The 72089-nt window shown below is 46.7% G+C and overlaps 1 protein-coding gene across 3 annotated transcripts; it reads right to left on the reverse strand.

Moving 5' to 3' along the window:
* Positions 1–9688: 9688 nt before the first annotated feature.
* LOC119971746 (dual specificity protein phosphatase 7) lies at positions 9689–37525 on the reverse strand. Of its 3 annotated transcripts, none has more exons than XM_038807781.1 (4): positions 37334–37525; positions 25746–25891; positions 13174–13358; positions 9689–10687 (listed from the first exon to the last, which is right to left on the reverse strand). In XM_038807781.1, exons 3-4 carry the CDS (start codon positions 13297–13299, stop codon positions 9833–9835), a joined length of 981 nt encoding a protein of 326 aa, XP_038663709.1. In that variant the 5' UTR covers positions 13300–13358; positions 25746–25891; positions 37334–37525; the 3' UTR covers positions 9689–9832. The 3 variants fall into 3 exon arrangements, with proteins under 3 accessions (XP_038663709.1, XP_038663706.1, XP_038663707.1); XM_038807778.1 differs by having other exon boundaries at positions 25792–25891; positions 37334–37524; XM_038807779.1 differs by lacking the exon at positions 37334–37525 and adding an exon at positions 36381–36875 and having other exon boundaries at positions 25792–25891.
* Positions 37526–72089: the final 34564 nt, after the last annotated feature.

Here is a 72089-nt window from a genome sequence, read left to right on the forward strand (position 1 = left end):
TAAATTCTTACTAATATAAATCCCACCACAAGAGAGAGCTCTAACCAATCACTAATATTTACATTTTATTAACTTGTATTTTATGGTGGAGCCCATGCCGATGTATATTAAAAGATCCCTCAAAGGACAGATCGCTGCAGAATATTTACATCCCGGAGTAATTAGAAGGCAACATGGATTTTTCCTCCTCTAAATCTAGCGGCAAACTCCCAGCCAATTGCCAAGACTAATGTCAACCACGTAATATATCATGAAGCCTTTGAGATAGAACAAGTGTGCAGCTTAATTTAAGCTGGAGAAAAAAGTAGCAAAACAGGCAAACAAGCATCAGCAAAATGGTCTTATTATCACCCATGGAGCCATTGGATTCTACACCCTCAAGGCAGCTGTAACATCTCAGGCAAGCGACCACTAGGAAGTGACGACTGTAGAAAAACTTTGATTTATTTCACTTAGATATTTTCACCTCCTCCTCCCCGAAGAGTCCCACACATGGCCCAGACTTGTGCCGGGGTATTTATGTCCCAGAGGCCCCTGGTTGAAAGGGGTGGCTCAGCCCCCCTCATCTAGAAAATCATTATCAAGTGAGGCCATAAGGACTCTGAGGATCCCTCGGCCTTATGTCGGGTTATAACATAAGCAAAGAAAGATGGCATTCTAGAATTCAAGGCCAGTGCTGGTGGTGCACGAGGTTCATGAACAAGCACTATTTAGTACTCCCTCAGGAACCAAATAATTCACAGCGTTTGACGCTCAAACTTAATGATAAATTGACCAAATGCCACTGATTTGTCACCTGACATGAAAATGAAAAAATGAAAATCGCTTATTGTCACGAGTAGGCTTCAATGAAGTTACTGTGAAAAGCCCCTAGTCGCCACATTCCGGCACCTGTCCGAGGAGGCTGATACGGGAATCGAACCGTGCTGCTGGCCTGCTTGGTCTGCTTTAAAAGCCAGCGATTTAGCTGAGTGAGCTAAACCAGCCCCATTGGAATAAGAATGAGGATCAATTGACCTTCATTGGAAATATGGATGAAACATTGGTGAACTATGGCATGTCAATAAACAAGACCATTACCTAGATTGGTGAAAATGCCATCCTTGTAAAGATGGCCATTAAAATAGTTCACAGCTACTCCATTTTGTATGGTGAATGGCAGAAAACTAAAGCGTATGTGATCTTCAAATGAGAAACTCTCCCCAAAGGGAAATTTCTTAAAGGCATTGTTGTTTATGTTCATGAGGAAGGATGAGTAAATACGGTTGCAAGAAATGGATCAAAGCAGCATGGAACTTGAGACCAGGCTGACTATGCAAAGTCATCTGGGACGTGTTCAAATCCCAATTCGTGGTCGATGTAACCAATGATGTGAGTTCCACCAACATCGAAATGACAGTTATTCCTGGCGGTCTTACGAGTGTTGTTCAGACTTTGGATGTGTGAATAAATAAATCTCTCAAAGACAATCAAAAAGATGTAGAATAATTGAATATTGGGAAGCAAGAAAACATTTACTAGGTTTGGAAATATACATGCACCCTCACTGGCAACATGTGTCAATGAGTCATAGGTGGAATGAACTTGGTCCCAATATTATCCAAAACTAACTCCCCAGAGAGCAATGAAGGTAGGGTCATTGCATATTTTTAAGGCTGAGTGAGATAGAACCTTGATTGACAAGGGAATCAAAAGGTGTAAAGAGAAGTAGCGATGAGGCCACAATCAGATCAGCCGTGCCACTGCTCCAAGATTCATATGTTTGTATGTTTGTTGTCAAAATATCATTTGTAAAATGGGAATACTAAATGTGCTTGATGGTACCGAGGCCGATTGCTTGTGGAATGACATTGCTGAAGAAACAGCTGATGTTGATTATGATAATGCTGATGATGAAGATAAAGAAGATCCATAAGATGATGTTATATAACTCGGCCATTGGGATCCAATGATCCAAATGGTGATCAGGGTGACTGTGAAGGATTTCAGTGTAAAATGTTATGGTTAATTCAGTCTATATTTATATTTATATTGCTCTGGATGAAATGAATATAGTTTGAAATGTTATAAAATGAATAAATGGCAGATATTTACTGTGGATGAAATACAGACAGCCCTCGGACTTACAACACAATTGGTTCCTGAAAATCGCATTGTGGGTCGAAACGTTATAAGTCAGAACGGATTTTCCCATAGGAACAACGGTATAAATGCAGGGCTGGTTCCTGAACCAAAGCCGGAAATTACTCAACGAGCATTCGGCTGTGTTAGGTGCTCTCTACTGTTACCCTGACTGTTGATGCCTGCATGCTAAAGCACAAGTTCCTTGGTTAGTGTGGGGGATATAATGAAGGCATTGATCACCGTCAGTCGTCTGTTAAATCTTGATCTTCTTTTATAATAATCTTTATTAGTGTCACAAGTAGGCTTATATTAACACTGCAATGAAGTTCCTGTGAAAATCCCCTAGTCGCCACACTCCAGCGCCTGTTCGGGTACACTGAGGGAGAATTCAGAATGTCCAATTCACCCAACAAGCACATCTTTTGGGACTTGTGGGAGGAAACCGGAGCACCTGAAGGAAACCCACACAGACACGGGGAGATTGTGCAGACTCCACACAGACAGTGATCCGAGCCGGGAATCGAACCTGGGTCCCTGGCGCTGTGAAACAATAGTGCTAACCACTGTGCTACCATGCCACCCATAATGTGAGCCTGAGTCCATTTTTTAAAAACAATATAATTGTATAAATACATTAAAATCATGACAGTTCTTCCAAGAAAATGTAATAAAAATATAAGACACTTCCTTCCAAACTAATAAAAGACGTTTTGACCTGTGTGGCACAAAATGTCGATATGCATGTACGAACATGCTGGTGTGGCATCATAAAGTTACAAAATGTTGTAATGTTGAAACGGGAGTGTTAATTTATAAACGTGCATCGTAACTCCAATGTCGTAAAGTTGCGGACTGACTGTACATATATTTGTAATATTATAAAATAAATAAAGGGGCTACTTAGCGTGTGGATCTGATCAGTGCCAACAGAGTGGGATTCAATCCTGGTAGGTTTGGGGTCTGTACTGTACTAGGTACATTACAGGGATGCTCAGGCTGCATGAATGTACTGTATCTGTGATACCACATAGGTAGCTCACTGCATGGATATACTATTCTGAGTACACTACAAGGAGGGTTCACACTGCATTAATGTACAGGGACTGTGTGACTACATGAGCAGCTTATACAGCAGCAGTGCAGGGTACACTTCAGGTGAGGCTCATGCTATGTCAACAATACTGGGTGTTTTATAATGAATTTTGCAGGGTTGTGCAAATCAAATAATCTGACAAACTGATATTTTATATTTATAATTAAGTTCTGAATCTGCCCAATTAAGCAGTATCTATTCTGCTTAACAAGTTAACTTTGTTGAAATTTTGTGTTTCACTGATAATTCTTTGTACGTTTTGGAATCCTTTATCTCTCCAGGCATGTACCTGGTTGCCACATGAACTCACCGATACTGCCTGCAACTCTCCCTGGTACACCTATTCCATGTGTCTCCTATCCTTTCTGCTTTAATTTTGATTGAATCTACTGTTTCATCCTAATTCTGTACGTTCTCCCTGTGTCTGCGTGGGTTTCCTCCTCTGGTTTCCTCCCACAAGTCCCAAAAGACGTGCTGTTAAGTAATTTGGATATTCTGAATTCTCCCTCCGTGTACCCGAACAGGCGCCGGAATGTGGCGACTAGGGGCTTTTCACAGTAACTTCATTGTAATGTTAAATGTAAGCCTACTTGTGACAATAAAAATTATCAAAAATTAAAATTAGATCACTTGTAAAAAGCTTTCTGCAAGTTCACGCACAAATTCCTTTTAAAAATCATGAACTCCAATGTAGTAACCTGCTCTGGTGCTACCTAGAATGTATGCTGGGATAGAGTATAGAACATAGAACATTACAGCGCAGTACAGGCCCTTCGGTCCTCAATGTTGTGCCGACCTGTGAAACCCCTCTAAAGCCCATCTACCCTATTCCCTTATTGTCCATATGTCTATCTAATGACCATTTGAATGCCCTTAGATAGAATAGAAAAATAGAATAGAATAGAATGGATAGGATGGAAAAACTGTTTGGGATTTTGTGGCGATAACTACTCTGGTCAATTAATTTTACAAGATATAGTTAAATATAAAAAGTGAATAATTTTGCACTAATTATGACACTTTTCCAATAACATAGTGGACAAGAAAATAAAATCCCCATTGCTTTTAAAATGGTAGTTTTAGTGATATGTGTACCTTGACCAAATGCATAACTAAGTGTTAGGAATATTGTATAGCTTTGCCTTTAATTTATATTTTGTTTGTGTGTTAAGAATGATGAAACCCGGGTCTGGTTTCATGAAGAATTTTCTTGCAGTTGGCAGCAAGTTTGTAACCTACATTTTTGATGAGCTTTTACAACTCTCAAAGTGAAGAGATGGGTTACTAAGGGGTTAATGGTTTAATGAAGTTTTAAAAAAGCAGAAAGTAGATAAATCTGTACTGTTGCTGAGCATCAAGGGTCCAGGAACACGTGGACACAAGAAAAGGCAGAAGAGCAGACAGTCAGTTGGTATGTGGATACCAGCGAGTGCAGGCAGAAAGTCAAAAACTATCGTGGAAAAAATTCTGCAGACTGCTGGGGACCTGAGTTTAGGGAACTCACCTGTTAACTTTCTAGTTCATGTAACAGTGAGCCTAGATTGATGTTTACATATACTAATTGAGGAAGAGCATCATGTTAATGTTCAGAGGTCTGCCAGAAGATAACTATTTGAAACTAGGTCAGTCCAAGCCTTGGTGTTGAGATAGTGGTAAATCTTCACTGGGGTTTTTGTGCCTGTAAGGATATTGCTGGGATAAAAGGAACAGTGAGATTTTGAATAATTTGATGATAGATGTATTGAAATCTGTTCAACCTTTTGCCCAGCATAATATAGTTAATTTTTCTTGATTAATAAACATTTTATTATTTGTGTTAAAAGTACACTGGCAGATTTTGTGTGATTATGTTCAGTAACTTATCTCCATGGTTTTCTTAAATAAAAAACAAAGTTAAGATCTATAAAACCAGGTTTCATTCTTCAATCTGACTTGTCCAATATTAACATCAGCTGGGATCATAACACAAGCATACAAATCTCCAAACCAAGCTACAGAGAAATTCACATGAGTGGTACTTCTATTTATCTGATATAGAGTCCAAAATCTCATCCTGCAGAGAAACACTTACTTCAGTTCTGAGGATGGAGTTTGACAATTGACAAGGTTAAGGGATTTTTCATGTTGAACTGACTAAACCATAATGTACAAATGAGAAAGGCTGTAATCAGGGCAGTAAAATTGGTTTACTCGTGGGGTGTACCTGAACATAAAGTGCATGTAGTTCAGTCATATTATGAATCATGATGTAAATTTTATTGTGCAGAATCCACTTTGAAACAACGATTGATTTGCTTTTTGAGTTATTCCATTTCTGAATGCTTGCAGTAATGCTGCTAAAGAGTTAGGGAGCTGTGGTTGCTATAGTACTGTTGTATTCAGAGTTCAAGTACTCAGTACATTGCTTGTTGTCTACTTACCCATCTGCAATCCTGCTAGTGTAAGGGAAATGGATAATGTGCCAGGTCAGTCTCATACAGATCTAGTTCCTTCAGGTCAAAAGGGACTGTGCAGAACCAGTCTTCCATTCACAATTTAGCAGTCATTTTTATTTTTACATAATTAACAGTTTCCAACAATTATTTATAAATTATGAATTTTGTGCTCTACCAGGCGAGGGATGTTAATCCGAGGAGTGTTTCAGTGGCGAGCAAAGCTTCCTCTCCTCTGCTCAGTTCCTCAGAACACTAAATAGCGTGACATTTGTTTCCATTTCCTACAGCAGCTATCTCTGACAGAGGTCTTTACATTGTTTTTTGAACTTAGGTTCACTGCCTTCTTGAACACAATAAATGAGAATGCGCCACATTAAAGAATACATAATCTGGGGCAGCACGATGGCGCAGTTGTTAGCACTGCTGTTTCACGGCGCCGATGTCCCAGGTTCGATCCCGGCTCTGGGTCACTGTCTGTGTGGAGTTTGCATATTCTCCCCGTAGGTTTCGCCCCCACAACCCAAAAGACGTGTAGGTTAGGTGGATTGGTCATGCTAAATTGCCCTTTAATTATAAAAAATGAATTGGGCACTCTAAATTTATATTTTTTTAAAAATACATAGTCTTCTTCTTTAGGATTATGGAAATGCAGCACACTAAGAGTAAAACCCATCAGTGCCATGTGAGTAATGTGAGTCATTCCTTTTTGTGCAGTGCTAACGTTGAGCTATCCTGTCTCACAACTAAAAACACATCACCCTTTCCTAACAGACATATTTTAAAGTGCTACAAAGTACAATCACTTAGTCCCTCCCCCCTTCTCTACAACTAAATGACACCATGCAATGTCTCCATGGAACCAGGACATGTGCTATTGATAATTAAGAATGGAGTTGATAAGAATGCAGGATCTCATCAATGATAGCAAAGTAGTTGGGAACATTTACTGTTAGCAGTTTCTTTTCCTTTCTTATATTGATATTCTCCAAAACGTCTGCGTTTTTTCATGAAATGTGGACATCGCTGGCTAGCCCAGCATTTATTGCTCATCCCTGATAACCTTTGAGAGAGGTGGCCAGCTGCCTTCTTGAATATCTGCAGTCCACATGTTGTTAGAACACCTACCATGCTGTAAGGGAGGGAGTTCCAGGTTTTTAACCCAGCTGTAGTGAAGGAAGGGTGATATATTTCCAAGTCAGGATGCTGTGTGACTTGGAGGGGAACTTGCAGTTTGTGGTGTTCCCATGCATCTGCTGCCCTCATCCTTCCAGGTGGTAGAGACGGTTTATATTTATTAAAGTTGAATTTTTTGAATTGATTTAAAATAAGCAAACAAAATAAATCCCACCCAGTCATTCTATTTTTAGCCACAGGCAGCTGGATTTCCCTGACAGGAAGAAATTCCGCAACTTTAAGGAGGTGTGAATCTCCCTCTTGGGCAGCAAGGTAGCATAGTGGTTACCACAGTTGCTGCACAGCTCCAGGGTCCCAGGGTCGATTCCCGGCTGGCTCACTGTCTGTGTGGAGTCTGCACGTTTTCCCCGTGTCTGCATGGGTTTCCTCCGGGTGCTCCGGTTTTCCCCCACAGTCCAAAGATGTGTGGGTTAGGTGGATTGGCCATGCTAAATTACCCTTAGTGTCCAAAAAATGTTAAATGGGGGTTACAGGGATAGAGTAGATACGTTGGCTTCAGTAGGGTGCTCTTTGTAAGGGCTGGTGCAGACTCGATGTGGGCCGAATGGCCTCCTTCTGCACTGTAAATTCAATGATTCTATTCTCTGATTCCATGAGAAAGGGTACTGAGGGATAGGATTTCTGAGCATCTGGAAAGACACTGCTTGATTAGGGATAGTCAGCACGGTTTTGTGAGGGGTAGGTCTTGCCGTACAAGTCTTATTGACTTCTTTGAGGAGGTGACCAAGCATGTGGATTAAGGTAAAACAGTGGATGTAGTGTACATGGATTTTAGTAAGGCATTTGATAAGGCTCCCCATGGCTCCCCATGGTAGGCTTATGCAGAAAGTAAGGAGGCATGGGATAGTGGGAAGTTCGGCACAACATCGTGGGCCGAAGGGCCTGTTCTGTGCTGTATTTCTCTATCTATCTATCTAAAGTGCCTTCCCATGGCTCCTTACACTGCCAGGAGGAGCAGGGAAGTTTCCTTCAGGCCCAACAAGCTACACTACAATAAAATATTAATATTATTATATATCTTCCAATTAGGCACAATACAAACTTCCGGACTTCACATTACAGACCCCCCCCCCCCCCCCCCCCCACTCCCCACGACAGTATAAATCTGACCCCATTTCCAGTTCTCTCTACCTTTGACAAAGAGTCATCCAGCCTCAAAACGTTAGCTCCGTTCTCTCTCCACAGATGCTGTCAGACCTGCTGAGATTGTCCAGTATTTTCTGTTTTTGTTTAAGCTACACTGCAAAACCACTCCCAACAATCTGTCTGCACCCCGACATGGACTAAAACTTGCAACTTAATTTGTGGAGATATAATATCACTCTTTTGGACTCCTGCTCATATCATTTAGATCACTCTGAAGGCTACCAGGAGAAGTCTCTCACAGCCTGCCAAGACATAAGGGACAAAAGGTGGGGCGGTCAAAGTAAGGGGCAATCCCTCAAAATATAGGATAGTTGGCCATGCTGAATGGAGCTTACTTCTAGTTCCACAAAAGTACATTTGCAGTTCTCTTTGCAGCAAGGCGGAGTAAGAGTGCTCTCCCTAAACCCTGCAAAGAAGCTGACAGCCTCCCTGCTTCTGGGTCAGGAGCAAAGTAGTGTTGCAGTAAATGGCAGCAACTACTAGAGGCCACCTCTTCACCCATTCACAAGGTGAACTGGAAGACAATGCAATTGTGAGTGGATTTTCCTGGCTGGTTACTCTTCAGTCATGGAGATGTTGCTTAAAAGATTTACCTTGCATTATTCAGTTTCATTGTGATACTATTCACTTTTGTACTGAAGTCTTCCGATGCACAGTAATAATACAAATACTATAACTGGATTAGGGCAAATGGTTAAATTCAAGTAACACTCAGGTTGTGACCAACACCTAGGGCAGGATTTCTGGCCCCTCCCGCCTGCCAGAGCTTGCGGTTCTGACAAAGGCCCCCCCCCCCCCCCTCCCCTCAATGGCAGGTCCCTCAGCGGCAGGACAAGTGTGACACGCAAAATGCCGCAGACATCAGCTGGACCGGGGGATCCTGCCATTAGCCAATGGTGAGACGCCTTTGCTGCCGGAAAACATGCCACATGGGGGTGGGGCAGGAAATCCCACCCCTTAGCTTGCATTGTTGGACCTTTCTTATAGCTGCACCACAATTAGAGTGCAATGGAAAATTTAGAAATATTGCAACCTTGCATAATCCAAGACCTGTATTCCAGCCTATGATTTGTGTATATTAGGATCAGTTCTACTTTTCTGTAAATGAGTGCTTGAGCTCATTCAGAACGCTTATATTCCTGACCAGAATATGATGCATAGCTTGTAATTTTGGCCTTGTGAACTATGCATCACATTCCACAAGTATCAGCCTGCAACCAGAATCTGTATTTTAATAGAACGTCAATCAGTTGAGACCAGGAATAGCGCAGGGAGCTGCTAATAAAGCCAGTTATTTGTTATATAGGGTTGGATTCTCTGCTTCAGCAGCCCCATGTTTCTCAGTGCCGCGCTGTTCACTGGCAGCAGGATTTTCTACTCCCTCCGCTTGTCAATGGGATTCCCATTGAAGTCACCCCACGTTGCCAGGAAACCCATGGGCAGGGGTACACTGCTGGATGGAACAGAGAATGCCAACGGTTGGAGAATTCCAGCCATAGTGTTGTATTACAATGCTGCAGCTACTTCATTTTACCTCAAGCTTTAATGTTGCCTTATATTTAATACAAAGAAACCTCTTACTTATTTATATAGTTTTCCATTTGGAAAACCAGCAAAGCATTAATAAAATAATTTAATACAGAAAGCAAAATGGTAGACTGTTTGAAGAGGTATAAAAATGCACATAAATGGTTCAGGAAGAAAATGGTTTGTCCTGGTTTTATATCTCAAACAACATATTCAAGCCAAGCAAACTTTCTGGCCATTTCTATTTTAACTGGTGGAAATGGTGAGGGAAATCTTAAGGCATTTATTTGGATCGGATGCGAAAGCATTTCAGCTAAGTCCAAGCCATCTTTCGGGACAGTGCCTGTTTGAAACACTCAGGGTTTGTGTTCCCAGGCCTTAATGACTTCTCAAGCGTTACTAAGAGATTCTGGTGGCATTCCTTGATATTGAGTGGGTACTTGGCTTTCACAAATTCGTACGCAGTCATGAGCTGCATGTTCTGCTTCTGCATGAGGTACTGTATGATGCAGGTCGGTGCCAGGGAATATCCATCCCGGCAGTGAATCAGGACACGTTTCTGTTTCTCAGTTGATGCGTTAATGCACTCATTAATGTCTTCAAAGCATCGATGTTTCAAAGGGAAAACGTCATCATTTGAAAAGTCATTGATGTCGACCTTGAGACGAGACCAGCTGTGCTTGACATTCCTGGAGCAAGTACATGGAATTAGACACATGTTGAACTCTCCAGGGAGGTTGCTCATATCGATAATGCTGTCTATATTGTTCTTGCACAGGATGCGTCCACTGTAGGCAGCATTGAGATTCCCCACATAAATGTGGTCGGTTACCTTGGCGATGACTGGTTCAGAGTACTGCAGTTGCTCAGGGATGCTCCGCTTGCAGTCCTTTGGACTGTCTATTTTGTTTAAGGACTTGCGGTGGTGGTTCTTGAGTTTTTTGGACCCAGACCTTGAAGGAGGGTTAGAATCAGATTCTGAGCTGCTGTTCCAAGGGGGTGAAAATAAGGAGAACCTGTTGGATGATTTAGCTTTAGCTAATGTTTCATTGGAACTCGACAGATTTGATGTAGACGTGCTTGATGTAGATGTAGAAGCACAAAAGAGGGAGGCTCTCTCCAGAGAACCAGTGCTGCTAGAAGCTCTAGTGTTGTCAGCCTTGACCATCTGAAAGAGTTATGATAATATTATTAGTAAAAAGATCAATTAAAAAATTCCTTGAAATTAACAGGAACATCACTTTGTTCTAAAATGATGCATTGAAAGAATTTTAATTTTGTTTGATATTATGCTTCTCAGTGATTTGATTTCTGAGTCACATTTCTCATTTGGAACTTTGATCGTTCATGCTTTTTGGTGCAAAACGAGTCCCCAGATAGTTAGATTTCAACAAGATAGACCTAAAGCCATGGTGATTATAAGCATGTGGACACCACTTAATGTATGGATTCAGCATCCAACTAAAAATAAAGCTGTCTACAAATGTTTAGTTTGTTTATTTGGGATGAAGAGCAATGTGCTATCTTGTTTCAGTGACACCAAACATGTTGCACAATGCAATGTCGTTGCAAAGACAGAGGAGGATTACCAAATGTGCTTTTATGAAGGTAAAACTCTTGGGAACATAACTGGTTTATGTGACACTTGCTATAAAAATGACTAGGGGACCCAAAGAACAAAGAAAATTACAGCACAGGAACAGGCCATTCGGCCCTCCAAGCCTGCACTGACCACCCTACCCTTCTGGGGACCATATCCCTCTATTCCCATCCTATTCATGTATTTGTCGAGACGCTCCTTAAAAATCATTATCGTATCTGCTTCCACTACCTCTCCCGGCAGCGGGTTCCAGGTGCCCATCACCCTCTTTATAAAAAACTTGCCTTGTACATCCCCTTTGAACCTTGGCCCTCGTACCTCAAATCTATGTACCCTGGTAATTGACTCTTCCACCTTGGGAAAACGCTTCTGACTATCCACTCTGTCCATGCCCTACATAATCCTGTAGACATCTATCAGGTGGCCCCTCAACCCTGTTGTTTCAGTGAATACAAACCAGGTTTCGCCAACCTCTTCTCATGGCTAATGTTCTCCATACCAGGCAACATCCTGGTAAATCTTTTCTGTACCCTCTCCAAAACCCCCCCATCCTTCTGATACTCTGGCGACCAGAATTGAACACGATACTCCAAGTGCTGCATAACTAAATCTGCAACATGACTTGCTAATTTTTAAATTCAATGCCCCAGCCAATGAAGGCAAGCATGCCCTATGTCTTCTTGACTACCTTTTCCACCTGCATTGCTACTTTCAGTGACCTGTGTAACTGTTCACCCAGATCCCTCTGCCTATCAATACTCTCAGGGTTCTGCCATTTACTGTATATTTTCCATCTGTATTCGACCTTCCAAGATGCATTACCTCACATTTGTCCAGATTAAACTCCATCTACCATCTCTCTGCCCAAGTCTCCAACCAATCTACATCCTGCCATATCCTCTGATGGTCCTCATCACAATCCGCAACTCCATCAACTTTTGTGTCTTCCGCAAACTTACTAATCAAACCAGTTACATTTTCCTCCAAATCATTTATATATATTATAAACAGCAACGGTCCAAACACTGATCCCTGAGGAATGCTACTAGTCACAGCCCTCCATTCAGAAATGCGCCCTTCCACTGCTACCCTCTGTCTCTATAACCGAGTAGTTCTGTATCCATCTTGGCAGCTGACCTCTGATCCCATGCGACTTCACCTTCTGAACCAGTCTGCCATGAGGTACCGTGTCAAATGCTTTACTGAAGTCCATATATACAACATCTACTGCCTTTCCCTCATCTATCATCTTTATCACTTCCTCGAAAAAAACTCGATCAAATTAGTGAGGCACGACCTCCCCTTCACAAAACCATGCTGACCATCACTAATAAGTCCATTTGTTTCCAAATGTGAGTCAATCCTATCTCTAAGAATCCTCTCCAATTATTTCCCTACCACTGACGTAAGGCTCACCAGCCTGTAATTTCGTGAGGTATCCTTCCTCCCCTTCTTAAACAAAGGAACAACATTGGCTATTCTCCAATCCTCTGGGACCTTCCCTGTAGCCAGTGAGGATACAAAGAGTTCTCTCAAGGCCCCAGCAATTTCCTTCCTTGCCTCTCTCAGTATTCTGGGGTATATCCCATCAGGCCCTGGGGACTTGTCTACTTTAATGTTTTTCAAGACCCCCCAGTATCTCCCCCTTTTTGAACTCAAATGAAAAGTTCAAATGACAGGATCAGTGAAGCTCAATGATCGATTGTTCGTATAATACCCTCTTTCTGTTAGGCAAAGGAATGTCTCAATTTCATCAAATTGATTCCGACAACATTAAACCATTAAAAAATAATTAAGGTAAAAAAAATTATAATCCCTATTTTTCAATTTCTTTGCCTGTTCTCCTCCTCCCCTCCATGGCACTGATTTCTGGTGAGTTTCAATTGCAAAGATCACCTCAATGCACCTCCACCCCACCAAGTACCTCGTTACAATGACCAACTTCTCAAGAATCTGGACTCCATTATGCACCCTGCCTGATATTTCTTTCCAATGATTCCCATTTTCACCAATTGTAAAATATACCCCCTTCTAGATTTTATTATTGCTCATACCTGAGATTTCATGCTGCTTTTAAAATCCTGGGTTTCCAAAGCGGCATATCTGCCATTGCCATCAGATGAAACGGACAAACAGAGTGGCCTGTGTGTTCGAACAGGAAGCTTTGGGGTAGATGTCATGGTTATGTGCTTGTAGTCTGGCCGATCACTTTTACTCAAAACCAAGTTTGGGCAAGACCCTATGAAATAGAAGAGAAGATGAATAGGTTTATATTCAAGGCAAGTATTTTTGACAAGAATCCTACTCACCACTTCAGAAGTTGAGAAGTTTCTTCTAAATTTCCTATTTGATTTCTTGGTGTCTATTTTATATTTATGGCCGCTTGCCTTACTTTTCTCACAATGTGAAACATTCTCCCTTCGTTTAGCAAACATTACAAAATTTACAAGCCTCCATTATGTCACACATTATGCAGATCCAACGGGTTCATCTTTTCCTGATGGATATAACCTTATAGTATCAGCAGGTCACTATTTATGGAGGGACCATCAGAGTCAGTATTGGAAGCATTGTGTTCTGTGAGGAAAGTAGTGATAGACTTCAAGAGGACATTGACAGTCTAGTGGAATGGGCGAACATGTGGCAGATTAAATATAATTCAGGGAGGTGTGAAGTGATGAAATCGCTAATCGAGTCTTTTCATTTTTCCATATGCCAACGCCCCCCCCCCACTGCCCCCCCAACCCCCACCCCCACCCCACCATTAACGTAGGAGCCTAAACCTGGAGTCTAAAAGTCTGAAGATGCTCAGAAATCAGAATAAAAAGCCGGCTCTCGGCCAACAGATTTTTTTGGGATCCTACTCGGGAATGAGAGAAGTGTTCGGAGAGCCATCCTGTTATAAACGTAAATATTGTGATGTACACCTCCTGGAGCACACCAATTTTTGCAACTTGTGACAGCTGGGCAAAGTTTTGGAAATCAATTTCATTTTCTTTTCCCCCCGTGACAATGGGTGGGATTTTCTGGTGGCAGAGGTGGTTTTCAGTCCCGCCGAAGTCTACGCTGTTTTGTGTGGCTCACCTGTCCCGCCACGAGGTCGTCACCCTCTGTGGGACCAGCAGGAAGGCCTGGAAAATCCCACCCATAATAGGGAGCTTAAACTCTCTGCCATGAGCTCTACAGTACTCATGCTACAGAGGCTCTCCTTTCACTTTAAGCACCATGCAATGCATGTTTAATAGTATAACAAAGTTCCTGGCTAAACATTAACACAAAGACTACTGTCTGTCTCAGAGAAAAAGAGCAAAATAGTCAGGATCAAATGTGGCCCTTTATTTTCAAATACTTCTCTGTGTCTCTGTCAGCAAGATAGAGTTCCTGATTTGCAACCTGGAACTAGACTGGCTGCACCTCAGAACCCATGTAATAAATCATACAACTTTTTGCTTGCATAGATAAAAGATGTGTTGTTGCTATCTAGGAATTCAGACAGAGGAAGAGATGTGCACAACGAGGAAGAGGAAAAGAGGGGCGGGATTCTCCGCAGACCGTCGTAACGCCGATTTCCGGCGAGAAAAATCGGTGTACATGACTCCGGCGTGGGGGCCTTCTTTTAGGCCGCTATTCTCCGTTCCCGGAGGGGCCAGCAGCTGACTGACGCGATACGCGTCAGTTTCACAAGCTGCGGAAGTGGTGAGACCCGGCGTTTTTTGGAGGAGGAGGAGAAAGACAGACCCGGCATTTGGGGGGGGGGGGGGGGGGGGGTTCCGGCATTTGGGGGGGGTTCCGGCATTTGGGGGGGGGGTTCCGGCATTTGGGGGGGGGATCCGGCATTTTGGGGGGGGGTTCCGGCATTTGGGGGGGGGGTTCCGGCATTTGGGGGGGGGGTTCCGGCATTGGGGGGGGGGGGGTTCCGGCATTTGGGGGGGGGGGGGTGTTCCGGCATTTGGGGGGGGGGGGGCGTTCCGGCGTTTGGGGGGGGGCGTTCCGGCATTTGGGGGGGGGGTTCCGGCATTTGGGGGGGGGTTGCGGCATCGGGGGGGGGGGGGGTTGCGGCATCGGGGGGGGTTGCGGCATCGGGGGGGGGTTCCGGCATGGGGGGGGTTGCGTCATGGGGGGGGGGGGTTGCGTCATGGGGGGGGGGGGTTGCGGCATCGGGGGGGGTTGCGGCATGGGGGGGGGTTGCGGCATCGGGGGGGGGTTGCGGCATCGGGGGGGGGTTGCGGGCAGCGGCGTGCAGAGAGGGGGGGGCGACGGATGCCCGGGGCCAACGCACCGTCGCCCCCCCCCCTCTGTACGCCGCTGCCCCCACCCCAACCCCCCCCTCACCACCACTACCTCCCTCCCCACCCCTACCTCCCTCCCCACCACTCCTACCCCCCTCCCCACCACTCCTACCCCCCCTCCCCACCACCCCTACCTCCCTCCCCCCTTCCTTCCTCCCCCCCTTCCTTCCTCCCCCCCTTCCTTCCTCCCCCCCCTTCCTTCCTCCCCCCCCTTCCTTCCTCCCCCCCCTTCCTTCCTCCGTTAGTGGGGGGGGGGGTGCGGCGTTAGTGGGGGGTGGGGGGTGGGGGGGTGCGGCGTTGGAGGGGGGTAGGGGTGGTGAAGGGGGTAGGGGTGGTGAGGGGAGGGGGTTGGGGCAGGTGCAGCTGCGTGCAGAGGAGGGGGGCGACTGATGCCCGGGGCCAACGCACCGTCGCCCCCCCTCTCTGCACGCCGCTGCCCCCAAACCCTGGGGGGGGGGTGTGTGGGTACCGGCGTTGAGGGGGGGGACCCGGCGTTGAGAGGGGGGGTTGCGGCGATGAGGGGGGGTTGCGGCGTTGAGGGTGGGGGGTTGCGGCGTTGCAAGAGATGGGGGGCGGCGTTGGAGGGGGGTAAGGGTGGTGGGGAGGGGGGTTGGGGTGGTGGGGAGGGGGGGTAGGGGCGTTGGAGGGAGGTAGGGGTGGTGAGGGGGGTGGTTGGGGTAGGGGGCAGCGGCGTACAGAGGGGGGGGCGACGGTGCGTTGGCCCAGGGCATCCGTAGCCCCCCCTCTCTGCACGCCGCTGCCCCCAAACCCCCCCCCCCCGATGCCGCAACCCCCCCCGATGCCGCAACCCCCCCCCCCCCATGCCCCCCCCCCGATGCCGCAACCCCCCCCGGATGCCGCAACCCCCCCCGGATGCCGCAACCCCCCGGATGCCGCAACCCACCCCCCGATGGCGCAACCCATCCCCCGATGCCGCAACCCACCCCCCCATGCCGCAAACCCACTCCCCCGATGCCGCAACCCACCCCCCCGATGCCGCAACCCACCCCCCCGATGCCGCAACCAACCCCCCCCCGATGCCGCAAACAACCCCCCCCGATGCCGCAACCCCCCCCGATGCCGCAACCCCCCCCCGATGCCGCAACCCCCCCCCCCCCGATGCCGCAACCCACCCCCCGACACTGAACGGCGTCAACCATCATCAATGGTTGACGCCGTTTTAAAGCAACTGTGATTTTCGCCGACGTGACCCCTGGCCACGTCGGCGGGACTTCGGCCCATCCGGGCCGGAGATTTGTGGAAACTAAAAATATAATGACATCCCGCCGGCGCCAGCTGTTTTCAGAGGCTGCCGGCGGGATTTGCACAGCGCCGGTTTTTGGCCGGTCAGAGATTTAAAAACCCTGCGGGAGCGGGAATAACGCCGCTGCCGGCTGATTCTCCGACCCTGCGTGGGGTCGGAGAATCCCGCCCGAGGACAGAAAGAGGAGGGAGACATGCGCACTAATGGGAGAGGGAAGGAGAGACAGGTTAAGTCAGATATGGAAAAAAGCACACTGAGATGAAGAAGACGGTGAGCACGAGATGTGCAGGAATGAAGGAAGAAGGGAAAAAGATAGGATGATGGACCATCACCACCTCTTCCGAACAACAACAGCCAGGCAATGAAATGTCAACCTCCATCACCGCCTAAGAAGAAATAAAACAAAAATTATGACTTGCAAGTAGAGATTGCACAGACCCAAATAGATCACCAAGAAGAAAGAAAAATGAATGGTATAAAGTCTACAAGGAGGAAAGCGAGAACAACATTAGGCAGAATGCAGAGGCCTTCAGAAATATGGTCAGAGGGCCAAAGAGTAATCTAGAAATTAGCAGAGTTGCAGACTCTAACAGAGCAGCAAAAACATTATTGAGAACATAATCAAAAAATATTTACTTTGCCATTCAGAAAACAATTGGGTCTACACTTGCAATGCATGGGGGTGAAAAATGACCATGAACATTTCTGCAACCACTTTACAATCTGACAGAACCTCCTTTCTATTGGATTTTGGGAGAAGCAAATATTTGAGGAAGAATTTTAACTACCGGGCAGGAAGCCGGGGGGATATGCGGGTCGATCTCTTGGGAGTTCCCATGGGCCTGCTGGCCCCAAATCACAGCCATGGGAAGAGGGTGAGGTGTTGAAAGTTAAATTTAAACAAAAGGAGAGGATTTGTAGTCTTAATCAGCCCCATCTTTCTGTTTGCTGCTATCTTTTGCTCTCCTTTTGCTATCTATGGCCCCGATTTTGTGGTAGTATTGACACTGAAACTGTGAACATTTGCATCATTGCTCCTCTGAAACTGACAGCGACTGCAGGCGGCTACACATGCAATGATGAAATACTGAAACCCAGGGGTTACTGATTTCCTCCATAGTGTGCACTGTAGGAGAACTCCAGAATGCAATCAATTAGAAATCACTGAACTGGTGATAAATTGCCCTTTAATGCTGTTCGTCTCACTGTAAAAATCCTTAAAATATTGCCCTTTATTAAATGAGGTGTAAGTGCGTTTCTAAGCATCTACTTAGTTCATAATTAATATCAACTGCTTTACTGTCATTGGAAAATTATTCTATATTTGTGGAATATCAATTCTTTCCATTATGATTTTAAAAATCCATACGCCAATCAGTTATTTTGAAATCTGGAAAATTTAAAATTAAGGATAATGTGTAGTTTTATTTTCTCGTTTGCTGTCTTTAAAATATTTTAACGTGATTGACTGCTTAACTGCTTGGTGACATCATTGTCGTTGGATTCTTGGAGATCCCTTGACTTGGTGCCAGATTTAACTGATGCCAAGAGAAGGAAATCCAGGCCTCAGAGTCTGCTAGATCTTTGTGGACAATTTTCTTCCGTGTCAACTGCAAGCATTGTTGCTTCCACATTGACCACAAAATCATGACGTATGAGTTTATAATAGACTCTCGGGTTCCTTTTTAACGTTGGTTTTATTATATTCTCTTACTCACTCTTCGCCCCTCTTATTCCCTGTTTTAGATTGCCTCTGAACTTTCTGTATTCAGTTTGGTTGGTTGCTGTATTTCAAAGCTTACATATGTCACAAGTGGATGTGGAGAGGATGTTTCCACTTGTTGGAAAAACTAGAAGCAGAGGCCACAATCTCACACTAAAAGGACAATCCTTTAAAACAGAGATGAGGAGGAATTTCTACAGCCAGAGGGTGGTGAATCTGTGGAACTTTTTGCCACAGAAGGCTGTGGAGGCCAAATCACAGAGTCTTTCAGACAGAGATAGATGGGTTCTTGATTAATAAGAGGATCAGGGATTATGGGGACAAGGCAGGAGAATGGGGATGAGAAAAATATCAGCCATGATTGGATGGCGGAGCAGACTCGATGGGCCGAGTGGCCTAATTTTGCTGATGGTCTTATGGTCTAAGCCTCCTTTTTCTGTTTCTGTTAAACCTAACTTCTAGTCAGCCAGGATGCACTAGCTTTGGATGACTTTCCATTCATCCTGGTGGGAATGTGTCTACTCCGGACCTAAACAACCTTCTCTTTAAAAGTCTCATTTGTTCAATTTCTATGTTGCCTATCTCATTTTGATACCAATACACCTGGGACAAATCTTTATTTTAAATCACAGAAACTAACTTGCCGCCAGTATTTTTACATTTGCTTTTAAATGTTGCACGGTGCTGTGTTGAAACTAGTTGCAGTGCTTTAAATGTGGCCTAACCATCATAGTGCTTTTGTTATCAAGATACAACGGAATGTTTCAGAGACAGTGTCGAAAAGAACCACAAAGTTATTTTTCAGGTTCAAATCACAGAATTTACAGTACAAAAGGAGGCCATTCGGCCCATCAGGTCTGCCCTTGGAAATCATTGACTTAGAAGAAGAAAATTGGGGAAACCTTGTGAAACCTTGACAACATCAAAGAAAGTGAATAGAAAAGACAGTTTAAAAGTCAAACCTTGTTAAGATACAAGGGGCAAAAGTTAAAGCTGGTGAAGGCAACTGCAGGATATTTTTCATATAAAGACCGATCGACTCCTCGAGTGGACTTTGCAGTTGGAGATTGAGGGAATTGTTTGGGAAACCACTAAAAAGGCAATTAATTCAGTGGTGATTGTAGAGATGGTCTACATTCCAAATGAACCAAAATGCTTTCTATGTCCATATTTGTCTTGTCAGCCTATAGTTTCATAAGTGATATAGATGCAAAAAAAAGCATTTTAAATTGCATCTATTGCAAAAGTAATGTTGTGTGGGGTTAAAGATAAACCTGTGTCACATTTCAAGTGGGTGATGGAGGATTGCAAACAAGTGTGGATCTTCAATGTTTGTTGGAGATGCTTAGCTATCATCTCAGAAAGGAAAGATGTGTTAAAGTAAATTGTGGAGATTGTGGTCATCATTTATATTTCTTCATTTAAATCCAGTTATATTTAGTTAACAACTGAATGAACCCAAAATTTAAGCAAGGAGGCACCATGAGGAGACAACAGTCTGTCCTGGGGTCAAAGGACAGTGATTGAACAAAAGTGTTAACCACTCATATCTCCTGATGACCGTCAACAAGAGCACTGATGGAAGGCTTGGGCTAGGCAAAGTGCCTGCTCATACAGATCAGGTAGGCAAATGGAATAACATTTTTGGGAAGAAAATGAAAACTTGCCCAACCAAAGCAAGCCTTGAGGATTCTGTTCTGCTGAATTGTGCTTATTTGAAGCATAGCAGTACATGGGTAGATAGCTGAAAAATTTTAAACTGTAGATATTTCCCATTTTTATACTGTAAGTTTTTAAATGGATTTTACTACACTGAAAACAATAATATATCGTGAAGATATCTTGGCAATATAATAATAATCTTTATTGTCACAAGTAGGCATACATTAACACAGCAATGAAGTTACTGTGAAAAGCCCCTCGTCGCCACACTCCGGCACCTGTTCGGGTACACAGAGGGAGAATTCAGAATATCCAATTCATCTAACAGCATGTCTTTCAGGACTTGTGGGAGGAAACCGGAGCACCCAGAGGAAACCCACACAGACACAGGGAGAACGTGCAGGTTCCACACAGACAGTGACCCAAGCCGGGAATCGAACCTGGGACCCTGGCACTGTGACGCAACAGTGCTAACCACTGTGCTATCGTGCTGCCTACAACTGATTGCAGAGAAATAATTCAGCATATTATCTACTCCAGAAATACTATATAGTCTGTTAAAACTTGGTTATTATAGACACAAAAAATTAATCAAATGCCGTTAATCATTCTTCTGTGAGGAGCAATTATCATGAGACTGTCACCAACCGTTCAGCGGTAAATGAATTCTTAGCATTGAATATTACAATTATTTACTGGCCCAGGATTTGCTGCAGTATTAACAGTGAGGCTATCATTGCTCAGTTATTACTGTTATTCACTTGGCAGTACAGAACTTGAGTACTGCTGAAAAGAGAGACATGCTGTTGAAACTTTCCACCCTGAACACACAGCGTGGCCACTGAAAGCCAGGAGACCCCACTCCCAGGATCCACCCGGTTCACCACGCCACATGAGGTTCAACACAATCTCGTGAGACATTATGATGTGAATCCCACCCACGTTTTGGCATATTCCCGAGGTACCTCAGGCTTGAAGATTCAGCCCCTTCGGGGACCAGATGGAACGGTACTTATGGGGGTCTCCCAGGGGATTAGGTCCCCCAGCTGCATGCCCTCTGGGCAGGGTGGTGCCCTGGCACTGCTGGTGTCACCTGGATTCCCTGACAGTGCCACCTGGGTGTCAGCCTGGCACTGCCAAGATGCCCATGTTGCACTGCTAGCTGGCATGGACAGTGCCAAGCTGGCATTTATTATTTATTTTGTGCGTGCAATCAGGAGAGAGTTCCCGGTTTGGGTGGGGGGGGGGGGGGGGGGGGGGGGGGGGGGTGGAATGCAGGGGAGACTTCCCATAGTGTATTCGGGCTGGGGGGAAAGTTGGGGATTGTTTCGGGGGCCTTGGAGATTAGGACACCATTTAGAAATTGAATCCTGATCTCTCACTACAACTTGGAGTTCCGGCGAGCGGAGCTCCCCACTGTACTAAGAGGTTGTGTGCGGCCTTGGTAATGCAATCCCAGTTCAGGCCCCTCACGTTGAATAGCCATGTGCTTGCCGGCGCTGCATGTGCGGGGAAGCAAACGGCAAAACACGCTTGCTGGGGGACTTTGTTCTCTTTTGGGAGAACAGTGCACAAGAATACCAAATTTCAAAGGGAGCAGCAATGCAGTAAAAATTGTTGTTCCCTTTGAAAGTTGGCAATCTTCTGGCTGGACAATAAGCTTCAACAAAATGTATTTTTTTTCAGCAATTCTCAAAGTCATTACTCTGTGAAACTGACAGAAATCTGTAGCATCCATGTATGTGCAGTTAAACATACTAAGATGTCTTACAACACCAGGTTAAAGTCCAACATGTTTGTTTCAAACACTAGCTTTCGGAGCACTGCTCCTTCCTCAGGTGAATGAAGAGGTGTGTTCCAGAAACATATATATAGACAAATTCAAAGATGCCAGACAATGCTTAGAATGCGAACATTTGCAGGTAATTGAGTCTTTACAGATCCAGAGATAGGGGTAACCCCAGGTTAAAGAGGTGTGAATTGTCTCAGGCCAGGACTGTTGGTAGGATTTCACAAGCCCAGGCCAGATGGTGGGGGATGAACGTAATGCAACATGAATCCCAGGTCCCGGTTGAGGCCGTACTCATGTGTGCGGAACTTGGCTGTAAGTTTCTGCTCGGCGATTCTGCGTTGTCGCGCGTCCTGAAGGCCGCCTTGGAGAACGCTTACCCGGGTATCAGAGGCTGAATTCCCTTGACTGCTGAAGTGTTCCCCGACTGGAAGGGAACATTCCTGCCTGGTGATTCTCACGTAGGAACACCACTCACCAGGTACGCGGTACATACTCGTGCAACTCGGCCAACGTTGTCTACCTCATACACTGCAGGAAAGGATGTCCCGAAGCATGGTACATTAGCGAGACTATGCAGACGCTGCAACAAAGAATGAACGGGCATCGCGCTACAATCACCAGGCAGGAATGTTCCCTTCCAGTCGGGGAACACTTCAGCAGTCAAGGGCATTCAGCCTCTGATCTCTGGGTAAGCGTTCTCCAAGGCGGCCTTCAGGACGCACGCTAATGCAGAATCGCCGAGCAGAAACTTATAGCCAAGCTCCGCACACATGAGTACGGCCTCAACTGGGACCTGGGATTCATGTCGCATTACATTTATTCCCCATCACCTGGCCTGAGCTTGCAAAATCCTACCAACTGTCCTGGCTTGAGATAATTCACACCTCTTTAACCTGGGGTTACCCCTATTCTGGATCTGTAAAGACTCAATTACCTGCAAATGCTCACATACTAAGCAATGTCTGGCATCTTTGAATTTGTCTATATATGTTTCTGGAACACACCTCTTCATTCACCTGAGGAAGGAGCTGCGCTCCGACAGCTAGTGTTTGAAACAAACCTGTTGGGCTTTAACCTGGTGTTGTAAGACTTCTTACTGTGCTCACCCTAGTCCAATGCCGGCATCTCCACATCACAGTTAAACATAGAAATAGAGAAGTTGCTGTCAGTGATAATCCCCTGCTCTGCCATAGGTGCACTGTCGCAGACTTTACAGATGGGTTCACAAAATGCAAAGAACAATTACAATGTTAAGCCTTGCTCAATTAGGAGTAACTGAGTTTTTAAACAGTGGGCAAAGTCACAATTACTTATGAACAACTTTGCTGATCTTAAAAAGTGAATTTAATAACAATGAAATGTGTGGATCTCTTTCAGAACACTAAAAAATGTAGATCTTTTAAAATTAAAGTCTGTGTTTGGATATTTATCTTTCCCACATAAAAATCATTTCATTTTCTGCCCAGTGATTTAAATGTGATTCATATTCCCTGATTTGAACTTCCGGCTTTGCAATCTGTGTGGATTTGTCAATCTTATTCGTTGATGAGACAAACTTTTGCTGGACACCACATATCCCCTGTAGAGAGTAACAAATTCAAAGTGTCATTGGAATGGAGGATGTATGTGCTCCAGAGCCCACTAAAATATTGTGGGCTGCTGTTTGAGGTCAGAAGGAAGTGCTATTCATTTACTGCTGACCACAATATGCAGGCCATTATATTTTTCAACTGTAAAGAATCTTGCCATGTGAAGAATTACAGATAACAATCAGATCCCAACTTTGTGAGAAACATTTGATTTGTACTGCTTGTCAAAGTATTACTGCACTAAATATCACATAAAGCCTGTTCTTTAAAATTATATATTTCAACACAGCGCCTCCTCACAACTTTGATTATTATTGCTCTTCTGCCAACACTAGAGGGTGCTCCAACAGTGATCTTTTAATAAGGTGTCTGACCATCTTCATCAATCAAGTGCACCTCTTAGTGAGTATTTGGAGCTGCCCGTGTCATTAACTTTTCCGTAGATCTCTAATTGAATCTAGCCTTGTGAGGATTGCTGTTCAAAATCAAAGCACAACCTCAAGGGTCATATTGTATTCGAGTTCTTATCCTTTCTCTCTTTGAATAGCCTGGCTCATGCTCAGATGCAGCAGCCCAATAGGCAGCAGCAATTTGATCATGATACGTGTCTTCACCCATAACTTCCAGCAATGGCCAGGAGCAGAAACTCTGGGAATCATGGTGCGATTCTCCGGAAAGGTTTCTAAGTGTGGTAGCGAGCGGGAACTGCCGCGAGCTTCCCAGCGCTTGGCCGGCAATGCGAGGCTGGCAATGCTATTCACCATTAATTGGGCTACTTAACGAGGCCCCACGGGTATTGTCTGTGACAGGGATGAGACTATAAATGACAACTAAACTGCAAAGACGTTGGGCGGGATTCTCTAGTGGCTGACGCCAAATTTGGGATTTGCGTTCTGGCGGACAATAGCTCCCAATGCCAAAATGAAAATGAAATGAAAATCGCTTATTGTCACGAGTAGGCTTCAATGAAGTTACTGTGAAAAGCCCCTAGTCGCCACATTCCAGCGCCTGTCCGGGGAGGCTGGTACGGGAATCGAACTGTGCTACTGGCCTGCTTGGTCTGCTTTAAAAGCCAGCGATTTAGCCAAGTGAGCTAAACCAGCCCCTGGCGCTGGTTTGAAGCCAAATCAAGATGCTCTGCCCCCTTGAAAACGGCGTCATTGCGATGCACACTGCACATAATTGCAACCACGTTCGTATCTCATTAGCAGGCCCACCCGCGATGCTCTGTCTCCGATGAGCCGAGTTCCCGACGGCGCGGTCCACGTGTGTTCCTAACAGTCATGAACCTGGCATGCTGGCTGCGGAGAGAGAGAGAGAGAGAGGGCATACGGACAGTGTCCAGCACCGCCATACTTCGCCAACAGTCGAGCCGCTGGCCGGAGAGTTTCTGTCAGAGCTGGAGGAGTAGTGGAGGGTGGCCAGGAGGTGTGCTGTGCGGTCGGGGTGGATGGGGATGTGGTCCTGCATAACCATAGCCATCTTTTCAGCCACGATCGGTGTGTGCCTGGGGGGGGGGGGGGTGTATAGTGTACGCGCGTCTGCAGCTTGTCACCCCTGCGTGTGTTCATCATGGACCCGTGATTCCCGCACCGTTTTTCTTGTGTTCTGCAGGTGTTCCACGCGGCGCTGGTGCTAGCCCCTCACCGGTTGTAGAATTGGTGCGGATGTGGAACTCCACAGGTCCTCCGTTGGTGTCAGCGGTTAGACTCAGGAATGGAGAATCCAGCCCGTTGTTTTTAATTTGAGGATGTCATTAAAAGTCACGAATTGGATTATTCATCCTGTACCTCATACATATTCACTCTGGTTCAATGCTATGACCTGTAACAGTGCTGTCTTGACAGGATTTTGTAACCACTTCACTGCTAACGTTACCACTTGTAACAACACAGCAAGCTCTGAAGCAGTCATCTATTTATACCGCCAGTATTTAGTCAAATTGAATTCCCCCCTTCCCTTGGCTACCATCATACTCTGTGGGTAAACGGTGTGTTACTTAACCATTCCCACCAAGAGGTTTTCCCATTTATTCCTTCCTCTACTTATTTTATCTGGATGTAAGGGCATTGCAATTTATCTTGTTTCTTCCAAGCTAAGGCAAAATCTTTGGGCACCCTCTTTTTACTTATCCTTCCATCAAAGGAACAGCTAGAACCTTTATGAAAAAAGGTAGACATCTGGAGGAGTGAAAAATAATTAAAATTTTTAATTCAAACACTTTATATTGAGTAGATTATTTATATGTATAGAATTGTTATATATTTAAATATTTTAAATTATTTTTTTCTGACAAATGTTATTCACCATTTCAAGTCTGCGTTAGTTGCAGGACCGAGTCCATCATCCCTACCTGTAGTCCCATTTTCCTTTGAGTTCAACGTTTTGTCCAGAAGCTTGAGAATGAGCAAGTCTTTGTGCCATTTCTCCACTGGTTCCATTTTTTAGACCTCCTGAAATTTCACAAGGAGAATAAATGTCAGGGATTGATGGGATACTCACAAGGACATGTCGGATGAGGCAGAGGTGTGGCACAGGTACACCCCAAATACATTCCTTCTCGAATACATAAGCTGAACAGATTTGGAGAAACTTAAAGCTTTTTCTGTGTACTAGATACCTGACTGGCCAAACAAAAAGGCAGATAAGAATTTCTTTAAAGTGCCATACACCTTCTATTTGATGGTTGTTAGGGCATAAAGCAGTGGACATTTTCATTGGCTGGACATTTGCAGGATGTGGCATAGTATTACAAAATAAGTGATCACTGTTAAAAAAAAATCGTAGATTGGGCAATTGCTCATTGTTAGTCAGCCTGATGGGTAGGCCAAAGCCTGTCAAGTGGAATCAAGAAATGGCACAAGTCGACAGTGGTATCGTACTCTTCCAGATATCAGTCTGCCTTAGCTATCACATCAACAAAATCAGATGGATGCGTTAAACTCTTTTAATTTCTGGGAAACTATTGCACAGGCCCACAGGGACACCGCATGGGACACCTCCTCTCTCCTGTAACCTCAGGGGACTCCAGCCAGTGCCCTCCTCCTCCACGGGGTACTTCCATCCCATTGACCACCCCGAGGAGTCTGCCACCCAAGGGATTCCTCCACCAACCCAAAACGCCAGGGTCTCCCTCCAGCCCGCCGCAGCTACACCCAATGGAACTCCACATGGCACCAAATGACTACCCACCACAACAGGAACTACCCGACACATTGGATTCCCCCCACCCCCAGAACGATTCTGCCCCACACCCTGTCACCAGCCCTGACACTGAAACCCCTCCTCCAAGCCAAATTCCCATCTCAACCCCCTACCCCACCAGGCACATTCTCATCACCTCCCCCACCACCCTCTGACCTGGCATGACCAGCCACCCCCCGCCCCCCCCCCCCCCCAACCTCCCACCATGAGGTACATCCTGGCTCTCCCAAGGCGCAAGCCCCTCGCTGAGGTTCAACCCTGACTCCCAAGTGTCCAACCTAACCCGAGGTCAGATGTCTCTCCCCATCTCCCTGATGCCTGAACAGCATCTCCAAGGCTTGAAACTATACGCCTGAGGCCGCTACTCTCCCTGAAACTTGATCCCTTCCTCCCCCCCCCACCCCCTTCAGGGTTCAATCGCCCCGAGAAGTGAGTCCCCCCTTATGAGAACCGAGCACCCCCTGAGGCCCCACCCAACCGATCCCCTCCAAACCCTACCCACTTACCTGAAACACATACGTTTCCATGACCTGTCAAGGAACTTTAAACTTTGTTGAACTTTTAACTTTCCTGCTTTATTCCAGTCAGTGTCATAAAAAGAGTGTGGCTTCCTTCGACTTGGCTGCCCTTTGACACTAGGCCCCAAGTTTGATCTGTACAACTCCAACCTTGCCTGGCCTGAGTCGGACGTTCCGCAAGACAGGATTTTTGGCAAGAAACTAGGAGCAGAGTGGCAATCCAATGATGAATGCCACTCAGGGAAAGTTCAGGCCCATAGTACAATAAACAAAAACGAACGGTAATGTATATAATATTGAAAATACCAATAAAAAGATTTTTTTTAAACTTTCAGGCCCATTGAATCATCTCCAGCATTATCAGTTGTTACCATTCAGATGCTCTCTCAACATCCTTCACTTAAGTTCACAGAGAGTAGCTTCCAAGGCCAGGCAGAAAGCTCGCAAGGACTAATTGTTAATTTTTATTTACTTTAAAATCTTTCCAACTAAGGGGAAATTTAGTGCGGCCAATCCTACCCAGCACTTCCTTGAGTTGTGGGGGTGACACCCACGCAGACACGGGAGAATGTGCAAACTGCATTATAAGTTCATTTTAGTATGGAGTGGAGTGGAGTGCACAGTAATTTACCAATACTATACCCCTTTAAAGGTTTATAAGAGATCGGATGTATAATCATCTGGAAAGGAATAATTTGATCAGAGATAGTCAACATGATTTTGTGAAGGGTAGGTCGTGCCTCACAAATCTTATTGAGTTCTTTGAGAAGGTGTCCAAACAGGTGGATGAGGGTAAAGTAGTTGATGTGGTGTATATGGATTTCAGTAAAGCGTTTGATAAGGTTCCCCACGGTAGGCTATTGCAGAAAATACGGAGGCATGGGATTCAGGGTGATTTAGCAGTTTGGATCAGAAATTGGCTAGCTGGAAGAAGACAAAGGGTGGTGGTTGATGGGAAATGTTCAGACTGGAGTCCAATTACTCGTGGTGTACCACAAGGATCTGTTTTGGGGCCGTTGCTGTTTGTCATTTTTATAAATGACCTGGAGGAGGGAGTAGAAGGATGGGTGAGTAAATTTGCAGATGACACTAAAGTCGGTGGAGTTGTGGACAGTGCAGAAGGATGTTACAAATTACAGAGGGACGTAGATAAGCTGCAGAGCTGGGCTGACAGGTGGCAAATGGAGTTTAATGCAGAAAAGTGTGAGGTGATTCATTTTGGAAGGAATAACAGGAAGACAGAGTACTGGGCTAATGGTAAGATTCTTGGTAGTGTGGATGAGCAGAGAGATCTTGGTGTCCATGTACATAGATCCCTGAAAGTTGCCACCCAGGTTGAGAGGGTTGTTCAGAAGGCGTACGGTGTGTTAGCTTTTATTGGTAGAGGAATTGAGTTTCGGAGCCATGAGGTCATGTTGCAGTTGTACAAAACTCTGGTGCGGCTGCATTTGGAGTATTGCGTGCAGTTCTGGTCGCCGCATTATAGGGAGGATGTGGAAGCATTGGAAAGGGTGCAGAGGAGATTTACCAGGATGGTGCCTGGTATGGAGGGAAGATCTTATGAGGAAAGGCTGTTTTCGTTAGAGAGAAGAAGGTTAAGAGGTGACTTAATTGAGGCATACAAGATGATCAGAGGATTAGATAGGGTGCACAGTGAGAGCCTTTTTCCTCGGATGGTGATGTCTAGCACGAGGGGACATAGCTTTAAAATGAGGGGAGATAGATATAGGACAGAAGTCAGAGGTAGGTTCTTTACTCAGAGAGTAGTAATGGCGTGGAATGCCCTGCCTGCAACAGTAGTGGACTCGCCAACACTAAACGCATTCAAATGGTCATTTATGGACGATAAGGGAATAGTGTAGATGGGCTTTAGAGGGGTTTCACGGTCGGCGCAACATCGAGGGCCGAAGGGCCTGTACTGCGCTGTAATGTTCTAGGTTAACAGTTTAGTTATAGCAAATATTGAGCTTCAAATGCAACTTTGGCCAGAGAATAAAGTGGGCAACAAATTGATACTGTTATACACAGTGGCCCATTTTCCTATCAATTGAAGTCAATGGAAAGGAAGATTGAGTTGGGGGTATAAAAGCTGGCTGATTCATTGCGGCTGAAGTTGAATTTCACCTTCTTAATACAGTCTGCCTACTCTATAGAGGGAAAACACACTAACAAATGTCTATTTTAATCTAATCACTAATTGTGCGTATTATGTGCTGCAAAATCATTCAGAATGTCTCACAAACACATAAAGCTGTTTTATGAGTCAAACCTATTGTGCTTCAGGATTGTTGGAGTTGTCTTATATTGGATGAAGTGAAGCACGGGTGAGATTTCCAATTGTCCATGTGGGAAGAAAGGGGAGCAGGCACCGTTTAAAAGGAGTACTTCTATGTGGCCTGCCAGTATCCCATTGCCCTCAGGATGTGCTGGAATTTATAAAGAAACGAGGTAGGCATCAGGGACCCATTTTCTTCCAATTAGGGGCTAATGGCGATTTTCAAATCGTTGAACCCAATCAGTCTGCTGAACATTGATGCAGAGCTGTCGGGTTCAATTCAGGGAGCATGTAACTATTTTATTGATTATAACAAATGTTAATGATTAGGGCTTTTTGTCTGTGATCATGTACCCTTCAGTTGGCTGTTTGTCCACTTCTCTGTGCTTTGAGGATGCTGGCTCTCGGATATTCTGCCTATTCTCCAGCAGTAGGCCTCAGTGTGGCTGGTATCTGCCTTTGTTGCTCATTGTCTACAGGTAGCTCTGCTAAGCATTGGGAAAAATTATGATTCAAAAATGAAATTGGGATAAAATAAAATGGGAAATTGATAAGGGCAGCTGTCTGAAGGGGTATATTGATATTCGAATTAGCATACCAGTGAGAAAAGCAAGTGTTTACCTATGTGAGTTACTGAGAACCATAGGATGTAGGAGAGGTAACTTCAAAGTGGAGAGATAAGGGAATTGGCACCCATATGCTAAAGGCCATCTCTGAGTTCAGGAAATGTAGGTAGTTGGGAACAAAGAGGCAACTTCATGGAATACCATGGGCGGGATTCTACATTTCTGAAATTAAGTGTTCATGCTGAGACAGAATCAGTGGATTTCCATGATAACTAAATTGGTGCTGGTCCCAGAGCAATTCATTAATGGGGTATCATCGGCACCATGAGGAACTCGATCGATTCGCCCAGATTGCCACTCGAGAGGCTAACAAGCTGCAGCGGCATATTAGCACTCCACTCCCCACACACACTCATCCCAGCCAACACATTGGCAGCACAGAGAATGGCACGTCGGTTTACGGACACAGAGCTGGAGAGCCTGCTGGATGCCGTGGAGGAGAGGTGGGCCACCCTGTTCCTCCGAGTGGGAAGGAGGCTGTCACCCACTGCCGTACACCGGGCCTGGACGCAGATGGCAGAGGCCGTGAGCACCATGGGTCCCACACTAGGACTGGACAACTGTGCCAGAATAAGCTGAGCAACCTCCTCAGGACGGCCAGGGTGAGTAGACAACACTGCGTTCCTGACACCAAAGCCCGCCCCAAACATCCACATCACCCCCCCATCACCCAGAGGGTGACCAAACATCACCCATCGGCAGTGTGCACGCTCCCCACCCTGCACTACATGCAAGCACCATACCGGCTGCCATGGATGGGTGCCCAGGCCTCAAATCAAGCTACCTACCCAGTATTCGGCCCGCGTCCGACAGTCTAACTCTGTGTGCTTTATGTCTCCCCCCAACCCCTAGGAGAAGGCGGCACACAACCAGAGAGAGAGAAGATCGGAGGGGGACTGCCAGGCTAGCGGCCCCCCAACCACCACTGAGCGGCGGGCACTGGACCTGGTTGGTGGGCCAGGAGTGTTGGCAGTTGCAAAGGTGGAAGTCGGCATCAGGCAACCAAGTGAGACCCCCACTGCATTGCAGTTTCCCATGGCGTGTGTGTGGCATGACTCCCACCCCATCCCCCACAACACCACCCTCTCACCAGCCCTTTACCACTTCCTCACCACCCACTCACCACCCCTTTACCACTTCCTCACCACCCGCACACCACCTCCTCACCACCCGTTTATCACCCCAACCCATGATCCAATCATGGGCCTTGTGTTGTGTGTTGCAGGATCACCTGGCGACGAGGCGGGCCCTTCTGATGTCCCCCGCACCCGACCCCAAGCAGATTCCAACAATGAGCAGGCAATGGACAGCAACACAGGGTGGGATTCTCCGTTGCTCGATGATGTGGGGTCGGGGTGGGCGGGTACAGGGTCCAGCATAACCGGCGCCATCCTTTCGGGTGCGATCAGTGTGTGCATGGGGGAGTGTAGGTATACGTGTGGCTGCAGACTGTCAGCTCTGCGCATGTCCAGCACAGACTCGGCGATTCTCCCACCATTTCTCGCGCATTCCGCGGGTATTTCACGTGGCGCCGGTGCTCGCTCCTCACCGGTAACGGAATCGGTGCGGATGTGGCACCTATTTTTCCGTCGTGGAACATCACGGATCCCTCATTGGTGTCAGCACTTAGACGCAGGAATGGAGAATCCAGCCAAAGGGCCCCCAAATGCTAGCCGGAGACACCCTGGAGCACCAGTCCGGGGACGACACTGATTTCCCATCACAGCTGTCTCCAACACCCTTCACCATCCCAGAGAAACTCCATTCGGCTGGGCATGTTAGTGAAGAGGCTCCTGGGGCACTGTCTGGTACGTACCACACATGTGATGTGGTACATCAGGTGGAGGGAGGCAGGAGCCTCTGATGGAGCAGACGGTCGGAGGGCAGCTCAGCCCCAGGGACCAGCTTCAGTCCAGACCGGTCTCGGGCTCCTAGAAAGGGAGTTTGCATTGACAATGGAGATGCAGACCCTAAGCAGGATGAAGGCCACCGTTCCTGGTTGGATTCTGATGTCCATTGTCTCCAGGGAGTAAAAGGCAGGCATGTTAGCATGGTGGGTACCCCCATACCTAACCAGGTCCAATGGGCTACACAGTGGTCCTGGCCTGCACTGCAGCCTTGATCCCCGCATGTCCCCCTCTCTCCCATTCCTTTCTCCTCCCCCATGCCCACAGCCACCCCCACCATTCCCCCTGTCACTCTGCCTTCTGCACCCCTGTCCCCATCGGTGCCCGGCATCCGTCCCTGCTGGTAGACACCTGTCCCTGCTGGCATGGCTACCGGTGGCTGACCTTATCCATACTGGTGATAGGCTCCACAGCCTCCTCTAGCTCCCTCCTATAGGGGCTACTGTGGGTATCACCATGGGTGGGCCATGTGATGCCCCGCTGGTGGGTGGCGCCTGGTTGGGGGGAGGGATTGGTGTGATAGGGGCACCCATATGGCCAGTGTCACTCTGCGCAGTCATAAGCCATGGTGGATGGTCAATGGGGTACGCAGAAAGGTGGCTGCCTTGCAGGCTTAGGCAGTGATGGTCCGTGCCTGGACACCCTGGTCCTGAGTACACGGTCGTGCCTCTGGAAACATATCCTATTTCCTCTCTCACCCTCAGCAGCCACGGAACATGTTTCTCGATTCTTAAAACCACAAGTGAAACTCGCCGCCGGTAATTCCTCCTGCCGGATTTGGAGCATTGCGGAGGCCTCGAAGAATACCAGGTCAGGCCTGTTAATGATATGCCAACGGCGTTTACTGTATGTGCAGATTATAATACATTGATGCCGCTGTCAAGGCACTGGAGCATAGCATTCCATCAGGCGCCCATCACTGGCCACGATTTTCAGTTCACGCTTGATTCTCTGCCAATCACATTTCCAATACCAACGTCGCTGGACAGAGAATCCCGCACTTTGTGTATACAGCCATCAGGTAGTTATGTGTATTGTTTTAGTGTTTTATCGTCCTTCTTGTGTGCTTTTCTTTTAAGTCAATAAATATTCTTTATTGTTTTTTTTTTCTTGATCCCTCTTTTACTGTGTGATTGCAAAGGAGGGGACATTGTGACCCTCCTCCCGCATTTTGAATGTGCACAAATAAACTAACCCTTTCAGTTCATCCTATCTCGAGTTTGCTATTAATAGAAAATTGGATCACACCAAAACTAAAGGGTTGGAAAATATGCCACCACTTAGAAAGAGGGCAACAAATCAAAAACACTTTTCTATTTACAGACAGGTGGTAAAAGGAGAAATTAGTGCCGTTGAAATTACACCCCCTCATGTCCGTCACAGTCTCCAAAAATAAAAACATGGTCCAATTTAGCATGTCATTATTGCTGCTAATGGTGCAATAAGGAAATAAAGTGCAGATTAAAGTATCACTTTGTCAAACACTTCCACTGTGTCCTCATTTCCATTTAGCTCCCCATCTTCACTATGATTTTGGCCTCTTACGCTATTCCAACCATGCTCAACACAAGGCTTGGAAATAGTATATTGCTTTTATTCTGAGTATTGCAGTCTCTGGTATCTCCAGACCTCCAGTATCTCCTTCATTTCCTTTACAGCAAGTACTGCCATGGAAGAGTTGTGGATCTGTCAGTATCAAGGGGCAAGGAAGTCAAGTTAAATTTTGGGTGTTGTCGACCATTAGCCAGCACATCTGGCAGTCAGGTGCCTGTACCAAAAGCAGCTTGATTTATTGTTTATTTTTGGGACAGGCAGTCGAATGTAGGCGATATTCAGCTGATTTGCCTGAATTATGCCTCCACCCCACTGTTATTTATGAGTATCAAAAAATAAACCACGCATCATTCTTCCTTTTTAACAAAGTCGTTAATTCCTTGGTAGCTTGAAAAATCTCGATGCAAATAGACCTAAAATATTCTGTTTTAATTAATTAACTACAATCTTAACAATATGAATATAATGATATGAGCATCAGCATTGTCCCTTCCAACAGGTTGGTGCAGAAGTCTCATAATTAAATTACTATATCGGAGGGCTGGAAGTGCAAGTTCAAATATAGAACAGAAGGCAATTCAGAATTTGCACGATTAAGAATCTTGTGTAAATGAGCTTTATTGCTTTCTTGATTGGAACCGCAGATGGCAAAGCACAATTCAGCTAAAACTTTAAACACTGCAACATCCTGTATTTCTACCGTGCCTTTTATATAGAACAGCATGCCAAGATACTATTCATACTCTGCTGTGGCTGCAAACAAAAAGCATCATTGCGCCTCTGAAATCCGAATTAGATATTGGGCAACCTTTTCAGTACCATTGTGATACTGTTTCTTTCCATTTCTCTCCCCCTCCCCACTGTTTCAGTCTACTATATTCATTTCTAGTTTGTCTGGCACAGTTGTTAGCACTGCTGTCTCACTGCACCAGGGACCCAGGTTCAATTCCGGCCTTGGGCGACTGTCTGTGTGGAGTTTGCATGTACTCCCCCCATGTCTGCGTGGGTTTCCTCCCACAGTCTAAAGATGTGCAGGTTAGGTGGATTGGTCATGCTAAATTGCCCCTTAGTGTCCGAGGATGTGAAGATTAACTGGGGTTGCGGGATGGGTGAGTGGGCCTGGGTAGGGTGCTCTTTCAGAGGGTCAGTGCAGACTCCATGGGCCGAATGGCCTCCTTCTACACTGTAGGAATTCTATGGTTCTAATTCTCTTCTATTCAAAGAACAAAGAACAAAGAACAGTACAGCACAGAACAGGCCCTTCGGCCCTCGATGTTGTGCCGAGCAATGATCACCCTACTCAAACCCACATATCCACCCTATACCCGTAACCCAACAACCCCCCCCCCCCCCCCCCCAACCTTCCTTTTTAGGACACTACGGGCAATTTAGCATGGCCAATCCACCTAACCTGCACATCTTTGGATTGTGGGAGGAAACCGGAGCACCCGGAGGAAACCCATGCACACACGGGGAGGACGTGCAGACTCCGCACAGACAGTGACCCAGCCGGGAATCGAACCTGGGACCCTGGAGCTGTGAAGCATTTATGCTAACCACAATGCTACCGTGCTTCCCTTAATTCCTTCTGCCCTTAATTGTTTCCCCTTCTCCCGCCTTTTGTGATGGTGAGGGTATGAAACTGGGCATTAAGAGAGCACGCCAGCAGCCTGTTGTTAAAAGGGACAACATTGTCAGCAGTGTCTGAACAGTAACTGCATGCAGCCAATGGTGATTTCAGTTAAACGGTCTATAATTAATTCTTCAACTGGCCTCTCTGCCATGTAAATCTTGATTTGTGCAGATGTGTGGCAACAGAAGATGTCGTGGTAACCTTTGAATTACATATATTTTAGGATGCCAAGAAGGATTGAGTGGTATCACTTCCGTTGAGAATGTATTTTGGATGTTATCCTCTCCCTTCGGACGCTGCCAGACCTGCTGAGTTTTTCCAGCATTTTCTGTTTTTTTAGATTCCAGCATGCGCAGTATTTTGTTTATTTAATGTGGGTGTTATTGTATATGTGTTTCTGGGAGTTGGCACAGTCACGGATTACATTCCCGTTGAAGAGTATCCTTATACAATGGTCCTTACTGAGAACCCGTTTGGTGGATTACCAGCAACACTTCTGCTCCATTGGGTAGCCGTGAGCCCTGAGGATATGCTCCTTGTGTCTTCAAACTTCCTGAGCCCCACTCTCCTGTTTCTCCCCCATCTAAAGTATGTAGCAAAGGAAGACTGGCTGCTATACTCCGCCGATAGCTTCTCTGAAAGACCCTTTTATAACAGGAGCATGTACGGGAATCTCGCCCTAATTTCCCGGGAAATTGGGACGAATCGGAAACAGCAGCCCCTCAACATTTCTTTCTACTGTGCTGTGCATCCTCTGAGTGGCAATTTGCCAGTTTCAGTATGAGGTCAGGTCGTATATCCGCCCCTGTGAAATAAAAATACTTTACAAGGCACTACCAAAGGAAAATTATACACTGCTCGCCCACACCGGTATCAAAGTCAGGCAATAAAAACAGCCTCATCCATCATTTCAGCTAACACGCACTCCAAAGAGTAGTTCACAGAGCACAGCCGGCCACACTCACTGCCAGTGTATTGACCAGAATGTTAATGTCATCACCAAGACTCATTTACAGTTACAGAATATCCAGTTGCCTCTGGAAGCAAACTCAATCACGTCCAGCATCGCTACCGGCGGAAGATGTCATTCGAGGGAAAGCACAAAGCCTGTGATTTGTTTCAAACAGTTCCCTGGTGCCCTGACCATCAGGATCTGCCGTCCTTCCTCATACAGTCAACACAACACAGCCCCGCAACGGGCCCACCGCGGCTTCTGGGCAGTTACCTTAGCAGCAGCTTCTCAGCCTCTGAGGACCACCAGGGCCAGTTCCTCTTCTGCTGCAATGAGCGAGCACATCTCCGCGCTTTCCACTGCTGGAGGGGCGCTGTGCCGCTCCTGCCATCCATCCTGCTGCCCAGCGATGCCCACTCTGCCCGACTCGCGCCTTTTAACAAAACAATAACCCGCCCAGCCTCTTCATCTTGAAGCAGCTGGCACCACACCTCGCTCGGTCACCGCAGGGGGCCCATTTCAACACTGACTCTTCCATCCGCGCTCTCCGCCCGATCCAAATGCTGGGTCTTGGAAGAAAGGAGGTACACTGAACAGAGCTTGTCAGCACCTCGGGACGCCCAACACGTCTTCACAACTCGAGAATGACTTGTGAAGTGCAGAGGGGATGTGGGAATGGTGTGTGTGTGTGCAGTCAAAATTAAACAAGCGCCCAGAACCCGCATCAGTGCTAGCCTCAGACGTTACAGAGTGAATCATCATTTAATGCTAACGTGCAAAGCGGTGTATCCGGTTTAAACGAATGGTTTTCGATGCACTGGGAGCCTCCCCTGTTATTCGCCCGCCCCTGCCTATCGCTGGGCATTTCCTGAATTTGTCATTCCTGGGGATCGCCCTCCTGCTCCTAGCACTGTGCATGCGGTCATGGACCGCGCTGTGCATCCCATTCATCTGCAGCAGGGGCAGCTTAGCTCTTTCAATGGGCCTGGACTGCACGCGCTCGGCAGGTCCAACAGCACGGACGCCAATCCCGCAATGAACACATTGCAAGATCCAGTGATAAATAAATAAAACGCGCGTTTACATCGAAACATGAAACATTACATTGCGCCATGCCGCTTTGCATTTTCTAATTAACGCTTGAGTAAACACTGTCACCGATTCGCCGGGTTAAACCTGTTCTGTAACAAGGGGGGCTGCAAACAAGTGTAAATAAACGGTCTCACCTGGTGGAGATCTCTGGACTTTTGTTAAAAACAATACACAGTTAGTCACCCATCAGTGTCACCATTCTCTTGCATCTGTTCTTTCCTGAGGAGACTGCTGACTGCCTCTCATTGAAATCTCCGGCTCAGTCTGCCCAGGTTATGCAATCGGGATGCCGCCCTGCTGTCATTGGCTGGTTTTCCCCGGGTGTATCCTGGATACAGTTTTCAAGGCAATTTCAAGACGTAATCGACGAAATCCCGAGAGACCCGAATTAGGAGTTTCTCTGCAGGCTGGCTGCCAAAGCCAATCATGACGGAGCCACGTTGGGGTAATCCTCAAAACGCCAACTCAACACCCACTCGCTACCCAAATCTGGAAAGATACGTCAGAAAACAGAACATCATTTGTCTTGTAAACTCCTGCAATTAATGCTAATTTCAATTGTCCCAAACCATGTGGGCCGCATCGAGCTGCAGTTGGCGCCCCTGCAGTGAGAGGAAACTATTTCTTTATGGTTAAGTTGGAGTCACTATGATACGACATTGATGGAAAATTGGAATCTGGTTGGATCTGTGATGGCAGACACTGTATCCTAATACGTGAGACCTAACTTCTGAACTCCCTTTCCTCTCCCATGTCCTGGAATGTGTTGATGCCTTAAAGCAGACACAGAGTCTTCCCACAACTCCATGTTTGACTCATTTCAACCAGCATTCTGCCCCTCAGTATCCTCACCAAAAACATAAATGACATCCTATTTGACTACAACCAAGGTAAGCTGCCCCTCCTCATCCTTCCTGATCTGTCTACAGCCTTTAACATGTTTAATCATACCATCCTCCGCCACTCCCCATTACCCTCTTCTACTTCTCTTCCTATTCAATTCCATGCAATGGCTTATTTTCCTCCTCCTGCACCCTTATATCCTGGTACCTGATAAGGATCTATCCTTGGACACGTTCTATTTCTCATCTACAAGTTGCCCTTCAGCAACATCGTCTGAAAACATGGGTCTTCATTATCCACAGAATGGCCATCACATCCCAAAGTTTCTTACCGGGTATTGCGAGCCGGGCTTCTCTAGAAATGTGGAACACAGTGTCCAGCAAAAAACTCGGTCATAGTGCTGTATCTACAGGGAAAGATAGATCGTACCCCCCTCTTTTACAGCACTAGCTGACATAAAGTAAGTTCCAATGTTCATTGTGGAGGTTGGTAGGATGGGTGGGTGAATGAAGTAAGTGGGTAAATAGGTAGGGCGGGTGAGGTGAGTCAGTGGTAGGGTGTGTGAGGTAGGAGGTGGATGAGGTGGTAGGTGGAGAGGGTGGTAGGTGAGCAGGGTGAGAGATGTGTAATTGTAGATGGGTAAGGTGGCAAATGATTAGGATGGCAGGTGGGTGAGGTGTTATGGGTATGGTGGCAGGTGATTAGGGTGGCAGGTAGGTGAGGATGGTGAGTGGATAGGTAGGTGGGTTAGTTTGGGAGGAGTGATCAGGTGGGAGGCTAGTTAGGTTGGGTTATGGGGGTAGTTGGACGGTCTGAGGTTTCCATGGATATGAAGGGTAGTCGGATCAGGTTGCGGGTGGGGTATAGTTAACAGTTGGTCAGGGGGTTAAGACGGTATTCGGGGAGTTGAAGGGAGAGTCGGTTGTGGAGGGGGAGGGGGTGTTCAGTGGGAGTGATTGGGATGGTCAGTTCTGTAGTTACCCAGGAGTTAGAGAAGAATATTTCTGTCTAACATTTCCTGGGTAACTATTCAGATCAGTGTACCCAAACAGGTGCCATAGTGTGGCGACTAGGGGATATTCACAGTGGCTTCATTACATTGTTAACGTGTGCCTGTGACACTAATAAAGATTATATAAGCCCACAGAACTGTCTAAAGTCTCTGACTCACCTCCTGGGTGACTGATTGTGCATTTCTTTTTCCATCCATGGGATCCCTGAGGTGCTTGTAACAAATATTGGTGCCTCTTACTCAAGTGAAGAGTTGCCTCTTATGTGAAAAGTAACGGATTTGCCATGTCCGTAATTCTCCACACCATCTGGCATTGAATGGCTTGCCAGAGAGGATCATGCAAAAAGTTAAACAGGGGCTAAAGAAACCGACTTTGGGCTCAATGTACACCAGGTTTGCAAGATTTATATTCTCACGCCGCACGCAATAACCGGGGTGGCCCCCCACTGAAATGTTAATGGGTCTTAGGCTTCGTACACGACTGAGTTTGATTATCCCATACATTGGCTTTAAAGTGCCCATAAACAAGAATTGCAAGGGTGGTGCCCAGTTTAACATTGACCTCTTTGACATTTTGCACCTGACGACACGGTGTTCATTTGTAACTTCAACGAACCTGCTAGCTGGCTCTCTGGGATGGTTGTTCGTTAAACAGAACCAGTCTCTTACCAAGGTCAGGTCCGCAGGCAACTAATGAGGCAGCATTTGACCACATTCGCTCATGGAGGTTGCTCCCTCATGATGTTCATAGAATAAAACCTATCCTGGATCCTCCAGCTCCGTTGCCGGACCACCCTGCTGTGACGTCTGCAGTGTCTCTCGACGCTGACATGCCAACGTTGTGTCTTCCAACTCTGAAATGGAGATGCTGACCTCTGAGATCTTTGACGTTGATCAACGATTTCCTGCCGACCATCCACCAAGTTGTTTCTACCGCAGACAACATTCACCAGAATGCTGTACGCCGACCTAATTAAGCGCATCAGGTACATGGTGACTTGCTGGAGCTGAAGAGAATCTGGTGTCTTCCAGCTGCTCCTCCTTCTCAGCACAGGGGCAGCACGGTAGCATGGTGGTTAGCATAAATGCTTCACAGCTCCAGGGTCCCAGGTTCGGTTCCCGGCTGGGTCACTGTCTGTGCTGAGTCTGCACGTCCTCCCCGTGTGTGCGTGGGTTTCCTCCGGGTGCTCCGGTTTCCTCCCACAGTCCAAAGATGTGCGGGTTAGGTGGATTGGCCATGCTAAATTGCCCGTAGTGTCCTAAAAAGTAAGGTTAGTGGGGGGGGGGGGGGTTGTTGGGTTAAGGGTATATGGTGGATACGTGGGTTTGAGCAGGGTGATCATTGCTCGGCACAACATCGAGGGCCGAAGGGCCTGTTCTGTGCTGTACTGTTCTATGTTCTATGTTCTCCACCTCATCGCTCGTCGAGAGGGTCGTCAGACTTTGGGGGGAGGAATGTAATATGCTGCACGGGACCTACGGGACGGGAATGATTACCTTACCAGTGGTCCTTACAGAGTACAAGTTCATGCACTAGGGCCGAGGATCTATAATATCCTTTGTATAAAAGGTTGGCCAGTAAAGCACCGAGCAGAACAGGAACCCGGTAGGGATCTATCAGGCAGTGTACATATCTCTATCGGGCAGTGTACATATCGTATATAAATAAAACTATGTTTCCTTATTTTTCTCGGAGTGGACTTCCTGTGACTATTTTTTACATTCATCACACCTGTAAGGCAATATCCTTTTCCAGGTAACAAGGTCTCATCTGGATAAACACAGGAAACATGCCAGTGTAATACACTGGTGTGCAAGCTTGATTTTAGCTGGTTAAATTTCCGTAACAATCTAGTGCACAACCGGGGACTCCTGTACCTAGGCTTTTGCCAATCTGTTCTTATATCCTCAGGACTTGGCTAAATTGTTGTATTCCTTCCCTCCAGCACAGTGTTCAAAATCAAGAAAAAAAAATAGGTGCTATGGATTTTGCAGCAGCTTGATTTGAGAAACTGTTAAGTTCAGGGGTGGTATTTTGCAGTTGTTAAACAACCGGCTGATAGGAAAAGAAACTCAAACCATTGGGATTATAGTTACATTTTACATGCGCTTAGTATTCATGTGGTGACAACTTTCTGTCTTGTTTGCACCATGTTGGTTACCTCTGTGTTAAGCATGGCCTTGTGTAGCTTAGAGGCCCCACTCGGCATGGCAGTTCCCTGTCGCATGTGTTGCAGAGGACAGTGGGCTCAGACGGTACACAATTCTGTGGCTTCTGATTTCTCTGGGCCCTCTTCTCATCCAGCTAAGCTTTTTGTTTGGGCTTTCCTCTCCCAACGTCCTTCCAAACAGTCAGCCTCCAGAGGTTACTGTCATCAGCAACTGTCTCCCAGCTATCAGTGTCACTGTCTGCCACTTTCGTGTCTTGTTTTCATGTGTCCTTGTAGCTGAGGTATGGATACCCAGTGAGATGTGACTCAGTGACGAGTTCACTGCACAGAAGGTCTTTGGGTATATGGATGTCATCTATCCAGTGAAATATCTGTATGTTAGCTTTCTTTATATATTTTTAAAGGCAGAAAACATGTATCAATGATCGATTTCATAATTTTAAATATCTTTCCAATGGTTTGATATCGGCCTTAAAATTATTCAACACAATGTTCACATAGAATATGCATTCATGTGAAGTTCATCTGTCCTTTATATTGACAGAACCTTAAAATAAGTGGTTTATCATCTTTGTTAAAACTGTCAGTACAGTACTGAACGCATACTGTCAGTCTGCTCGGATCAACCATTGGCCCAGATCTTCCAGTCTCTGGATGCCTGAACATAGAGGTACACTGAAAGATGCGTTGGGGAATCTCTCAGAAGTCCCGGTGTAAAGACTCTTTGGAAATTGTCCACAAAGTATCAACAAATCCCATGTGTCTGGAACTGTGAATTAGAATCAGACACTTCGGATGATTCTGACTCACTCAGAAGAATAGTTACCCAGGAAAACGTTAGGAGGATTAAAACCAGTTCTACCTTTTCTAACTATACTATACTGACCCTACCCTCTGACTCCTTGAACACCCCCAAATACTTGACTACCCCCCAACTATCCCACTGACCCCCTTTGACCAGGCGTTGTCAAACTCAGGGGCGCAACCCGCGGGTGGGTCGCGGGTGGGTGTCGGGAGGGTCGCGGAGCCGTCTGTCGCGGTGCTCCCGATTGCGCAAATCTACATGCAACAACCGCAGCAGCCGGCTTTTAATAATGCCGGCTACAAGCAGCCTTCAAAATGGCCAGGAACAGGTTAAAAAATTCGGCCGCACTGCGCATACGTGCCCGATCATCGGTGCGCATGCGCATTTTGCACATGCGCAACGATGATCGGACACGCATGCACAGTGCGGCCGCATTTTTTAAAATATGGTCGCAGCCTGTTTTTTCAAGTTCGGGGGGCCAAAGGGACCATTGGGACTCAAAACAATTTCCTCCATTTTTGTCAGCAACAAACAAAGTAAGAGAAAATGGTGGGGCGCAGAGGTCGGCCGGCGTGGGCTGCAAAGATCAGCCGGCATGGGTCGCGAAGGTTGGCCTGTTGGTAAAAATGGGGTCCCCGGAAAAAAAGTATGAGAAACACTGCCATTGACCATAATTCAATCTCCTGACTCCGTTCAGTCTCTTGACTACCGCCCTGACTCTCCGACCACCTGACTACACTGCTGACTCCCCCACCTACCCAATCCCTTCATCTACCCATCTGCAACCCTGCCCGCTCACCCACGTCCCTGTCACCAGGCCCCTCACACACCCATTTACCACCCTAACCCTTACACACCCACCTATCACACTACACTCTCAACCACTCACTTACCACCCTACCCGCTCACTTACTTACCTGTTACCCAACCCTCTCAAACCCCACTTACTACCATATGCACCCACCCACATTTGCCACCAAATGCTCTCACTCACTTACCTGCCACCCTTCCTTCTCACCCAACGCCACCTGACAGTCTACCCCCTCACCGCCCTCACTGGCACCCTCCCCTTTCACCAACCCATTTGCCACCCAACCTCCCCACCAACTATCTGTCACTCTAACTCCTCACCCACGCACTTGCCGCCCTAACCCCTCAGTTACCTTTCCCACTCATCCATTCCGCCTGATACCGTACCACATTATCCACTTAATTTACACACACACCTGCTCTCTGTAGATTCTCAAAGTGGTTTTTGGAACTTTAAACTTACCAGAATACAGCAGCTAATGTCATAAAAAGGTGGGGGGGGGGGGGGGGGGTGTATGTCCTCCTTCAGCGATCCTACACAATTATGGAGAACTCCACACTATTTCTGAGAAGGCCTGGTTTGGAAGTTCGGGTGGGAAATCAGGAGCACTGGTGCAAGGCAAGTAAACATGAGCAGTGTGGCAATCCGACTAAGATTGCCGCTCCGAGGAAGATTTGGCTCATTAGCTCGAAGCCCAATCCTACTTTCTCAGGCAGGCACAAAAGATCCCATGCAACTTTTGAGGAGAGCAGAACATTCTCCTACTTTTCTAGTCAGCATTTATCTCCAAAGCAACGCTTCCAAAATGGATTATCTGGTCACCTCTCCAGCATATACAAAATGCAAGCTTACGAAATAGGAGCAGAAGTAGGTCATTCAGCCCCTTGAGCCTGTTCTACCATTCAATAAGATTATGGCTGATATACTTGCATTGATTTCCACATTCCCATCTACCCCACTGTGGTGGCTCGGGTCATACACTGGAGGCTTCCAACAGTAATCAAAAGGGGTTTATTGATGAATGGTAAAAGCAGTTAGTTGGCATGCGCAGAACAGTATACAGAGGTCTTAACACTTCAGCTCGCTAGTTCACACTGCCCGAGGCCTGCTCCTCAGGGTCTCCCGTAAACTTGTCATTAGCTGGGGTTCACGAGGTCCTGTGCGATTCGCTCCGAGCCAGTCACGTGGTCCGTGGAGCCCACCTCCTTAAAGAGGCCATACTACCACATTCCCAATAACCTTGAATTCCCCTTGCCCAGCAAGAATCTATCTACCTCTTCTTTAAAAATATTCGGTGCCCCTGCTTCTACTGCCCTCTGAGGCAGAGGGTTCCAAAGTCGCAGAACCCTCTGAGAGAAAATAATTCTCCTCATCTCTGTCCAATAAGGGCGACCCCTAATTGTAAAAGTCCGAATGGCCTTCTTCTGTGCTGAATGATTCCATGACCTCATTGTTGTTGCTGAGACCTTGCTATAGACAAATAGGTTGTTATGTTTTCCTATATTTAAACAATGACTGGACTTCAAAAGGCATTTAATTGGCTCTAGAGAACATTGGGACATCCTGAGATTGTGAAAAGTATTATATAAATTCTTTCTCTCAGAGAAAAATTGAGTGGAGAAAACCTGATATATAAAATTATAATTTTATACGGAATTTGGAGTTTCACTGTTGATATCCAAATAAATATTCTTCAGGTTATTGAGGTACAACAATAGCCCACATTTTCCAAATCTGCTCTGATGGTGAGCCACCTCCCCCCTGCCAGCACAAAATAAGTTCATACCTATCTTCTGTTCTACAAAATCTCCAATTGCTTTCAGATAGTTCTTTCAGAGCATTCAACACATAGAAGTGCAAGGGAACAAAACATTGAAATAACCTAAAATAAATCCCTTTTGATGGGCAGACTGTAAATTGTTTGTGAATGAAAAAGTCAGACTGGACTAAAATAGGCTTTCCTATCTATATTTAACTTGTGTGATCTCAATGGTTATCTTGTTCTGGGTGGTGTAGTGTTAGTTGCTAATTAAAGAAAACAAGCTTGATGTCTCCATCAGTTCAGAAAGTGGAAGTGTGTTTGAAAGGGGGGACAGAAATGGCTTTAAACAAGCTGCACTACATGTATTCTAATAATTCTGAACAGATTTATTTTAAGAAAGTAACAGGTCATCTGAATTAGACTGTTGGCACTAGCCCAGTGGTGCATACAGGGATCTTCAGCGATAAGTCACTAACGAGTATTGTCCACCCAAGAAACCCTGTAATACTGATCATGGTTCTGTGGGTTCTTGCCTGGCTGATGAGCCCAAACCTTGAACTGTATCTTCAATCACCGACTTGGTAGGTGTTTCCAGGAGGTGGGATCAGTCCTTGGACTCTAGATCATTGGTATCCCTTTCTCAGGCTCCTCTTGTAATCGGGTGTCCTTGAAGAATTCAATTCCTGCAATCTTTCTCTAAGTATCTCTTCTGAGCAAGGGTTTCCCAGGTATTGATGTCTGCGTTGCATTTCGTGAGGTTGCATTTCTTGAGGTAAATCTTCAGGATGTCATTGAAGCGCTTCCTTTGTTCCCCTCTTGTTTGGGAGCCTTCCTTGAGTTGGATTTGCTTTGGCAGATGGGACTCAGATATCCTAAGCATGTAGCCGACCCAGCAGAGTTGGTTTCAGTTGATCATGACTTTGATAATGGTGCCCTTCACTCCTTCAAGGACGCTGATGTTAATATGCCTGTCCTCCCAGCTGATGCGGAGAATCCGTCTCAGACAGCATTGATGGTACTTCTCCAGGGCCTTGACATGGCGTCTGTATCTAGTCCAAGTTTCTGAGCCATACAGAAGAGTTGGGAGGACAACCCAACATGTACATGAGGATGTTGGCGTCAGCACCGATGTTGCAGTCATCAAAGACTCTCGTACCTAGGCGTCCGAAGGAGGCACCCGTGGATTGGATGCGATATTGGAATACTGCATTGATGTCAGTCTTAGACAAAAGGTAGAGCTCCAGGTAGGAGAAATGTTCCATGTTTGGTCGGGTTTCTCCATTGATCTTGATGGAATGAGAGACCATATCTTGCCTTGGGGTGAGTTGGTAAAGAAAGGGCTTGAGACTTCTTGAGCTTGAGGCAGTGACAGATTCTTTGGTATTCTTCTGTGAAAGTATCAAGCTTGGCTTAGAGAGTCTCTTCTGAGAGAGTGGTGACGGCATTGTCATCTGCATCTCCAAGTGCCATGAGTGTCGCTTTCCTCTTGGATTTCAACAGGTTGAGGTTGAAAACTGGTGGAGGTTGTACACTCCACTGGGAAGCTTGTTCTTGACAAGGTGAAGGATAGCAGCAATGAATATGGAAAAAAGGGTGGGGGTGCGATACACATTTCTGCTTAACCCCAAAGGTTTTAGTCTTATTTCCGTGGAGGACTGTCGCCGATATCTTGTTGTGGTGGAATCTTAGGATGTTGGTGAATTTCTCTGGACAGTTATCCTTTGACAAGTCTTCCAGAGTATTTCCCGATTGACTGTATCAAAAACCTTGGTCAGATTGCTGAAGGCCATGTAGAGTGGTTGATCTTTCTCCTGGAATTTCTCTCAAAGTTGTCAAGCAGTGAAAATCATGGGCGGGATTCTCCGACCCCTCACTAGGTTGGAGAATTGCCGGGGCTCAGCATGAATCCCGTCCCAGCCATCCTCCGAATTCTCCGGCCCCCCAAAAATCGCCTCGGCGTGAATCGCGCTGCCCGCTTCAGAGAATGGCAGGGACCGGCGCAACACAATGGGCCCCGGGGCTGCCCGAATTCTCTGGGCCGCGATGGGCCGAAGTCCCGCATGTTTAACGAGTGTCCCGCTGGCGTAAATCAAGGTTGGTCCCTACCGGCGGGACCCAGCTCCGTGTGCGGCCTCCGGGGTTCTCGGGACAGGATCTGGCCCACAGTGGCTTGGCCCGTGATTGGGGCCCACCGATCCACTGGGGGGGCCTGTGCTGTGGGGGCACTCTATTCCAACGCATCGGCCGCTGAGGTCCTCTGCCATGGCCAATGCAGAGACGAACCCTCCCGCGCATTTCCTCAAATGCATCCTGATCTATTACCCGTATCATGGTTTAGGAGTTCTTCTATGTCTCTCAAGAGGGTTCTCTCATATGATTTTTATGTCTCTCAAGAGGGTTCCTTCCTTACTCCGCACTGGTTTGAGGCCTAAATTGTTGGGTCCATATATTGACTGGGTGGCACTGAAGAAGCCCCAGTTGCCGTTCTTTTGGCAAGTAGTTGCCGCTCCATAGCTTTATCCGTCCACCATTATTTCAGAGAAGCCGGAGCTCATGGAGAGGAGGAAGGCCAATGTCTTGGCCTTCGCCTCTCTGATCGCACGGTGGCGAATTTTACTGGAGTGGCGATCGGCATCGCCACTGGAGATAGAGGCTTGGTTGGGTGGCCTGTCCGACTTGCTGTGATTGGAGAAGATAAAGCATGAGTTAAGGTGCTCTGCAGGGGGGTTTGTGAATAGGTGGGGAATGTTTGTGACCGTGTTTGAGGAGCTGTTCATCGCTGGGGTGGCGGGGGTCTGGGGGAAAAAGGGAATAAATTTGTACAGACTGTAGTGTTGATTGCTGGGAAGTATGTTTCCCGGAGTGCTTATTTGCTGCAACCTGTTTTGATACATGTGACCATGACCCCGTTGAGAGTCGAGGTGCCAGAGGTAGTGGCGTCCATGGATGTGGAGAAGGCATTCGACCGGGTGGAGTGGCGGAACCTGTTTGAGGTCCAGGAAAGGTTTGGGTTTGGGCCGAAGTTTGTGGCATGGGTGCGGCAGTTATATGTGGCACTGATGCCGAGTGTTCAGACCAATGATATGGATTCACGGAACTTTGAACTGCACAGGGGAACAAGGCAAGGGTGCTCGCTGTTGCCGTGGCTGTTTGTGCTGGATATAGAGCCTCTGGCAATGGCTCTTAGGGGGTCAGCAGAGTGGCGAGGGATTATGAGGGGATGAATGGAACATGGGTGTTGCTATAGGCGGATGACCTATTTTTGTATGTTTCAGACCCACTGGAGAGCATGGAGAGGATCATGGGCCTATTGGGGAAGTTTGGGGTGTTCTCTGGATATATAAATGTAGGGAAAAGCGTAGTGTTCCCACTGAATGAGTTGGGTCGGTGAGCCAATCTAAGGGGGTTGCCATTTAAGGTGGCCAGAGACAGGTTTAGATACCTGGGGATTCAGGTAGTGAGGGAAGAGCGATGCTTCACAAATGGAATTTAACAAAACTGGTGGGGGGCGTTAGGGAGGATCTGAAGAGGTGGGACGCACTGCACTGGACTTTGGCAGGGAAGATAAACATTCTGCCGAGGTTCCTGTTCGTACTCTTTGCACCGAAGGCCTTCTTTCAAAAACTGGGTATGATTATTCCAGACTTTGTATGGGCAGGGAAACTGCCAAGTGTTAAGAGGAATCTGTAAGAGACAGGGGCAGAAGGGCAGGTTGGCATTGCCGAACCCGCTACATCATTACTGGGCGGCGAACATGGAGAAGATGAGGCAGTGGTGGGAAGGAGAAGGGGTCGAATGGGTTAGGATGGACTAAGAATCCTGTTTGGGGTCCTGCTTGAGGGCTATGGTGACGGTGGCATTGCCAATGGCGCCAAGGAAACTCTCGGAGAGCCCTGTAGTACAGTCCACAGTGAAGGTCTGGAACCAGCTGGGAAGGCACTTTAGGATAGAGGGGATGTCGGTATTACCGCCAATGTGCGAAAATAATGGTTTTGAGCCTGGGGGATAGATGGCATGTATAGGAAGTGGAGAGAAATGGGGCTGGTTAAGGTGAGAGATCTGTACCTGGAAGAAGGGTTTGCCAGTATAGAGGAACTGAAGGAGGGGGTAGAGCTCCCGAGAGGAAGTGAGTTTCAGTACCTGCAGATAAGGGCCTTCAAGCGGAAGGTTTGGAAAGAGTACCCCAGGTTGGCAAGGTACACCCTATTGGAGTGGCTATTGCTTCCAGATGTGGAAGGGTAGGGCAGGATCAGAGACATATATGGGTGGCTGGGAGAGCAGGGAGGTGAGCAGATGATGAAGATTACGCAGAAGTGGGAGACTAGGTAAACTAGGGAGTATGGCGTGAGGCGTTATGAAGGGTAAATGCGACCTCCTCGTGTGCAAGGATGAGCCTGATACAGTTCAAGGTGATACACAGGGTACACATGACTCGGGCAAGAATGAGTGGGTTCTTCCAGGGAGTGACAGACGAGTGTGAGAAGTATGGGCGAGGTCCAAAGAATCATGTTCCTATGTTCTGGGTCTGCGAAAAGTTGGGGAGATTTTGGGCAGGAGTGTTTGCGGCGCTAACAAGGATAGTGAGGGTGGAAGATGAGCCGGGCCTATTGGTGCCGATATTTGGGATATCAGAGAAGCCGGAGCTAATAGAGGGGAGGAGGGCCAATGTTGTGACCTTCGCCTCTGATTGCCCGGGCGAAGAATTCTGCTGGAGTGGCAGTCACATCGCCACCGGGGACGGCGGCTTGGCTGGGAGACTTATATAACTTTCTATGGGGTTCAGCGGAGGGCTTCGATTCAAGATGGGGGATGGTCATGGCCCTGTTTAAGGAGCAGTTTGTCACGGGGGGGCGGGGGGGGGTGAATAATGGGAAAATTCATACAAATTGTATAGTTGTGTGTTGGGGATTTGTTCCCTAGATTGCTTATGTTTTGTAACCATTTGTATATGGTTGGCATAAAAGTCAGGCCTGGATTTAAATCCAGGTCCTCGAGGTGAATAAATGATGTTGAAATTCTCTGTACCACCTCATCCACTATCTTTCCTGTTTGAGAATTGTTCATGACGCATTAATCACCAGCATACAAGAAATGAAATCAGATCGAAACACTTTAGAAACAATTAAATAGGTGGTTTATTTTCAAGTATTAGTCACTCGCTGATGGCTGAAGTACCCATTATATGAGTACTTCCTTTCCCCTGAAGAATATGGGTTATGTTCTTAATGGAAACATAGGACAGATCCCAGGTGTGACCAATGGGAAATGTTCTCAATGAAGGTGGCAATAGGGAAATATTATCAATCCCAATGTGCCTGGGTTAGGGAAAGGTAAAATGAGTCAAGGTTTTCATTTGTGATTCAATTGCCTGTGCTGAAAAGTATGCATAGGTGGTCACCACATACAGACAATGTCTGCCATAACTGTGATCTATTCTCTTGATACAATAATTTTCTGGCACTCACTGATTCGCACAAGAGGAATGATCACTGGAGGAAGGTAACCAGCTGTGGTTGATATCATAAAAACTTCACCAACATAATCCAGTATGTGCAGTGGAGTTGGGACAAAATTGGAGTGGGAAAAATGTTACGAATTTCTGCTTAATTTCTTCAGAGTTCCTTTCATTGCACAGCCATGTTGTGTGGGTTCTGGGCTTTGACATTCTGCAGTCAAAAGAAAAGTTAATTTTTCTGTTCTTGATTTAAATGGTATTAACTACGCATCTACCCAAGTACAGGAAGATTTTAAATAATTCATTCAAGCAACGTTCCCAAATATTACAGCAGCAATTATTGCAATACAGATAAAATATACACCATTGGACAACCTACATTAGCGGTCCCCAAACTGTAAGTTCCGGGGTTCATAGAGACAATATATGTGGTTGACACACATGTCTGTTAATGTACAGCATATTGAAATGAGGTTCTTTCTCACAAAACTTTCAGATACTGGAAGGCCATGTTTATGTGCATTTTCTGTCCCTCTCTAAAACCCAGCAAAGGCTTCAGGAAATAGGTGTCGGGCCTAGCTCAGTCTCCAGAGTAATTGCCTCCTCAGAGTGCTTGCCATGCTAGTGATCATATGACATGGTTAGGTCTCCTGGACCGGGCAAAGTACTTCTGCAGCTGGTTTGATACTGACCTGAATGAGAATAGGCTGGAGGGGGACGGGTGAAGCAGACTCTCTGGAGGGTGGAGTACCCTGAATTGCACCCCACCGTGACAAGGGCTGCCTCTTTCACCGCCACAATGATTTATCCCTCCCCCTCCCTCTCGTGGCCTGTCTGAGTGGCCCTGGTGATCCCTACCATACTTATTTGCAGTCTTGGGCCTTATCGATGTTCTTGGTCTGGGACCTATTGCAGTACCAGTAGTGGCTACTGCTCCCGGTGGCACTGCTGGGACTGAGGAAATTCTAGCCCCCTGATTGCCTGACATCTCTTGGAGGTGGAACCTCGATTCTTAAAGGCACAGAAGCCTTGACGGCAAGTAGTTCCCTGCCTGATTGCCATTTAATCCCATCTGGCTTTCCAAAAATGATCTCATACAAGTTGCTGCTGGATATTCGGCCAGTGAATCGAGTCATCGCTGTGGTTATTAAATTCAGCCCAATAGGCCTTGCTATTTCCCCACTCATTCTTATGACCCTACTTTCTCTCCTGGTGAAACCTCTTTCTCTCTTAATTCGAGCCAGTATAGAATCATTACAGTGCCGAAGGAGGCCTTTCAGCCCATCAAGTCTGCACCGACCCCTCAACCAAGACCCAATCCCTCGCCCTATTCTTGCAACCACATCCTAAGGGGAAATTTAGAATAGCCAATGCATCTAACCTGCACATCTTTTGGATTATGGGAGGAAACCGGAGCACCCGGAGAAAACTCACGCAGACACGGGGAGAAAGTGTAAACTCCACACAATCACCTGAGGAATTGAACTCTGATGCTGTGAGGCAGCAGTGCTAACCACTGTGCCACTTGCTGAGTGCGTACAAAGGAATGTGTTTTTTGTGTTAACATTAACATTGTATTAATGTTCCCCATATTGTTATATTTCTTAAAACTGAACAAGTTTCATGCTCATGCATGAGCCTGTTAACTTTTTTAAAAAGTTTGGTATCAGTTATGCAACAATCAAGGAATATTATGTAAACTTAGGTAGATGCGTAGTTAATACCATTTAAATCAAGAACAGAAAAATTAACTTTTCTTTTGACTGCAGAATGTCAAAGCCGAGAACCCACACAACATGGCTGTGCAATGAAAGGAACTCTGAAGAAATTAAGCAGAAATTCGTAACGTTTTTCCCACTCCAATTTTGTCCCAATTCCACTGCACGTACTGGATTATGTTGGTGAAGTTTTTTCTTTCAGCAACAGTTAAGCACAGAGAAGAGCAAAACACAATCAGTAACTAAACTATTTTAGTGTACATAGTTTTCAGCAAGTCTCTCTGTGCTGGACACATAGGAGGAGGATGAAAAGCAGCTCAGGAGGATAATCCAAGGCTGGAACCAAATCTGTAACCAGCAAGCAGTAAGTGCAAAGTGCTGAGAATAGTGGTACAAGCAATTACAACATTGAAGCATTTTAACCACAGGCTCCTTCCAAGCGATGGATGGAGGCCTGATAAAGATCATCCAGTTTGCAGATTTCCATTCTATTATCAGGTTCACTTGTTCTCTGTTTTATCATGTTAGTGAATGAATTAAATTCAGTCCTGTAAAGCAGCAACAGGAGATGCAGATACAGTTTTAGGAAATGTGCACGATTCCCACGGTGAAGTGGATTATCATGCTCGGACATGGTTACTTCAATTACCCATGCAACATCCCACTGGGCCACCAACAGAAAATAATTGCACTCTGTGGGCATCTAACTGGTTTACAGCAATTTCAAAATATTTTGCAAATTAATACATATTTTCCAGGGAGATCATACAATTCCCATAATTTGAGGGACTAATGGCGTCTTCACTTATACCAGGGAAGTGGCAAGCTGATTAACAAACAGCTTGGACCAATGATTAATCTCTGGAAATGTGACTCATCACCACATTATTATCCCTCAGCAAGGAATCTACAAATAAGTACTTTCAAGGAGCAGGAACATCATCAAACAAATTGTTCCTAAAAGGTGGCCTAGATTTTGCGATCAGAAGGTTTCGATGCCAATTGCCACGGGCTTCGAAGATGGGTGCCCAGAAAGGTCGAACAAATTGTGTGGCATGGATTTCATCTTCTGCAACATGAATTTTGCTCTGGTACCAACTATAGGGGATCTATGGAATCCAGCAACAATGAGATCCCCAAACAGCCAATCTCTTTGAAGAATTCTTGCAGACAATAAACCAGGATGTTTCGCAATTCACTTTTTGTAATTTTACAGAGAGCAAAACAAAAACTACAACATACACACAGGATTAAGATAGAAGCTGAAAAATCATCAAAAATGTTATTTTTTAAAATTTTAATATTCTCAGGATTTTTAAAATCATGGATTGGAGTTTGGCCCCAAAAATATTAAATTGTTTTTCAGGACACAGGTACGTTGGTCAACAGTAATTATAACTTAATCCACCATTAAAAACCCAGTTACACCTCCATCAGCAAGGCATTTCTCCAGTGACAATTGAATATGAAAAGTGCAGGTTCATGTTAATTCAGTCATTTCTAACTTATTTCCATTCACAATGGCATCAACAGTACACCCAGTTGAGGAATGGGAATTAATGACAGCAACTTCTGGATTCCGAGTCTAACCATGCAAGTGCGACCAGCAGAAGCTGCTGTGAGGTTTACAAGAATGGTTCCAGCGTTGAGAAACTTCAGTTATGAGGATAGATTGGCAAGGTTGCGAGTGTTCTTCTTGAAGAGAAGAAGGCTAAGAGGAGATTTGATAAATATGTTCAAAGTCATGAGGGGGATGCACAGAGTAAATAGGGAGAAACTGTTCCCGCTTTAAAAGTGAGAGGGCACAGATTTTTTTATTTTTTTATTATAAATTTAGATTACCCAATTATTTTTTCCAATTAAGGGGCAATTTAGCGTGGCCAATCCACCTACTCTGAACATTTTTGGGTTGTGGGGGCGAAACCCACGCAGACTCGGGGAGAATGTGCAAACTCCACACGGACAGTGACCCAGAGCCGGGATCGAACCTGGGACCTCAGCGCCGTGAGGCGGTTGTGCTAACCACTAGGCCACCATGCTGCCCTGAGGGCACAGATTTAAAGTGATTTGCAAAAGACGCAAATGTGGAAAAAAAACTTTTTCACACTGTGTAATTTGGGTCTGGAACGCATGGCCTGGAAGTTTGGTGAAGACAGGTTCAATTGAGGCATTCAAGGGAGCATTAGATGATTACTTTAATATAAACAATATGCAACGGTAGGGGGAAAAGGCAGGGGAATGACACAAAGCCATTATGCTTGTTTGGAGAGCTGGTGCTGATTTTGGAGAGCTGGTGCAGCATGGTGGCCTAGTGGTTAGCACAACCGCTTCACGGCGCTGAGGTCCCAGGTTCGATCCCGGCTCTGGGTCACTGTCCGTGTGGAGTTTGCACATTCTCCCCGTGTCTGCGTGGGTTTCGCCCCCACAACCCAAAAATGTGCAGAGTAGGTGGATTGGCCACGCTAAATTGCCCCTTAATTGGAAAAAATAATTGGGTAATCTAAATTTATAATAAAAAAAAATAAAAATCTGCTCTGTTTACTTGCTATAAATATAGCAATCAATATGGTCGCCTTCCTTAATCCTGATTATGCTTGCTTTAGACTTGCCAGGTATCTCTCGATACCGCCACGAGGTTCAAACCCGAATACGGATCAAAGAGACACTACACCAGTTAGTTAGTTCAAAGTCAATACTATTTATTTACACACACAGTAGGATCTACACATGCACAAAGTACTACAAGCTAAACTATCTCTAACGCTAACGCCTATACTTAACTTTGGGTGCCCCATCAGTCAGAGGAACAATGGCCGTTGTTTGGATCTGAGGTTGTTGGGTTCGAAGAGGTACAGGGGAACAGCTAAGGTCGTCCGTCTGGGAGCGAGCGTTGACCTTGAACTTACTTGCTTCCGGTGATGCTGGTGGATTGGTCTCTCCGCTTTGACAGCCAAGTCCAAGAGGGCGATTCTCTCGTGGGGGTTCCTTATTATACCCGGAGCGGCTTCGCGCGCTTTTAGGCGGGCCTTAAACTTGGCCCCGATTAATTGGGTTGCTTCTCGATCACTGTTATTGATCTTGACCAATAAAGGGATAGGTGCCCTGATAGCCGGGCGTGTCTTAGGTGGCCGTTGGCCTTGTTTTGTTTTGTTTGTGTTTTTCTGGCGCTGGGATGTCTGCAATAGTATCGGTTACTTGAGTGTTATTCCTTTGTTCCCGGAGATGGGCCATCAATATGCTAATCGACCTATACTTTCAATTCCGTCTGGGAGAGGGCGTTTCCCAAATATACATTCAGGCACTGTGCCTGCTTGCTGTCTAGCATTGTTGACATTTCCCTATAGTCTTTGCGAGTGTCCATTTTGTATTCTGGAAATGGCCATCCCAGATGGCTACAACTTGATGGGCCAAACGGCCTTCTTCTTTGCCGTAATAATTCTCTGAGTAATGGTACTGAATGTTGACAGTTTCACTAACATCCCACTGCAACATTGATACAAGCGGTTTGGATGCCTGGGCCACATTACAACTTCTCCGTAAAATGTCCTGGAATGAATTGACAAATGCGAGTTGCACAACACACAACATTGTCATTGAAAAAGTCACAGACTGTGGAAGAGAAGCAACAAGAAATTGTGGCGCAGAAGTTGGAAGGGTAACTGAGGGTGCAACCAGTGCAGGAAATAGCATTGATTAATCAGACTATAATTTGAGAGTCCTTTTCCTGATGTTTATCGTTACGTTTTGGTGGGCATTATTTCAATAGTTTTTGGCTAATATTTCTTTTCTGCATATTTATACATAAAATAAATATGTTTCAAAAGAAATACTTATGGCTGATTTAAGGAAGCATGATAATAGTTATTGTGTCATGTTTTATTGACCATGATGGGTCACATTGTTCTCCTTTTGCCCTCCACACTTTAGTACATTTTGTTCTTCCTACTGTACTATTCTTAAATAATGATGTACTGGAAAGAATGGTTTTCAAACCTCCTGAGATGCCAGCTATGGTTCTGCTTGTGATTCAGCTCATGGTCTCTCACAGCATGTTGCAGATCCAGATGGTCACATTTATTTGTCAGCAACAACCTCTCAAGCTGCTCCAACTTTTAAGCATCTGCTTGTATTGGACAGTGTGTCCTGTCACTTATCCTTGAGCATGTATTGGGAATAGATTGAAAACTCACTGCTTGTTCCTGTACTTCTGCCTGAATGTTCCCTACTAGAGATTGAATCCTAGCACTTGCTACTGCCCTGTTCAAATACAAACTATTGCTCTGCTGCAGGTCTTCACTCAAAATTCTCTGAAGTTTGCCTCGAAGAGTGTCGAACTTAACAATTGGCACGGCATGGCTTGCAAATTAGTTAGGGCTACAGTTAGTTGGGTTGGACTTGGCCTGTTTCTTGTGCACATGATGCACCTGGCAGTTTTCCACTTTGCCAAGTAGATGCCAGTTGTAGCTGTACTGGAACAGCTTGGCTGGGGGTGCAGCAAGTTCTGAAGAACAAGTCTTCAGTACAATTACTGGGGTATTGTCAGGGCCCATAGCCTTTGCAGTATCCAGGGCTTTCAGCGATTCTTGATATCACGTGGAGTGAATAGTATTGGCTGGAGACTGACATCTGTGATGATGGGGACCTCCAGAGGAGACCGAGATGGATCATCCACTCGGCACTTCTGGCTGAAGATTGTTGCGAATGCCTCAGCCTTGTCTTTTGCACATATGTGCTGGGCTCCTCCATCATTCAGGATTGGGATATTTGTGGCGCCTCCTCCTCCAGTGAGTTGTTTAATTGTCCACCACCATTCACGGCTGGCTGTGGCAGGACCGCCAAGCTTAGATCAGATGTGCTTGTTATGGAATCGCTTAGTTCTGTCTATTACTTGCTGCTTAAGCTGTTTGGCACACAAGTAGTCCTATGTTGTAGCTTCACCAGATTGACACCTCATCTTTCACTACAGTGATGGTCAATGTTTGGATAGCCCAGCCTGTCTATAGCTGTGAGTCTGTATAAGTAGCAGCACAGAACCATACAGGAAAAGGTGGGAAGCCAACAGGCGGAAGGAACATTTAGATGGAGTTTGAAACAGCTTTCAATCAGAATGAAAGGGGTTCTGGGGTAGCTGATTGTGATTGAATTAAATAGAAAAAGAACTAACCATAAATTTGCCAATCAAAAATCCAAAATGATTGTTGTAGAATTGAATGCAACTCCACTACAAAAGCTCAGGACCTCCGAGAAGGTGGATTAAACAAAGGTTTATTTAGAACCAAAAGAAGAGGTCGCAAAGTGACATACAGCACATAGATCCCAACTGGGACTACCGAACACGCTGAACCCAATCTGGACTGGCTCTTAAGGACTGATTCTATGAGCCCCAGCAGCGGGGGAACTCGTATTCCATGGCCCCCACAGAGGGATCAAGCGGGTCATCCCTGTGGGTCACCTGACGGTTATTACAACCACATAAATTGCCTTCCATCTTCAATAAACTGCCTCTCATAAGTGAACAAACTAGTGAATACTTGTTCAATTAATTCTATTAAATTGTTAATTTACTTCATTAAAACCCCCAGGATTTTCCAATAGCTGAATTCATTGTATGTCCCTTGGCTCAAGATTTTTGTTTACTCCATTAAAAAATTATTTCATACCAGTGCGTATATGACTATTAGCAAAGATTGATTAGTGCAGTGGGCAAAACGATTCCTTTGATCACAGGAACCGCAGTTGGAAAACAATCCAGACTGATTGCTGCAAATGTCTGCACAGAATTGGGTTTAGCCAGTACTTTTGGTGCACACACAACTGCCCATAATTAGCACAAATTAGCAAGGGCTGGAAACAGAATTGAACTTGAGATAATGTGTACTCGGTTGATGGAGAGGTGGTTTTAACTGATATCTAATCCAAGTAATGCCTGATTTAAAGTGCTTAATGCTGACACTGAATGGAAACAGTGGGAAATATTTCACAATGCTGAAATCCTGGACCAGAGAAAAAACACATTTATTGAAGAGGAAACAGCATTTTCCTATTCACCATGGGAACAAATAAACTGAGAGAAATTACTTCTGAAGTATTGGTCATTCTCGTAAAATTTTCATTCACGCTTTAGAAGGAGTTGACAAAACTTGGCTAACAAGTCTGTACCTTGCTCACCTGCCTCATCTGTCTTGTCAAGTCAGTTGCTCCAATAATGGTGTTCAAAGAGATTGATGGACAACCTGACGAAGATGAACGGCAATAACTTGCATTTAAACAATGTTTTAAATAGAGTAAACTGCCCCAAGGGTGCTTTACCGAAGTTATAAAGCAAAATAAAGACATTGATCTAGATAAAGGGATATTAGAGCAGAAAGAGATACATTTTACGGAGGATCATAAAAGAGGAAAGAACATTTTTACAAAGGAAGACAAGAGCTCAGAACCGGCAGTTGATCGCACAGTCACTACTGGTGGATAGATTAAAGTTGGTGATTAAGGGGTGATTTTAATGCTGTTCCACTTTGCAGCAGCTGAATGGATAGGCATTTGAAGTCTGCTGTGGGCCTCATCTGTTGATAACCATCCTATAACCTCCAGTTTTAATGTCCTATACGGAGAGGTGAGAGGGACATTTGCTGGAAACAGCATTGATCTTCTTTAAACGATCAGGCTTTAATGTTATCATTAAGACCGATGCACTGTTTAAACGGGGTTTGATCAGGGAAGTAATTATCCTTGCCAGATCCATTCAGCAGGAAGAGTCATCACAACCCGAAGAGACTCAAAAAAGGCAATGTTCAATAAACTATCTAAAAACACTTTCCTGGGCAGCATGGTGGCACAGTGGTTAGCATTGCTGCCTACGGCGCTGAGGACCCGGGTTCGAATCCCGGCCCTGGGTCACTGTCCGTGTGGAGTTTGCACATTCTCCCCGTGCCTGCGTGGGTTTCACCCCCACAACCCAAAGATGTGCAGGTTAGGTGGATTGGCCACGCTGAATTGCCCCTTAATTGGAAAAAAATAATTGGATACTCTAAATTTATAAAAAAAAGAAAAAAAAACTCCTTTTCAAGGAGCAGGAGCTAGGGGCCATTCCTCTTACGTGCTCTGAGATGGGTCCTTCGACCGTAGACTCCTATAGTTAGTAGTTCTTAGTTGTTAGGCAGACTGTAGACATACTCTGACATCTACTGAACAGTTGTTTATTAGTACTACATTTATACAAGGTTAGAGAGTAGGCACATTGCTCATAGGAATGATTCCAACCTCTCTCTTGAGTCTAACACATTCACGACTGATGTCAGTAGTACATCATCATCTATATTCATACATTAGCATATCCCATATGTTAACCTCTTATACTCCACCTCCCTCCAAGTACACTACCCTACTTTTCAACAATAACATGAATCTGTGGGTGCGAAATCTCCAGTCTTACTGCGCTCTCCCTCAAGCGTAACGAGGCTGGTGAATAGTGGGAGAGGCCAAAATTGGGATCTGCGGCAGGCGCCAAACAGTTTGCGATGCAAACGGCCCACAACCATAGGGGAAATCGGGATCTCGCTGTAGCGTGTCAAGAAACCGATTTTCACCAATTAAGCCCCATTTCCATACAATTAACAAGAGCGACCACCTCCAACGGCCTCCCGTCATTCAGCGGCCTCCAAAGCAAGTGTTCACACTTTCACCAATTACTACTCCATTTTAAAAACGTGAACATGGCAGAAGAGCTTCTGCAGGGAGCACAGGAGGTGAGGAGCCATCTTTGCTCACAGGCAACGAGCCCGGGGGTGCTGGGCTTGCCACCCCAGTTCTCAGTGGTGGTGGGGGATCCTCTGCAGGGGTGGGTTGCGATGGTGGGGTGGGGGGTGAGTCACTGGGGGGGGGCAACTGGGTGGCAACTGCTCACAGCACCACCATGCCAACACCTGGATCGTGTGCACCCATTCTAGGGGCAACCCTTGTCCCTCCCCGTTTGCCCCACCGATCATCCATACCCCCCCACCCCCCCCAACCGACTGCTGAGGCCTCTGGCTGCGCGGATGAAGGCTATTGCCGACAGCGAATTGGCAATCATGGTAAAATGAGCACTTCACAGATGCCAAGTGGATTCCCGTGGGTGGGCGGACCATGTAGCATGTGGGAGTCATTGTGTAGCATCCCAATCACACCCTGTTGCCTGGACACTGTGCTTGAACACTGTGAAAGGTAACACCACACACATAACATCCAAACATCCAGGAGGTGAGACACAGCTCCGGGGACATGTCCACAGCCGGAGGGTGGGTGACTGCCAGGAAGGGGGCAATGCCTGGAGAGATGGGCAAAATGTCCGGAGGTCAGCCCGATTTGCAGAAGGAAGTAACAAACACATCATAATGGTTGTGCAAAAAGGTGGTTAATGTGCTGTACAATACACCACTCCCGATTGGTGCCGCCCTCCCCACCCTGGTGGCTGGTGGCCACCACCGCCACTCTGTGTGATGGGTCCAGGTTGGCACTCAGCGCCCCCTCCTCCCGGTCGGTGCACACAGGCCCTGGGGTTCACCTTTGGATGGAGGGGCAGCTGTTTGAGCCTCGGCTGCCCCTGCATCATCTGTATCTGCCAGCCCTGGCACTTCCCTATGATCCGCACCATTGTGTCGACGCCCTCAGCGATGCTCCTCAGTGACTGGGACATGCTCTGCAGCGCATCAACAATGCCCACAGGTGGGACAAGCTCTGAAGCGCCTCGGCCATGCCCATCAGAGTGGGACATGTCCCACGGAACCTCATCAAGGTCGGCCTGGTACTGGGTGACTTTCCCAAGCGAGTGGGGCATTCTGCCAAGACCCTCAGCCATGGCCATCACTGACTCCGCGACACCTTGGACACCACCCTCCAGGACCCTCGGGGGAACAGAACATCCCTCCTGACATCCCCAGGTCAGTGTCTTCGATTCTTGGGCCGGTCTCCTCGGCGCCATTGTTGCGGGCTGGCTGGGATTGGCTGAGCAAGTGCAGCTTAAGTGCTGCTCGACCCTGTTAGCGGGGGGCTGGCAAGCGTGGTCCCGGTGAATTAGCTGGCAAGCCTTCATTTGCGATGAGAAGTCCGTGAAGCCTCGTTAAGTGGAGCAATTAACGTTGAATTGTGTTGTCGACCTCGCTGGGCCGAGTACCAGGAAGCTCGCGGCAATTCCCGCTCGCCACCACACTTAGACATTTTTCCAGAGAATCTCGCCCTATATCTTTAACTGTTTACATTACATTTTTGTAACTCTCAGAGGTGGACTTTCAATGAAACACGTAGAGCTGCAACGTGGGGTCCAGGCTGATGGGAAGGGGCCCATACAGAGAGGTGACTGCTGTGGTGGGAACACAATGGGAACACCAATCAGAGCTTGATGGTTTTAATTTTGGAGCCTATCAGCAGGAAATACAGAGCAACATCGGACTCTGATTGGTGGACACCCCTTTAGAGCAGGAAAACAGTTTGCCAGACATTGAAAGATGGTGGAGACATAAAACAGTTCAGACACTGATCTCTTGAATTGGTGTGACATTTCTGAACTTGCATTGAGTACAAAGCAGCAGTTTCTGGCATTTGTTCTGGCGTGCAGCCTGAGACAAAAGTGGGGTCGCTGACCTAACATTGGGTTGCGAGCTTTCAGTAAGGCAAGGATGAGGCACTGGGCAACAGTCTTCAAGGGAAGCAGTGAGGCAACTCTCAATCTCCAGGCCAGGGTAGAGAAGGGCAGGTAAGCCAAATGGAACAGAGACCACCAGGTCAGGTAGCCAGCAACAGCAGCCCCCAGGCAGTCAGCCAGGAGCACATGCGGTTGTGGGGAGTCGAGGCCCAGCCACACGATCGTGAGCCGAGCGGCAGTCGGGAGGTGCGAAGAAGACCATGAGATTGGGCAGCAGCAGCCAGCAAGGGTGGGGCTACTCAACCAGGAGCTAGCCAGGCAGGGCTGAGTGAGAGGGCTGGACTGGGCAGCAACCGGACAGGGTGATGAGGGCAAGAGAGTGCAGAGGCCAGGCCAGATAGCCAGCAGCAGCCAGCCAGGCGCACATGCTGTCATCGAGACTCGTAGCCTGGGCACCTGAGCAAGAGCCGAGTGGTGAGCAGAGTAGCAATTGGGAGGTGCGAAGCAGGCCAGAAAAGCACCAGCGTTGTGTTTTGGGGAATCTGGAGCAGCAGCCATGGGAATGGGGCAACTCAGCCAGAATCAGAGGCCAGCCAGGCAGGGCTGAGAGTGAGAGGGGTGGGTAACAACTAGCATCTTCTTACTGCTTCTTGTTTTTGCATGTTAAATTTAATGCTTTTTTTGGTGTCAGTCATTTCTCTCTGTGATCGATTGCAGTGTTTGTTATGATACCCGGCTTGCCTTGACCATCCATTGGCATCACAGCTTTCCCAAAAATTATTTCCCGCAGCCAGTTACTCTGGTAGGATTTTGGCAGTGAACTACGGCTCATCCTCACACCGTTACAATTTCCGAAGACTGTCCCCGCACCAACTCATAAGCTTTGTTTAATTCAGCACTGCTTTTCAGCAGCTTAGACAATCAGCTGCTGTTGCTTAGGAAATTCATCAACAGGGTTCTGAAGACTGATTCGTGAATTGTTGAAAGCAAGACAGATCATCCCCGGTCAAAATGAAGAGATTGTATGACTCTGGCAATCAAAAACGCAGGAAGTTGAAGGTAAGGCAAGAGGACGAAGCTTGGCAAAAAGACAGTTTGTCACTTTACTTTAAAAGGTTTGAAGTACTGAGCAGTGCCCAAACTACACAGTCATCCTCAACAACAACATCCAAAAACGTTTTCATGTCTTATCTGATGACTTCAACTTCTTAATTTCCGACGCAACACATCGTCTGAAAAACTTAAAGAAGATGGACGCTGAAATGGGAATACAAGATGCTGCTCAAGCTGATTGTTCTACTGCTACTGAAGTGAGGGAAGAAACCTACCATAAAGACATCGCCTTATGGCCAAAATCTGTTCGACTGGGTTTGATTGAATATTTCATAATAAATAGACTAGAGAACATGGGACATGGAACATGGAAATTTAAGAAAAGAGTTTGAGGCCGAAAGCAGTTTAGAGTCCTCATGAGTCCCATTTTTCAAGGGTGAAGGGAGGACGGAAAGGAGAAATTGGTTGATTTTTTTGGGAAACCTCTAAGGCAGTCTACTGTAATGTTTGCAAATTATTCCCTGACCCTAGTAAATGGAAACAAACATTTGTCAATGGGTATTCTAACTGTAGAAATGTTAGAAAAGATATTGCTGATCATTAAGCTTTTTAAAGTCAATTTAAGGCTCTGTGTGCATTCGTTCAAAGATGTAAATTATTTGGAAGAATTGATTCTGCATTATTGGTGCAGTTTGAAAAAGGAGTATTCTTAATGGAGGAAAGTGTTGAGGCATGTTGCCCCACTCAAACTGCTGCCTTCTTTGGGACTACCTCTAAGGCGACATGATGGGTCATCAGTGTCAAGTCGAAGAGGTAATTTTTTAACCTGCCTTGAATATCTCAGTGAATTTGTCAACAACATTTACATAGAACATACAGTGCAGAAGGAGGACATTCAGCCCATCGAGTCTGCACCGACCCACTTAAGCCCTCACTTCCACCCTATCCTTGTAATCCAATAGCCCCTCCTAAACTTTTTGGTCACTCTCCACCTAACCTGCCAATCCACCTAACCTGCACGTCTTTGGACTGTGGGAGGAAACTGGAGCACCCGGAGGAAACCCATGCAGACACAGGGAGAACGTGCAGACTCCGCACAGGCAGTGACCCAGCAGGGAATCGAACCTGGGACCCTGGCGCTATGAAGCCACAGTGCTAATCACTTGTGCTACTGTGCTGCCCTCTCAAAGACCATTTAAAAATTTATCAATAATGTGACACAGGGAAGACCAACTTTTTAACATTCAGAATATACAATGACTTCATCAATATGCTGGCAGAGTAGCTCAGAAACCAATCCATTAATGAAGCAAAAGATGTTAAATACTGTACTATTCCATGATAGTTCATTCAACACCAGATGTGAATTACGTGGATCAATTAAAGATAAGATCTGCGATCTGCGATGGTGAAGTTTTGGAGCAATTTCTCTGTTTTATCCAGTTACATTCCCACACCTGAATGCCTGGAGTCAACGGTTTTGGATATCATTTCAAATTTAGGTTTGGACATCAAAATTGTCATGGGCAGAGCTTCAATAATGCTGAAAATATGGCAGGAAAATATTCGGGTCTACAAGCAAGACTGAGCAATGTAAACCCCTGTGCATTATTCATCCCATGTTCCAGTCAGTCCTTGAATACAATCTGCAATGCTGCAGCTGAATCATGTGAGGCAGCCGTACATTTGTTTTTCACTTTGTTGAAACTTGCATGCCTTCTTTTCAATTTCTATGCATCAGTGGAACAAGTTGCAATCATGTTTTGAGCAGGCACATGGAAAACATTTGATGTTCAAAAGAATTTATGGCACCGGGGTCTGCTCATGCAGATACTGTTCTGGCGTTGAGACTGAAATTTGGCAATACAAAGGAATGCTTATCAGACATAGCCACATCAAATTCAGAGAAACCATTTGTGAACGCTGAAGTAAAATTCTGAGCAGAGACGTTTGAAAAGTATGAAATTGTAGTTTTTACTGTTTTGTGGAACCGTATACTTCAAAGAGAAAATATTTTCAACTGGGCTGAAATATGGATATCAGTTGACTTTGATCCCTTGTAGGTGCCAGCTCTTTGTCAGTGTAATCCTCTATGGACTCTGACATAGACACCACAAGGCATTCTCTGTGTAAAACCCTTCACGGACAACAGGATATTGACTCTGCAATATATTGGTTAATTCGGTGGAAACAAGACCTGAATACTTCTTAGTCTCAAAAAATGTAGCTGATTCTTAAGAAAGACAACAGCTACTGCATAAGGTGCATCCATCAACGAGAATGTTGAGTCATACTCTCAGACGTCATAACCAACAGATCAATCAGTACTGCAAGGCACAATTCCTCATCGTTCTCTAGTTACAGCCAATTCAGGTCCTGCAGGTCTTCATGGGAATGGTTACCGTCTGCTGCAGTGCCTTCTGTATCCGCAACCTCTGGCTCACTTCGCGAAATACTGAGAGATTCATTTTTGAAATATGTTTTTGCATTTAACTTGTAACAACATTGCTGAGTACAGGGACATGATCAAAACATGTGGGCGTGGTTGGCTGGGGCTCCCTGGCACCGTTCACATTTGTCCTCCACCTCTGGAAAGTACCCACTCATACATATCCTGGTTAGGTGCGCCCTGTGCACCATCTTTAGCTGCATTAGGCTCAGGCCTGCGCATGAGGAGGTGAAGTTCACCCAATGCAGTGCTTCAATCCAGAGTCCTCGCTCTATCTCCATGCCTAGTTCCTCCTCCCACTTTTCCCTTGTCTCATCCAATGGTGAGCGTATCTCCTCCAGTCCAAAACATGTGGCCATGTCAACATTAACCCTTACCAACTTTTACAGATGCACCATAGAAAGCATCCTATCGGGCTGCATCACAGCCTGGTATGGCAACTGCTCGGCCCAGGACCGCAAGGAACTTCAGAGAGTCATGAACACCGCCCAGTCCATCACACAAACCTGCCTCCCATCCATTGACTCCATCTACACCTCCCGCTGCCTGGGGAAAGCGGGCAGCATAATCAAAGATCCCTCCCACCCATCTTACTCACTCTTCCAACTTCTTCCATTGGGCAGGAGATACAGAAGTCTGAGAACATGCACGAACAGACTCAAAAACAGCTTCTTCCCCACTGTCACCAGCTTCTAAATGACCCTCTTATAGACTGACCTCATTAACACTACACCCTGTATGCTTCATCCGATGCCGGTGCTTATGTAGTTACATTGTATATCTTGTGTTGCCCTACTATGTATTTTCTTTTCTTCCCTTTTCTTCCCATGTACTTAATGATCTGTTGAGCTGCTCGCAGAAAAATACTTTTCACTGTACCTCGGTACACGTGACAATAAACAAATCCAATCCAATCCAGTCATCCTTATATGTTGATGCAGTTACCGTCCCATAATTGACCCACAATTAGAAGTCTGTCCAGTAGGGAGTGTCCTGCTGGCTTGGGAAACGTTGTTGTCTTCTTGCGGTGGAAGTTCGTTAGTTGCACATATCGCAACTCGTTCCCTTTTGGGGCTGTAGCTTGTCCGTCAGTTCCCCCAGAATTGCTATCCTGTGATCTATGTATAGATCACCCACCGTCAGTGTCCCCTCGTCCTGTCTCCAACTTTTAAAGGAGGCGACAATGGTGCCAGGGTGAATTTCTGTGTTTTGCAGAGGAGTGCCATGGTGGGCAGTGCTACCAGTCCACTCGGTGTCTCAGTTGGTTCCACACTTTAAACGTGGCCACTACCACTGAGTTTTTTGAGTACTTGGCTGGGGGGAATGGGAGTGGGGCCGTGGCCAGTGCCCGGAGAGATGTCCCCGTATAGGGGTTCTCTTCCATTTTTACCCATTCCGCTACCAGCTCCTTGACCCATACCTGTACACTCTCTGCGGTGGCTTCCCAGTGGTAGAGTTGGAAGTTCGGGAGAGCCAGCACCCACCTCCGTCACTCCCCCATGGCTCTCCTTCTTTGTAGGACGCTCTTGTGGATCCTAAGATTCTCTCCCCCCCACCCCCCACTTCCACGGCTTCACAGGGAATATTTCGCTCTTGCTTGGGTTGAGTTTGTAACCTGAGAAGGCTCCAAACCCTCTTAGGGGATCTATTATTCCTCCCATGCTGACCAGGGGGTTCGAGACATAAAGGAGCAGGTTATCCTCAAAGAGTGAGACTCTGTACTCTCCATCTCCCCTCTGGATACCTCTCCACCCCTTTGCTGATCTAAGAGCGATGGCCAGTGGCTCGATTTCCAGAGAAAATATCAATAGGGATAAGGGGCATCCCTGCCTCGTGCCTCTGTGCGGCCGAAAGTATTCAGAGCTGGTGCCTATTGTCTGAATGCTCGCCATGGACGCGTTGTACAGTAGCTTCGTCCATGAGGTGAACCCTGGCCCAAATCCAAAGGTACCTCCATTTCACTCGTTGAAGGCCTTCTTTGCGTCCAGGGAGATGATTACTTCTGGTGTCCCCTCCCCAGGTGGGGTCATAATCACGTTATACCTATATTCACCTTTAGTTGACTGTCCTTGACAAAACCTGTCTGATCTTTCACGACTACTTCTGTCACGCAACTCTCCAGTCACTTCGCCAGGGCCTGCATTAGGAATTTGACGTCAGTGTTTAGGAGTGAGATGGGTTTGTATGATGCACACTCCATTGGGTCGTACTGAGAGATTCATAACTTTAATCACTGCCTGAGTCGAGTCCATGGCATCCTGTGAAATAGAGGATTGTATAAACTTCACCAGCTGCTGAAGGCTGAATTTCCTTTGCTTGTAAATAAAATGTTGAAGATTATTGCATGAAAATCAGTGAGTCATTCAAATGATGAGCATCATCTGGTTTGTCTAGGATTCTGAGAAGTATGCTAACATCGCAACTCAATAGGTGTGTATGCTGATTGTGGGGAACATAGAATCAACAGTCTGTCGCCCCTTGTAGCAAACAGGAACAATAACCCAGCCTGATTGAAAAGTCGATGGTTGCCTGGACTTTGTAACTTGATGTCTGATGGATGAAGGGTCATTGACTGAAGCCAGTCAACGTCAACTGTAACTCCAGTGTCAATTTTAAAAGTAGTATTGATACTAGCTAACCAGTCGTGTGGAGTAAGGTTATCTACTTTCTCAATGATGTCTGTAATTTTGACTTTTTCTTGACTTTCCACTTCTTGAACAGAATATGTTTCACAAATACTTTCTGGTCTCAGACTGCGCTTAAAATGACTGAATTTGCAGAAATGCTTGAAATTTGAAGAATATATAGTTTTGCCACACTGAAAGCATTCTACACCCCCCCCCATCACTTCCCACCACCCCTCCCCCCATGTGTGGAATCAAATGAAGCTCTGAATTATAACCTGATTAAATGCTCTAAACTTGGCTTGTCTCAATTACTGGAATGCTTGATCCAAAGTAAAATCATCTTTGGTCTGCCGTAAGTCAGCGAGTTTTTCATCCCAGGCACGGATGTCTGTGCGATCAGAACCCCGTATCTGCAGGAACTAGTTAGGTGATTATATAGGCCGGTTAGTAATAATTCAATTGATTCCCCAGGATCTTTGCGGGTACTGGTTAAACCATGCTCACACGATTACTAAATTTTGCTTCAGGCTGAAATAAGTGTAAAGGTTTTAAGAAGGTCAAAGTCCAAGGTGGATTCCGGCCTTAGGAGAATGTCATCTGCTACCAGATCCACTGAATAACTTGAAGCATTTTCTCCTTTTTGTGAAGGCCTGATGCTGATCTGTAAAGTACTCTCTCCACAAATGCTGCCAGACCTGCTGAGGTTTTCTCGCATTTCCTATTTTTATTTGAGATTTCGAGCATCTGCAATATTTAGCTTTTATTTTAGTACCTACTCTGTAACCTGTTGCAATGTGGTACTAATAAAAAATATTAAGCAAATACCAGGCTCTGTCTACAGTCTGCCTTTGAACCAAGTCCTATGTTGGGGGTAACATGGGATTTCCATAATTCCCATTGCTGTCTTCCCTGCGGGTTCTTGAGGTAGTCAAATGGGTGGGCAAGAGCAAGGATTTGTGTGCCTCCTTTTACAGAAATCTGTCGAGTTGCTTTCAAAGTTTTCTTCACTCGCTGGTTCCTTTGATAACACCAATATCTCTTTTTTATCAATGTCTTCATGGTGCGACCATATTCTGTGATGTGTCCTTCTGCCTTGAAGTCTAATCATGCCAGGTGGCACTGTCAGGCTGGTGTCAGTATCAGAATGCCACCCTGCCCAGGGGGCAAGCACCTGGGGGCGTCCAATCCCCTGGGAGATAGCCATGAGTGCCGTTCTGTCTGGTTTCCATTTGTGGAGACCAGTTCTGAACAGTGCTTACCTGAGGTCTCTTAGGCAAAGGGGATAGATCCCAACGCCTCTGGTGCCTCGGGAAACTGCATATTAAAGTGAGACTAGCTGTCTTGCTCTAATATGCAGATTTGCCAAAAGGTAATCCTGCCCACAATGGGCGAGGTTCACATCGAAACGTTAGCTCTCGCGACGCGTTGCGAGTCGTGTAGACCCCGGGAGCGGAGTCTCTCAGCTTCAGATTGACCACGTTGCGCCGTGATGCACTGCCTTTCAGGTGTAATGTGGCTGGTCGATCGCACCCTTAGGATTTTTTTCTGTAGTGGGTAATTAAACTCTCTGGCTCCTCAGAATTGGGGCATCTTTTGACAGACTTCCACTATTTCAAAGTGAAGTTGAGGGTTGTGGTAAACCACTGTTACACCTGTATTAGGTGATGTAAGGTAGGACCTGTACTACAGGTTCGCCAGTAGCCCTTACCTGCTGGCTCCGCCCAGCAGGAGGAGTATAAATGCGTGTCCTCCAATCAGCAGCCATTTCGCCAGCTGCTGTGGGATGCCATACATCTTACTGCAATAAAGCCACAGTTGTATCCACCCTTAGTCTTTGTACAATTGATCGTGCATCAATTTATTGCAGTAAGATTTTCTAAAAGATGGACCTCCGAATCAAACCACATCGCCTGCAGTTGGATCTGCAATCAAGCGACGCCAAAAAGGACTTTAACCACTGGCTAGCTTGCTTCAAGGCCTATATCAACTCAGCGACCACCCCCCCGACGGAGGCTCAGAAGATACAGATCTTGTAATCAAGATTGAGCTCCAGCGTGTTTCCGCTGATCCAGGACGCCCCGAACTACACAGACGGCATGGCTCTCCTCAAAGAAAACTACGCATAGAAAACGAACACACTCTTCGCCAGGCACGTACTCGCCACTCGCACTCAACTCCCTGGTGAGTCCATAGAAGACTTCTGGTGGGCCCTAAACCCACTCGACCAGGACTGTGACTGTCAGGCCGTTACGGCCACCGACATTCCAACCTTCTTATGCACGATGCATTTGTAACGGGGATTGGGTCGCACCTCATACGCCAAAGACTGCTCGAAAGGGCCACGCTCGACCCAGCTGAGACTAAAAAGCTAGCACTCTCCATGACGGTGCCTCACATAATGCTCAGGCCTACCCCTCCGGTCGCGCGGCCCACCCCTCCTATCCCTTGTGGACCCCACAGATGGCCACCCCAGCCGGGGCTTTACCCAGCCAGTACGCCTGCGCCACATGCCAACCCGCACACCACGAGGGTCCCCGATGTTACTTCTGCGGCCAGCAGAAGCACCCCGGCCCGCACTGTCATTTGCAAGGCTTGCGGCAAGAAGGGGAACTTTGCCGCCGTGTACCAGGCCTACTATCGCCGCTATCGCCACCTCCCCCCTGACCTACACACAATGGGCGCTGCCATGTTCGTCCCGGACCACGCGCAGCCAGTGGGCACCACCATCTTCACCTCCCTGGACCAGGCGCAGCCAGTGGGCGTCGCCATCTTCACCTCCGGGGGCCACGCACAGCCAGTGGGTGCCGCCATCTTCCTCTCCCGGGGCCGCGAGCGGCCAGTGAGCGCCGCCATCTTCCCCCCTCAGTCCACGTGCGGCCCATGGGTGCCACCATCTTGTCCAGCCCCCGCAACATGCGCCCCATGGGCGCCGCCATTTTGTCCCCCACAGGATCTTCAGGCGCCGCCATCTTGTCTTTCCCACGGTGCATGGACACCGACAGCATTCCACGACCTGGGCCCAGCACGCTCTCCATCTTCTGACGCCAGCGACGACCAACCATAGCTCGCCTCAGTGACGATCAACCAGTCTCGTCCGCACAACCTGGCCACTGCTTCGACCAGTGTGAGAATCAACGGTCACGTGACCTCTTGCCTGCTGGACTCCGGGAGCACCGAAAGCTTCATCCACCCAGATACGGTAAGGTGCTGCTCCCTCGTGGTCCACCCCGCCAATCAAAGAATCTCCCTGGCCTCCGGATCCCATTCCGTCGCGATCTGGGGGTTCTGCACGGTCACTCTCACGGTCTATGGCGTAGAATTCAGCTGCTTCTGCCTCTATGTATTTCCGAATCTCTGCGCTGCACTACTACTAGGCCTGGACTTCCAGTACAATCCCCAGAGCCTTACCCTCAAATTCGGCAGGCCCCTACCACCCCTCACTGTGTGCGGCCTCGTGACGCTAAAGGTCGACCCACCCTCCCTCTTTGCCAATCTAACTCCGGATTGTAAACCCGTTGCCACCAGCAGCAGACGGTACAGCACCCAGGACAAGACCTTCATCAGGTCCGAGGTCCAGCGGTTGCCTTGGGAAGGCATCATCGAGGCCAGCAACAGCCACCGGAGAGCCCAAGTGGTAGTCGTTAAAACTGGGGAGAAACACAGAATGGTCGTGGACTACAGCCAGACCATTAATCGGTACACGCAGCTCGATGTGTACCCCTCCCACGCATATCTGATATGGTCAACCAGATTGTGCAGTACCGGGTCTTCTCAACGATAGACATCAAATCCACCTACCACCAGCTCCCAATTCGTAAATCGGACCGTCCATACACTGCTTTCGAGGCAGACTGTCATTTCTATCACTTCCTCAGGGTTCCCTTCGGCGTCACTAACGGGGTTTCGGTCTTCCAAAGGGAGATGGACCGAATGGTCCACTGGTACAGTTTGCAGGCCACCTTCCCATGCCTAGACAATGTCACCATCTGTGGCCATGATCAGCAGGACCACGATGCCAACCGTGTCAAATTCCTCCACAATGCCACTCTCCTCAACCTCACCTACAACAAGAAGAAGTGCGTGTTCAGCACAACCCGCCTCGCCATCCTCGGCGATGTGGTCCAGAACAGAGTTCTGGCCCCCAATCCAGACCGCATGCGTCCCCTCATGGGGCCTCCCCTCCCCCACTGCCCCAAGGCCCTCAAACGCTACCTGGGTTCTTCTCCTATTACGCCCAGTGGGTCCCAAACTATGCAGACAAGGCCCGCCCACTCGTTCAGTCCATCCACTTTCCCCTTACGGACGAGGCACAACAGGCCTTCGCCCTTCAGCCAGGATGCACGCAGTAGACGAGACACTGCCCTTCCAAGTAGAAAGCGACGCATCAGACGTCGCACTTGCTGCCACCCTCAATCAGGCAGGCAGACCCGTGGCATTCTTTTCCCGCACCCTTCATGCCTCAGAAATTCGGCACTCGTCAGTCGAAAAAGAGGCCCAAGCTATCGTTGAAGCTGTGCGGCATTGGAGGCATTACCTGGCCGGCAGGAGATTCACTCTCCTCACTG

The sequence above is a fragment of the Scyliorhinus canicula genome, chromosome 9 (assembly GCF_902713615.1).
Source record: "Scyliorhinus canicula chromosome 9, sScyCan1.1, whole genome shotgun sequence".
In the NCBI taxonomy this organism is placed as follows: Eukaryota; Metazoa; Chordata; class Chondrichthyes; order Carcharhiniformes; family Scyliorhinidae; genus Scyliorhinus; species Scyliorhinus canicula.

What these genes read in the sequence shown, in the direction of transcription:
- LOC119971746 (XM_038807778.1), bottom strand. Translation starts at nt 25,879, where the DNA reads ATGGAACCAGTGGAGAAATGGCACAAAGACTTGCTCATTCTCAAGCTT. An exon ending in AAAGGAAAATGGGACTACAG is followed by an intron (nt 13,359 to 25,791) that starts GTAGGGATGATG and finishes TCTATTTCATAG; the next exon opens with GGTCTTGCCCAAACTTGGTT. An exon ending in AAAGCAGCATGAAATCTCAG is followed by an intron (nt 10,688 to 13,173) that starts GTATGAGCAATA and finishes TAACTCTTTCAG; the next exon opens with ATGGTCAAGGCTGACAACAC.